The 72,089-nt window shown below is 33.7% G+C and overlaps 1 protein-coding gene across 1 annotated transcript; it reads left to right on the plus strand.

The window, feature by feature from the left end:
* The first annotated feature begins 39,721 nt into the window (after positions 1 to 39,721).
* LOC140867092 (protein DEHYDRATION-INDUCED 19 homolog 5-like) lies at positions 39,722 to 42,292 on the plus strand. Its single transcript, XM_073272169.1, has 5 exons — positions 39,722 to 39,989; positions 40,569 to 40,708; positions 41,125 to 41,202; positions 41,292 to 41,521; positions 42,043 to 42,292. The coding sequence occupies exons 1-5, from the start codon at positions 39,908 to 39,910 to the stop codon at positions 42,140 to 42,142; spliced, it is 630 nt and encodes a 209-aa protein (XP_073128270.1). The 5' UTR covers positions 39,722 to 39,907; the 3' UTR covers positions 42,143 to 42,292.
* The last annotated feature ends 29,797 nt before the right edge of the window (positions 42,293 to 72,089 follow it).

Consider the following 72,089-nt stretch of genomic DNA (forward strand, 5'->3'; position numbering starts at 1 on the left):
GCCAGGTTAGTAGCACAAGTTTATAGAAAAGAAGAGGGCATAGATTTCGATGAAATATTTGCACCAGTAGCGAGGCTTGAGGCTATCAGAATATTTATTGTTTATGCTGCTTTCAAAGATTTCAAAGTGTTTCAGATGGATGTCAGAAGTGTCTTTCTAAATGGTTTGTTACAAGAATAAGTATATGTTGAACAACCCCCTGGTTTTCAAAGTCATACTTATCCAGATATTGTGTTCAAACTTATTAAAGCTCTTAATAGGTTGAAACAAGCACCAAGGGCCTGGTATTACACTATGTCACAATTTCTCATTGATCATGGATTTATAATTGGGGTTGTTGATAAAACTCTATTTAAATTTAATAAAGGTGATCATACATTATTAGTACAAATTTATGCACATGATATTTTCTTTGGGTCAACTAACCCCAAACTTTGTAAGAAATTTTCTAAGCTAATGCAGGAGAAATTTGAAATGAACATGATGGGAGAATTAACATTTTTATTGGGATTACAAATCAGACAAATGAACAAGAGTATATTCATCAAACAGACCAAATACACAAAAGAGCTTCTAAAGAAATCTGGAATGGATAATTGCATTGCTGCTAACTCTCATATGAGTTCTTCTATCAAACTTGACAAGGATGAAGCTGGCATATCAGTTGATCAAACTCTCTATAGAGGACTCATTGGATCACTACTCTATCTCATTGCCAGCAGACCAGATATTGTATTTCCAGTGTGTCTCTGTGCTAGATTTCAATCTGATCCAAAGCAATCACACTTTGTAGCTACCAAGAGAATATTGAAGTACTTAAAGGGCACTCAAAATGTTGGACTGTGGTATCCAAAGATTCAAGCTTCAATCTTATTGGATACTCTGATGCAGATTATGCTAGATGTAGAATTGATCGAAAAAGCACCAGTGGACTATGTCAATTTCTTGGTGACAGATTGCTATCTTAATTCAGCAAGAAACAAACTTCTATTGCAACATCCACAGCTGAAGCAGAGTACTTAGCAGTTGGAAGTTGTTGTGTGCAATTGATCTGGATTCAAAAGCAACTCAGAGACTATGGTGTCAACTCATCTGAAGCACTTATTTTTTGTGACAATACTAGTGCAATCTCCATCACTTACAACTCGGTTCTTGATTCCAGAACAAAGCATATTGATATATGTCATCATTTCATCCGAGATTATGTTCTTAAGAAAGATATTCATCTAGAATACATGATCTACAGGTGGAAGATATCTTTAAAAAGCCTCTTCCGGATGCTAAGTTTTCTTATTTTCAAAATATTCTTCTTTTAATAAATTTAGGTTAAAATGCATTTGTTTAGGGGGGAAATCATCTTATTGTTTGTTTGTTTGTTTATTTTATCTTGCTTATTTCGATTAGTTTTGATATTCCTTCTGTCTGATCTGTATGTTGATTGCTAAATCCGTAAAAGTAATTGCAGTAGGTAATAAAGGACAAACAGAAAGAAAATAACATATTTTATTCATAACAAACATAGCATGTTCTTTTCTGAAATTCAATCATCCGTATCCATTTTTTGAACCACACATATAGTGGCCCTGTGACTGATTTTGTGAATTCGTCTAAGCCATGAATATGTTTTAGAGTCTGAAGTTCTTTATAGAGCATCAAAAAGAGAACATTTTCCTCACAAAAATGAGCTCAAATCGGACACAGTCGATCTTTGTCCTAAACTGTTCCTTCCTCCACGCCAGTTCCAGGGCTTCCTTGGGCTTGCGAGGAGGCAAAGGAGCATTTTAGTACATCCACAGCTCTTCTATCTTGAACCACGTAGACATCGTCTTCATCAAGAACATGTCCTAAATCTTCTTCTGTCTGGCCTCCATGTATATTTATTAGTAAACCATGAAATTTTCATCTTTATGAGTAATCGAGGACGACGATCCAGCCTTATCCATTGTGAGATTCAGTATCTTATCTGTTTATCTGCTTGAAAGTTTGAGAATGTTATCTTATCTTTTGTAACGCCCGGGATTATTTGATTTGACCCGTAATTAATTTAATTTTAATCCGAGTATACTTAATTTGGGAATATTTATAGTTTCGATTTAAATTCTAATATTCTTAAATTATTTAGGATTGAAATTGAATTAAATAGAGGGTCGAGGACTGAATTGCAATTTATGAAGTTTTCAGGGATTAAATTTCAATTTATGCAATACATATCCGATTATTAGTTAATTATCAGCATGTAACGTGTATTTGTCATATGAATTCAGAAAAGTGAAGAACAGAGCAACCGAAACCTTCCTATTTCTTTTGCTTTCCGATTTTTAAAACCTCGTAACTTTTGATCCGATCGTCCGATTTCGATTCCGAAAATAGTTCTGGAATCCTTGCAACAAAGGCTTCAATTTGATGTAAGTCTTTATTTATTTTGGCATGTTTTTAAGATCTAAATATGGTAGATATCAAAAATTGATGTTATGTATGTGTTCTTCGACGTTTATACATTCCGATATCGAAACCGGATCGAAGAGTTTATCTTATTTGTACTTAATCATGAATTCCAGCTTATGTTCAATGTTTATAGCTGCTGTTAGAAGTGATATTGAGTTGATCTTGCTGATATTTGATGTACGGATGATTTTGAATGGTTAGAAATGGTTTCCATCTTTTGTCGGTTACCGATTTTCAGTCGCTACGCTGTCGATTCGTGTTTTGAGACCGTTTTGATATCTTATGATTGAGCCGAAATGTTCTTTGACATGTTATTGATGTTGTAGCATTTTTATTCTTCAATTTCAGACTAGTTTTGAAGGCTAACGACTCAAGAACTTGAATTCGAACCGAAGAAGAATAAGTTGAGGTTGAAGTAATTTTGATTGAAGATCTATTGATGATTTTGAATTGATTTGAAATGATAGATTTGAACGAAGTTTGATATGAATGTTTTGATGTTATGTTTCAGATTTGAAGCGTTCAAAACCAAGAAAATACGAAGGTATAAGACTACATCGCGAGTCAGGGATTTGAAATTTGAGAATGAAGCTTCTTGAGTTGTCCCGCCAAAATCAAATACTTGTTTATTGTTTTGATTTGATTATGATGTTGTCGATCCATCTCAGGTAATGGATCTTTGAGTCGATATGATTACGACGATGATATGATATTCTATTGAATTGATTCTATGCCGAGGTCGGAGGCGACCTTATTTTCTAGTCAAGAATGACTATAATAGATTGATATCCATATCAAGATCGGTTACGAATCTTTATGGCAACGACGTTATATGAATCAATTCTTGATCGATATATGCGTTATTTACTCTATTGTTGAGTCGATTATGAATAGAGTTGATATGATTTATTTAACGCGTTATATAAGTCAATTATACTGGGAATGATTTCTCATCGGATTTTATCCGGCTGTTGCTTGTTTTGTTTGTGTGCATGGCAACATAGGGGGCAGGAGCTAGTCAAAGACGTCATTGATAGCTTGGGAGAGAGATGTAGCAAGTGTGGACTCGGGTTATAGCTGAACTTTTATGTCTAGAAGCATCAAACATCATAGAACTATTTTGGGTTGAAGTTTATGTATAAGTATTGATGTCGTTGTGACTTTTATCGCTTTTTGAACGACTAGTTTGATGTAATAAGTGCATGGTTTGATGCTAGGGACTTAATACATGTATGTATGCATGTTTCCAGATTTTATAACATGTTTAGAATCCATGTTTGATGATGAATCATGACAGGTTCCAAGTTTTGACAGCAAAAACCTGTTCTGCAGATTTTCTGGAAATGGATCCCGCTCGATCGGGTGAACTTCACCGATCGAGCGCGGCCTGAAAATATTGAAACCCAAGAATACCATTTTTGGGGTCGCTCGATCGGGCGAGTTCATCCGATTGAGCGAGGCCAAAATGGATTTCCACCCGAGGAATGGGATTTTTAGCTCGCTCGATCGGGTGAGTTTGTCCGATCGAGCGAGGTGATGGAATTTTTTTTAAAAAAAAAATTTATCTTTTGGTTTTAGTATTCCTTTATTGTTTGATTAATTGTTAATTAATTATTAATTACCCTAAGATGAGATTAGCAACCGGAGGTCCCCTCATCTGCTTATCTGCTTGAAAGTTTGAGAATGTTATGAGACTTAATTCTACTCAAATGGATGATATTTATAGACGCTAGGGCGCGAATACAAGCAGTCAACTATCGTTCTGAATTTCTCTTTAACGATTGAGACACCCTAGTACTATTAAATTAAAAAATTGTAGGTGGATTTGTCCTTTTTTACCACGTAACATCTACTTTTTATCTTTTCAAATTCAAATAAGACACGATGGCAGCCACATCACCCAAGCATATTTATATTATTATATACATATTTTATCTGTATCTCGTTATCATCACTTTGCTAAATCCCTAAATTTCTCGAACACATTTGCTTTTCACCCTTTGACTTTCCTTTGCAAAAAAATGTCGTTCATCGCTCAAAACGTTCTCCTTGTGTATTTTAACATCATTTGTGATCTTCTGGACGAAGGGTTGTTGGAAATGTTTCATACCCCTGAAGCTTCAGGTTTATGAAATTTTCTGAGCTGTGGGAATTTCATCTTCAAACAAGCTCTGCCCAAGTTTTTCCAAACCACTAAGGTGGTAGATGGAAATATCACAAGCTCTATTGGAAGAGAATTTTTCACAATCACTCCTGATATTTTTGCAACATCCTTTGATCTGCCATGAACTGGACTGAAAACATTTTCATCTATCACTACTGCTCAGAGAATCTAGATGAAAGCGATGTACCCTCTTACCAATGTTCCAATGAAGATTCCCTACAAAAAAAAAAAAGGAACTTAAGCTTGAGTTCCGTATTTTCATGATATTGTGGTCAAATCTCTTCTGTCCAAAGCAGGATCCTTTGATGCAATCACCGTTGAGATATTTGATATCATGGTTGCTATCTCTACTGGAACTCAGATCAACTGGTCAGAGGTAAAGTCTTTACCAGTATGATTACCATTCCTTCAATTCAATCTCAAGGTTTTGCAGTCCATATCAGTTACATTCTAAATGAGTTGAATTTACATATGGGTGCTTCTAAAAAAACCTTGAATGATCGAGCCATTGATGTTTATAAGGCCAAAAAATTGATAGTATTTAAGAAAGAAAGTACAAATGAGTATAAGATTGAAGATCTCACTGTTCAGATAGAACAAGATAAGGCTAAAGCACTAGTTAGCCACTCCACTCCAGCTAAAAAGATTTTTGTACCCAGGAGGAAGCCAGTAAAAAAGAAGTTCTCTATCCATGAATCAGAATCAGAAGAATCAGAGTCAGATTGAGTAACTTTATCCAGCATTATTGGTTTGCCAAAAGTTCAGAACAAACAGACATCTTGTATAGTGAAGTTTGTGAACACTCCAGTTGTTCAACCTGCTCCCGTTCTAGCAATCCCACTATCCAAAGTTTCTCAAACCATTCCGCCTCTTGTAGAAACTCATATCACTACCTTGGATTCTGGACTGAATCAGTTCAAAGAACAAGGCTCCAATATAAATGTTGAACCTCAGTTTCTCTCTAGTGCTCAAATTGCAATCAATCAGGAACTACAAGCTGTCAGAGATCAAGTAGATGACAAGATGAAGCTATTTGACAAATGGGTCAAGCACAGAACAAAGAACATTTCTCCAACTTTCGATCATGGAATATGCTCACAAATTTGGCAAATTTTGAGCAAAATATATTAGAATGGATTGAAACCAAAGACATATCTCAAGCCCTTTAAACAAAAGAATTCATTGATAGAAAGATGAAGGAGGGTCTGTTACAACTTCTTCTACGATACAAGCGAGCACAATAAAATCTTCACAGTCCAAATGCCTTTGATGAATCTGATGTGATAAGTCAGCTCGAGATGGATGCTCTATTTCTAGCATTGACTGCCAAGACTATGTTCCAGGATCTCAATTTGTCTATTCCTGAAGAACAGTTTGACTACAATCAATCTGTAGATCAATTCTCTGAGCCAAATCAATTTGATATGATACTTCTATTGTTCTAATTGAACCCATTCCAGGAAAAAAAATTTAACATCAAGATATTCCAAATCAAGACAAGATTACTGTTGCAGAACAGACCGAAATGATAAACCTTTAGCCAAATCGATCTGATCAACTTTTCCATCATTTGCCTGAATTGCCATTAACGTCAACAGATAAGATGTTGAAGACTATTGAAGAAATTTCCCTTCCTTCGACAGATCCAATGCATGAAATTCTGAATGTCATACCATCTATACTGAATGTAGATGTTTCATCTGAAGATAGTGTTATGAATGAACTTGCATTGGTAGTTGTACCAAGTCCTCTCAAAACTCATCAAGAATATATTTTAGTTGAGGATGTTCTATCTTATTCATCATCAGAGAAATATCATATTGAAATCATTGATGATATTCGTATTTCATCCGTAGTTGGTATACAACTATACAAGACATCAGTGAACATACAATTGATCCGGACCTATCAACTTTGCAGGACACTTCTCTGGTTCTTCACTCATTGATTCCTCAACATATAGATTTGATCACTGTTGCACTTGGAAAATTATCTGATGCGATCTCCTCATTCCAAATGGATAAAGTTCTCACTCCCGATGATTCTGATGAATTCAAACAAACTGTCTTGGACAAGAATGTGGCCTTATCCTCTTCTGTTCAACACATGCACAATCTGCAAGTACGAGGAAAAACTAATATAATTTTTCATCTCAACACCGTTCAGACTTCTATGAAAGACCAGTTTCAAGAAATGCGATCTACCTTTGGCACCCAATTAACTGAGATTACGGAGTTTCTCCAAAATACTGGTGATGCCAAAAATGGGGGAAAATGAGCTTCTACATCACGAAGATCTTCTCGTCCACCCAAAAGACCAAGTAATCCAGTTGAAAGAGGACCTTTACATAGTAAAGATCGTAGCAGAGGTCATAGAGGATCAATTCACCACCAAGCTTACAGAAGATAGATTTCATTGTCTTTAATTAACTTGACAAGATCATGTGGATGATATTTGATCTTTTATGTTTAATCTGTTCTATTTCAATGAATATGTTACTTGGTTTTGACATCACCAAAAAATGAAATTTTTTTTTGTGATAATAAGCACATCAATCGGATTATATAAATCAAAACCAAGAACAAATTATATTAGCTAAATCAAGTTTTTCAACCCAAAACATGAATCAAAACTCAAAAATACAAAATAAAAAGAAAAGAAAAAGAGTAGAACGAGTAGCCACCTCTTTGATGCTAGAATACGTGTCTGAAACCCTTATTCTGATTAAATAAGACTTATTTATACGCTCAATATCTTCAAAAGATTGCATCCTTCATGAACATGAGTTTCCAAAAATATGGAGTATGCACGCCCGTCTCGCTCGAGCGGTAGAAAATTCCTGCTTGAGCGAGAATATTTTTGTCCATCTTCGTATTTCTTCTCCACTCGAGCGGTAATAAAACCCCGCTCGAGCGAGCATTTTTCTTCCCGGCACTTGATTTCTCTCTCGCTCAAGTGGTATAAATATGCAGCTCGAGCGAGCTTCGTTCTGGTCCGAAATTTTCCTTGTTTTGTCATTTCCTACACAAAAAACCCGGGAGAATGTTATGTAGACATGATGCATGATAAATGATAATAACTAACTAAAAAAATAAACAATGAAACATAAATGCATGCAAAAAAATAACAAAACAACACCAAAAAAATGAACACAAAACACAGTTATCACAACTCAAGCACCCTAGCAATCAAGCATTCCAGGTACTCAAAACCCAAGCTTATAAGTAATAATCACCATATCACTTATAATACTCTAAAAGCCTTAACTAGGCTATTACATAATTCCTTATCTCTATAGGATCCAATGTTATACATGCGTTCATCGTCATCCCGCTGATGGCGACAGCCTCAAAACTTAATCATTGCTCCACTCTATCTCTGCAGCGCTCCGCCACTCTCGGCTCTCCAATAGGACGCCTAAAAGTCCCTAAAACCTAACTAGAAAGGGAGAGGAGAGGAATTGGTGCAATTGAAAATGGGTGCTCTGGACCCCTATTTATAGGCATAAATCGGATGTTCCGATCCCTGCGATCGGATTGTTCAATCTCCCCCTTCAACCTACTCCGAACACGTGTCCCTCGCTGTGATGCCACTGCTTACGTATTACGTTCGGATCGTCCGATCATCATGGTTTGTCAAATCAAATTTATATCCACTTATCCAAACATGATCGGATCTTCTGATCCCTCTTTGGATCGTCCGATCTCCACGAAGCCTCCGAACTCAAACTATGCTTCCGAACTCCATGCACTTCAGATGGTCCGATCCTTCTGATATCTTGGAACCCTTTGGGCCATTTTCGAGTGTTCTGAATCCATTTTCCAACTCCTTAAACTCATTTGAGAATCTCTTAATCATGTTTTAGCCAAATAATACACTTGATTAACTTAATTTGGATATGGGCTACTACATTCTCCCCCACTTAAGAGATTTTGCCCTCAAAATTAGGACTAGGATAACAGAGCAAAATAATACTAAAACAACTTGTTATTACAATACTAAATTTTAAAATTGAACTGCAAAAATTCAATACAATCAAAACAACTTCGGATGTTCAGAACACATACGACTCTCTAGTTCCCAAGTCGCTTCCTCAGTGCCTTGACGCTGCCATTGAACCATGACTAGAAGAATGTGTTTATTCTGAAGCACTTTGTCCTTTCTGTCAAGAATCCTCAACGGTCTCTCCACATACGACAAATTTGGCTCTAATTGTACTTCTGTCGGATGCAGAATGTGCGACTCATCTGCAATGTACTGACGAAGTAATGACACATGGAAAATGTTGTGAATGCTGGAAAGATACGTCGGTAATGCTAAATGGTAAGCCACATCTATGACTTTCTCCAAGATCTCAAGCGTACCAATGAACCTAGGCGCTAACTTTTCCTTGAGGTCAAATCTCATCACCTTCCGGAAAGTTTAAACTCGCAAGAAAACATGCTTCCCTGACTCGAAGTGTAAAGGTCTACGCTTTGTGTTTGCATAGCTGGCCTGTCTATCCTGTGTAGTCTTGATTCTTTTCTTGACCAGTTCAACTTTATCCACAATCTGCTGAATCAACTCTGGTCCCTCAACATGTCTTTCCCCTACTTCATCCCAGAATAAGGGCGTTCGAAAAAGGCGACCATAAAGAGCCTCAAACGGTGTCAAGCCAATACTGCGATGATAGCTATTGTTATAAGCGAACTATATCATCGGCAGATGATCTTGCCAAGATAACCAAAAATCCATCACTGAAGCCCTCAGCATATTCTCTAATGTTCGAATAGTCCTCTCGGACTGACCGTCAGTTTCTGGATGATACGTTGTGCTAAGACTCAAGGTGATGCCCAAGGTTCGCTGAAAACTTCCCCAAAATCGTGAGTTGAACGTCGGATCTCTATCACTGACAATACTCAGCGACACTCCATGCAAACTCACAATCTCTTGGATGTACAATCTCATCATGCGATCAAAACTGAACTCGCTATTGTACGGGAAGAAATGAGCAAACTTGGACAATCTGTCCACCACAACCCAAATGGCATCACGATGTCTAGAAGACATTGGCAAATTGGTGAAAAAAATCCATCGTCACATGCTCCCACTTCTATTCCGGAATTTTCAAACTATGCATTAGACCACCCGATTGATGGTGCTCCACCTTAACCTGCTGACAAACAAGTCATCGGGAAACATACTGGTAAACACTATGCTTCATTCCTTTCCACCAGAATCTCATGCGTAGATCCTTATACATCTTAGCACTGCCTGGATGCACAGTGAATCTACTACGATGAACTTAGGACAAAATTTCCTCACGCAAAGATGAATCATCAGGCACAACCGCTCTACCAGAAAAACACAACAAACCATCAGACTAAAAATGGAAACCAGAGGTGTTGTCTCCCTGAGAAATCCTGGCTAACTTTTTCGTCTTCGGGTTAGAAAGTTGAATTTCTCGGATACGAGCAAAAAACGCTGGCTCGGATAACACTGAAAATACTCAAATCTTTTGCTGATCTCTCTTGTGGCAAAAGTTGAAACCCAAAGAACACCACTCATGTACAGCACTAGACACATCACTAGTATGAAGGGAACTAACATATACCTTACGGATGAGCGCATCTGCAGCTGGATTCGCAGAACCCGGATGATACTTGATCTCACAATCATAATCCTTGAGAAGATCCATCCAACGACGCTGCCTCATGTTCAACTCAGTCTGAGTGAACAAATACTTCAAACTCTTGTGGTCAGAATAAATCTCAAAACTCTCATCATACAGGTAATGTCGCCAAATCTTGAGTGCAAACACTACCGCAGCAAGCTCTAAGTCATGAACCGGATAATTTCTTTCATGAGCCTTCAAATGCCTGGAATCATAGGCAATAACATGCCCATTTTGTGTCAACATGCAACCCAAACCCTGGAGATATGTGTCTATATAAACCACATAACCACGTGCGCTAGTCAAACGTCCTCTCAACTCATCAAAGATCTTCTCACACTCCACAGACCAGACAAAAGGAACATCCTTCCACGTCAACTGCGTCAGTGTCCTACCAATCCGTTAGAAATTATCCATGAATCGTCGGTAGTATCCTGCCAAACCCAAGAAACTACGAATCTCAGAAGTTGTCGTCAAACACGACTAATTCAGAATAGCCTCTGTCTTACTCAAATCCACTGAAACATCATCCCGAGAAATGACATGACTGAGAAACACTACTCGATCAATCCAGAACTCGCACTTGCTGAACTTGGCATACAACTGCCTCTCTCGAAGAATCTACAGTACAAATTTCAAGTGCTGAGCATGCTCCTCGATTCTATGGGAATAAATCAGAATGTCGTCGATAAACACCACGACAAACCTATCCAAGTATTCTCGGAAAACCCTGTTCATTAAATCCATGAACACTGCTAGTGTGTACGTCAAACCAAAAGGCATCACTAAAATCTCATAGTGACCATACCTCGTACGAAACGTAGTCTTCGAAACTTCCTCATCACGAACTCACAACTGATGATATCCTAATCTCAAGTCAATTTTGGAATACACTTAAGTACACTGAAGCTCATCGAACAAATCATCAATGCGCGATAAATGATACTTGTTCTTGATCGTCACTCGGTTAAACTGTCTATAATCGATACAGAGGCGCATAGAACCATCTTTCTTCTTGACGAATAACACGGGCTCTCCCCAAGGCGAAACCCTTGGACGAATATATCCCTTGTCCAACAAATCTTGCAGCTGCTGCTATAGCTCCCTCATCTCTGATTGAGCCAGACGACAAGGTGCGCGAGAAATCGGTGTCGTTCCTGGCACGAGCTCAATTCCAAACTCAACCTCGCGGACCCGTAGAAAAACCAGCTATCGCCCTCAATCGGAAGAAACTGCAATATCTTCTGATAGCAGTCCATAGTAGCTCTATATGCCGTCAAAAGATCTATACCAAGATACAATTAAAATCCTTCATCGCTAGAATCATAATATTCACCGCTATCTCAGAACACTCTAATACTAAAGAGCAACCCAAGACTAATCACTTAGCTAAGCAGAATGACCAGTCAGTGTAGAAACAGAAACCAATACGTCTAGAGACACATACGGTATTCTATGATACTTAACAAACCGTGCAAAAATGAAAGAATGTGATGCACCGGTATCAATGAGAACGAATGCAGGAATGCCGCATAGAATAAATGTACCTGCAATAACATTCTCGTTCTCCTGCTGAATCCGATCCTGACTCAGCGTAAACACCTGTCCGAAAACACGAGGCCTTTGATTGGAGCTCCCTATAGATGGTCCCTGAGACTTTTGCGGAACGTAAGACTAAGACCCAGAACCAGAAGCTGATCCTCCAGCAGCCTGCGGGCAATCTCTCTTCATGTGGCCAACCTCGCCACAATGAAAACAAGCTCCTATCCTATGACACTTCTCATTCGGATGACGGCCTCCACAAGTCGCACACTAACCCTGACTTTTCTTCTTCCCAAATTGGTGAAAACTCCCTGAACCGGAACCAGAGGAGGAAGAATACACACCCTGATTCTTGAAAGATTGATTCCTCGGACCCAAAGAACCAGCTGGTCTAGATGAGAGAAAAGACCTGTTACGTCGAAGACTGTCCTCCGCATGACGACATCGACTAACCAAACCCTCGTAAGTCATGTCGTCACCAAAAACAAGATCTCCGGACTAAGACCCTGAAGGAAAATATCATACTTCGCCATGGAGCTGGCAAAAATATGTGGACAATACGATAATATCTCAAAGAAATTCTCCTGATACTCATCGATAGACATCGTGCCCTAATTCAGAATCAGCGGCTCACTAGCCTTTGACTGTCAAAGTGCGGGAGGAAAATACAGCTTCTGGAAGGCTATGTGAAACTCTGCCCAAGTAGCGGCACCTCGCTTGGCCACGAAAGGTGAAGACGTGGATTTCCACCACTTTCAAGCACGCCCCTCCACTAGAAAGTTAAAAGTCTCCATATTTTGCTCCTCTGTGCACTGAAACTCCTAGAAGCAGTTCTCCATGCGTTCTAACCAATTCTCCGCATCCTTCGAAGATTAGCCTCCAACCAAAGGCTTAGGACCCATCTGTATGAAACTATGCATACTAAAATGGCTACGATCATCACGATGATGACGATGGCCTCGGCGATGCTCATGATTGTCCTCGTCACCCCAACGTCCACCCCTGCTACCATGACTCTCATCAAAGTCTGCCATCTGATAAAAGGCAACAATGATTTTCCCCAAAACTATATTTCTAGATCCCAAATTCAATGCATGCTCTGATACCAACAAATTTAGTGACCTAGACCAGAATCAACCACTAATAGAGTCTTAAGAAAGCAATTAAATCTTAAAACACAACTAGTTAAATTCAGAGGAAACTTAAACCATAGATACAAAATCACCGATAGAACAAATGGGCTAAAACCGAATAATATTTTGCAATCTCATCGAATGGAAATCACTAAAATCCAAAACTAACAAACTGATATGGAAACAGGCAAAAACCATGGAACCACTGCAGCTCAATGAGTGTTACCTCCGGGTCCGTCCAACCTAAGACATGTCCCATATAATAGGGTGTCCAACACAAAATACTACGGACGTGAGCATAAAACTCTCATTACATAAGTACGAATATAGATATACCATACATACACGTGCAATATGTCGGGTACTGGAAAACCTATCCAGAAGACTGATCAGTCAAGGCACCATGATATGTAGCACGTTGGGCCGTCGCATAAGGAGGTGGCTCCCATACCATAAAATTGTGGATATATCCGGACCCAAATCCTTGGAATCCATCCACTAAAAATACGGGGCGTAGCGACCCTTACTACGGCTATGCAATCAAGGCATAAAGCTCAACATGTTCATGCATGCAACATAATATCAATGCATATACAAATGCCACAGAAAACATGCAAACATAATACATGTATATTCAACCTGATATCTCGGATAATACGTTCGTAACTCTATCCAGACAACTCAACCATCCTAGCAATCTAGCAGTTCAGGTACACGAAACCCAAGCCTATAAGCAATAATCACCGTATCATTTATAATACTCTAAATGCCTTAACTAAGCTATTACATACTCCCTAATCTCTATAGGGATCCAATGTTATACTTTTGTTCGTCGTCAGCCCGCTGATGGAGACTGCCTCAAAACTTAGGCATTGCTTTGCTACTATCCCCGCAGCGCTCCTTCACTACCGGCCCTCCAATAAAATGCCTAAAAGTTTTTAAAACCTAGCTATAAAGGGAGAGGAGAGGAATTAGTGCGAGTGAAAATGGGGGCTCTCGACCCCTATTTATAGTCATAGATTGGATGGTCCGATCTCTGCGATCGGATCGTCCGACCTCCTCCTTCAACCCCCTCCGAACATGTGTCCCTCGCTGTGACATCACTGCTTACTTAATACGTTCGGATCATTCGATCTCCATGAGTTGTCAAATCAAATCCATATTCACTTATCCAGACACGATCGGATCGTCCGATCTCAAACTATGCTTCCGAACTCCATGCACTTCGGATGGTCCGATCTTAGGGTTCGGATCATCCAATTCTTCCGATATCTTGGAACTCTTTGGACCATTTTCGAGTATTTTGAATTCATTTTCCAACTCCTTAAACTAATTTGAGAATCCTTTAATCATGTTTTATCCAAATAATAATAATTAGACACTTGATTAACTTAATTCGGATACGGGCTACTACATATTCCTTACTAAATTTAAGTTGTAACTCAATTAGAGTTTGATCTGATTTGAGAAGTTGATACTAGGAGTTCCTTTCAAGGGTTGATTGGATCGGATTTGTACAAGTTGTTGTGTAAATCAAAATCTTCTAGTGAAATCTTTCTGAAAACAGAAGAAGGGGAGAAGTTGCATTTACTTATTTGATATGTCTTAGCAATCCAGTTCAATTTTGCAAGGAAGATATATTCCGCCTGATTAGATCAGTTCTTTCGAGCAAAATACATTTAAGCTAAAATACTTTGGGTCCGAGCTGATAAATAAGTTTAAGTTTGCAAAAAAAAAAAAAAAATTATACTAAGTGTGTATTCACACCCCCCCCCCCCCCCCACCCCTTCCCTTCCCTTCTCTACACACACCCACGATCCTAACATTAAATATTTGTGTGATCGAAGAAAATCATAATTAAATCTTCAGGAGATGGTAAAGAATCGAGATGATATAAATTCCTTGTAATATCACAGTTATTATATCCGAGAATTTCTTGTACTTATAAACATATCACACATGTAATACTTTATATATATATATATATTGATTTTTTGTCTTTGCATTATATTTTTTGGTTAATTTCTCTGTTATTTTTTATATTTATATTATTAAATTATTATAATGTGTTATTAATACGAGTATTTTTCAAGATAAATAATATTTTTTTATTTATCATTCATTCTATCCTACAAATAGGGTTGTTTAATTGAAATAATAAGCTACAAAATTCTCTCTTTTTATATTTATAAAATTAAATTATTAAAACGTGGTATTCATACAAGTATTTTTCAAGATTAATTATGGAATATAAAGATGAATTTCTAGGATATAGTGGTGCAAAATATACCATATTTGAAAGCAAAATGTATTTTTTTGAATTAACATTAGATGAAAATAATTTTATAATACTATCAGGAATATAAAAAATTATCAAAGGTCATGAAAAAACAAACATAATTTTACGAAATGATACGATTTTATATATTGAGGACGTAATATATGCTAGCAATTCTAGTAGAAATTTTCTTATCTTTAAATATATCCCCTGAAATGGGTATCGTATTGTAGTAACCCGAAGTCTGTTTTACGTGATTAAATAATAAAACATGATTAATGAGTCATTACCTAAATTAACCAAGTAATTAAATAGTTCAGAAAATCAGAATTAAGCATCGGGTTGTCTAAAGATTTTTGAAATTCGGAAGCACGGTTTGGAAGCACCGAACTGAGTGGTAAAGGGATCATAAGCAGAGGGATTCGAGCTTCCTAACAGGGATCGGAACGTCCGATCAGGAGTTAGCTCATGCAAATTTGAGGTTTCAAGAGTTTATGTACACGTAGGAAATTAGAGCTTTCGAATGGTAGATCGGAGCTTCTGATCAGTGGAGTTTAGAGACGTGGCAAACATGCGAGTTCGGAGATTCCAAACTAGGGATCGTTGCATTTGAACTCCGTCTATAAATAGGTCATGCCTTTCTCACACTTGTTGTGTGTTTGGAGTTGTGTTTTGAGTGTTAGTGTATATTTTGAGTGTTTCTAGCCATTTTACTCGAAGGTCGGGAGGTAGCGAGCGAGGTGCAACGGACTTGTAGCGGAGCTATGATAGAGTTGTATCTTTCGACATCATCAGGCTGAAGATGGACACATTTATATTCTTAGATCCCTAGTAATTATTGGGGAGTATCTAATAGCTTAGTTATGTTTAGCTTTTAGATCATGTTTTAGTATGATTTTCACTTGGCTTGTAGTGATGGGCTATAGACAGTTGTAACAGAGACCAGTAGTTGAGGTATGTAAGTATTGACTGTGATATCCAGCGAGTATGCATGCTTATATGTTATATTTTATGTTCCATGATACGCGTTTTATTGTTTTATACATATATTGCATGCGCGTATACATGTTGAGCATGTATCTCCTTCGCAGTGTTCTAAAATACGGCACCTTGGACCACCTAGGAGCTAAGCGGTTGTCCACCGCCCCAATTTTTAGACAATTGAAGCTTCTGGGAGTTATTACATAATTGGTCGTCTAAGACGCATAATCACCGCCTAGATGCCTCAAAATTTGCCTAAGCGACCGCCTAGATTAACATATAATATATTTTTTATTTTTTTATAATTACAATTATAATTTTTTAAAAATATTATTTGACATATTTGCCCATCAATTTGTATCAGATGAAGACGAGAAATATGTCATGTAATTCAAGTTCGAATCTGATAAAGAGAAATTATTGGTGAAATATTAATATGAACAAGATTAATTAGATATTTAAATAAAATAATCACTTAGGTAGGTGAATTTGATTAAAAAAAATATTGAAAAAATATTAAGATGGACCGGACTAGAATAATTAGATCTCTAGGCTAAAAAAAACTCGTCTGGACAGCCGCCTAAGCTTCTAGGAGCTAGGTGGTGGTTGACTGTCCGTCTATCGCCTACCGCCTACCGCTCGTTTAGAACATTGCTCCTTTGAGATAGCGATTTGTGATAGGGTCGCTCAGTCCTATATTTTTTTATATGGTCGGACATCAGAAGACACCGTGATGACGAAAATGACGTTATGGTGATCTTGGCGAGTGTGGGAGTTTACTCTATGGTTGGATTCCCATATAAGTACTACACACTCATTTGCGATGAGTTTGAGTAGTATGGTATTTGACCAGTTACCTAGACACATTTCATTTGCATGTATCATATTGAGCGAGTGTCGTTCACGTCTGTAGTAAACCGTACCCACAATAAGGTGATTAAGTATTAATCACGATTATTAGTAAGAATAAACAAGATTAAGGGAATTCCTAATGGGATTAAAGAATTGTTAATCGAACTCAGGAAGTCCAGAAATGGCCCTAGGGTCACATGACCGGACGGTCCGAATGAAGAACGGATGTTCCGAAGCGTTCGGACGCTCCGATCTGAGTAGGGCTTACGTCATCGACGAGGTCAGCTAGATGACATCATTGCTTACATCACGGATGGGACTTCGGACGCTCCGAAGTAATCGGGCGTTCCGAACAGTTGATGGGACAGGTATATGTTGTGCATGTGATCGGGTTGACACGTGGCGGCGATCGGACGCTCTGAACCGGGATCAAACGGTCCGATCGTAGGCTATAAATATGGGGTCCGAGGAGCTCATTTCTTGCACCATTTTCCCTCTCTTCTCTCGGTTCTTAGTGGCTTTAGGCAGTTTCCTAGCTTCTAGGCATACCTCGGGAGTTGGCGAGGCGTTCTGATGGTCGTAGCGGAGCTGTGTCCAAGAGTTTGAACTTTCGACACCAACAGGCTGACGACGGACGCAGGTATAGCTTTGAGTCCCTAGTATTATTAGGGAGTATCTATTAGCTTGCTTTTAGAGCAATAGTAGTGACTCAGATAATATTGACTTGTAGGCTTGGAACCTAGAACGGTGTACTAGGGTTTTGCCTACTGTGATAAAAGTACGTAAGCACTGACCGAGATAGCCGACATGATATATGATCCTATATGTTGAATTTGTATGTGCTTTGTATATACCATGTTTTACCGCTTTAGCACATACATGATTTTATACTAGACTACATCTCGTGAGTGGTGGGTAATGTGAGGGGAGGCTCAGCCCCGCATGGTTTTGTAGCTGGTGGTTGCAGAAGGCTGGAGACCAGGGGCCAGGATTTCAGTGAGTTCCCTTAGTGGTTAGGGATTTCGATACCCTATTCGATGTGTTTGGATTAAATAGGTTTTACCTTGGTTTTGGTGTCGGTTGTATTTTTTCGACGGTGTTGGATTTAGATTCTTTACCTTTTTGCTGTTAAAACTTAATTATGTTTTACTTAAGTTTATGCATGCTTAATTAAACTCTGATTAGTAGCGGATCCGGGTTGGGTCATTACAACGTCTGTGTTTTTACTATGGACACTCCATTCGATAGGATAATTTGCAGGTTATCCATGAAGTATGAATGATGGGCAAAATTTTTTCATTGTAAATTTATAAATTTGCACTCAAATTGTGTATGGATCAAAAAATATGTATGGAAAATTATGGAAAATTGAGGTAAAAAACAAGGGAAAAAAATCTATTTTTACTATAAAAGTATGAATGATGGGCAAAATTTTTTTATTGTGAATTTATAACTTTGCCTTCAAATTCTGTATGAATCAAAAAATATGTATGAAAAATTATGGAAAATTGAGGTAAAAAACATGGGCAAAAAAGAGATTAAAATTTTAGTCAAACTTTAAGGAGTGATTTATTGCATCATAAGTAATGAATGTGTATTTAATTTTTCATTTATATTCAAATATCATCTCAAAATTAATTATTGATAGACTATGTATATTATATAATATAAAATTTCACACACAATATTTAGTCACAATTTTTTATATTGTAAAATATTGTACTTTTTGATTGGTGAAAAAAAATAAAAGGTCATTGACTAATAATGACACAAATATTTAAAGTAAAAATAACCGAAAAAATTTGTCCTAATTAGATTATTAATTAATGATCAATAATTTTACACAATAATTTTGAGATATATTATATTTTTAATAGTAGCTAAAGGTTATTTTCTCTTTAATCAATAATTATCAATTACTTATTTATATTAATAAATTTACTTTTAATATTTGTTTCTCAATATTGATTTTCACACATTCAATATCCCCTAAATTTTACACTATTTTTTCTATCCAATGCCCATGAAATTTTTTATATTTATATTGCCCACCATTTATATTTTTATATAAAATAAATGATAGTTTAAAAATGAAGCACAATTTGTAGTGACGTAAATCAACATGTCATTAAGTGCCAAAAATATTGAATTTTTTTTAAACAATAAAAATAAATATAAAAAATTTAAATCCATTAATATAAATAATTCGATGATAATTATTGAAGAGTAAAGCTTAAAACGTGATTCATATTTATCGAAAAAACTTAAAATCCAAACATCAGATCTTCAGTTACTATTAAAAAAATAATACATCTCAAACAAATAAAACAAATAGATTATTTGATTATTACTTATTTTATTCATATTATAAATATGAGTATATTTAAAATTATTTTTATTTTATATTATATCTAATATAAACTGTCTCACGAGTTAGTTTTGTGAGATAGATCTCCTGTTCGACTCGATCCATGAAAAATATGACTTTTATGTCGAAATATTATTTTTCATCTATATATCGATCGGGTCGAACCATTTTACGAATGAATGTTTGTGATACTGTCTCATAAGATACCTACACAGTTTTAAAAATTTTAATTAAAAGAATAATTTGAAGTAATAAATAATGATAATAAAAGTAAGTGGATTTAGTATTTTGTTATTTTCATTACTTATCATAATAATAATTTATTTATTTTGATGATGATGATAGTTGTAGTGAGTTTAGTTATATTTGTTAATATGTCATTAGATTTTCATCAAAAGCAAAAGCTTTTGCAAAATAAGATTGTTTATTATCATATATATCATATTACTAATATAGTAGATTAATTGATAATTATTTTTAAAAATATTTTTTAACTATAACAAAAATATAGCATTTATTATGAAAATGTAATTTGATATAATTTTGAAGGTTTTCAGTGCAAATAAATGGAGTGATAAATTAATAATCAAAATATTAAATATTATTTAAGTATTTAAGACTCAGACTATAGAAAATGATCGATGAAGTGATAGTATATAATAAGTTTAAAATCATAGTACGTTAAGTTATTTTTGTTTATTATTTCTATGTTAAATGAATCATATTATAATTTAATAAATAATTACAAAAATATTATATATGTTAAATAAAAGTTAGAAAATTTAAATTAAAGATAAAGTAATAAATTAGTATGACATAAAAAATTAGCAGCTTAACAATTTTAATTATTATGTTATTTGTTAATTATGAACACTAATTTCATATATTATTTTATGTAAATACTAATTGTTACAATTATATCTTATGATATGATTTTTCATTTGGCCATTTAATATTTTGAGTCAATATACTAATAAAATCACGCCATATTTACCTAAATAAATTTAAAATTTAAACATTAGACCCTTAAAAAATATTAGAAAATCAATAAGATTTATTCATAGCTAAATTTTATGCTCTCTTCCATCGATAATTATCATTGTTTTATTTTACTTTTTGATAGGTGAAAAAAAATAAAGGGTCATTGACTACTAATTACACAAATATTTAAAGTAAAAATAACCAAAAATTTGTCCTTATTAGTTTATTAATTAATGACCAATAATTTTACACACAATAATTTTGAGATGTATTATATTTCTAATAGTAGCTAAAGGTTATGCCCTATTCAATAAATAATTATAAATGACTTATTTATATCAATAAATTTACTTTTAATATTTGTTTCTCAATATTGATTTTCATAAATTCAATATCCCCTAAATTTTACTCTATTTTTTCTATACAATGCCCATACAATTAATAAAAATCTTTCATATTTTTTGGTAATATATTGCCCACCATTTATAATTTTATAATAAATATAAAAATTAAATTCATCAATATAAATAAGTAAAAGATAATTATTGAAAAAAAATTTCAAAACGTAAGCCATGTTTACATAAATAAATTTAAAATTCAAACATAAGACCCCTAACAAAGATTAGAAAATATATATAAAAGAATTATTCATAGCCAAAGGATATACTATCTTCAATCAATAATTATCATTGTCTTATTTTACTTCTTTTTTTTCTAATAATGGGTTTTTTTTTTTTTTTCTTTACACAATTTATCCTCATGCGGGTCAAGAGTGGATATACCTCCATTTTCTTGGGCCTGGTAGAGCGGTCAGTTCCAATGGGCCCAGTTGTCGTCCCAAAAAAGCCCACTTAATGGTTTTTGATATATCCTACCCAACAAGGCCAAGTAGAGGTTTCGGATCCAGGCCTACAAGTCTCACTTACTTTTTGATACTAACTTTTCATCAAATGTCTATGCATTTATGTTTCAAAAAAATGATATTTTTCTAATGAATTTTTTTTCCTTCTATTCATACTTTTACAGATAAGTAGATTAAATAAGTCAAATATAATTATTAAAAAGTAAATGTCAAAAAATAATCTTCATTTATCGAAATAAATTTAATATTCAAGCATAAGACTCTAAAAAACTAATAGAAATGTAGTACATCTAAAAAAAATAGAACAAATAGATCATTACATGGAATTATAATCATTATTAATTTTACTTTATTGTAAATGTGAATAAATTTAAATATATTTATTTTTATTTTATATTATATCTAATACGTTGTTCACGTGTGAGGCACGTGGTTCTTATTAGTATATCTAAATTACTGATTAGTTTAATAAAATCAAACTGGTCAAGAGATATTGTTCGGCAGAGAAATACCCGGTCGAGGTTTTACAAAATGAGAACGTTTCGGAGGTAGAAAAATGTCTAAAATATTTTAAACCAAAAAATATAATAAAAATAATATTATTAATATAATATATTTATAATTCGGGTCAAGACGTGAATCCCATCGAGTGGAGATTATTTGCTTGATCCCTCTCCTGACAATGATCGGAAAGGGAAAAATTCGAGTTGGGAAAAATGATGGTCGGATATTCTTTGGTTAGGAATGGAATGAGATTGATGATGAGTCGAAACTTTTTAGGGATTCTTCCAGCCCTAACCGAACTGTCCAATGGGAGATTCTTGATCTCTTATGGGACTGTTCTAACGACAGATACACCAGTAATAAAATTACCTATTATTAGAGAGTTAACTGCATTTTATTGTATCTTTGTAATCAAATTACCTGCTAGCCTTATGTTAAGCTCACAAATTAAAGTAGTGTAATAAGGATGCAGGGTTAAAATGGTAATCAGGTAAATATATATGTTACGTTTATTACTCAAATCAAAATAAAACTCAATACAATTGAAAATATTTCCGGTGGAACTGCATTTAATTTTTAAATATTATTTAGATATCAAAATTTTTCCAAAGTGATTTCGATTGAGTCCATGCTATTTCCCTTGACCTTGGACAGAAAGTAAAAATAAGTTGATCGATTTATATATTTGGGTACCAAATTTGATGAGGTTGGGATCGAAGCTACCAAAATCCATTTTATGGAAAACTTTTGAATATTGTTAAAGTAAATTTATCATGATTCTTTAAGAGTAAGTCTTCAGTGACTAGACACGGTCTCACGGATCTATATTTGGTATATGAGTTAACCCGATTTATATATGTAATTAAAAATAATACTTTTAATATAAAAAACAATATTTTTTCATGAGTTACATTTGGTCAGAATTTTGTCTCATGATATTGATCATGAGATTATCTCTCCTTGAGTTTTTGTGATTATTTATGTACAAAATACGTCAATTATTAGTTTATTTTCCAAATTCGGATACAGTTAAATTCATATGGAATAAAAATAGTCATATGAGCAAATTCGATTTAATTAATCCCAACACATAATTGTGAAAAACAATAATAATGATGATGATGATGTACGGAAGATTGGTGTAAACTTTCATTGATATATTCACCGTTACTTTGTGTGAGTAGGATTTCAATCTTTGAAATGCTTTGGCATTTCTTTAATTTTTGGGAGTCCCATCGTCGTCCTCTTTGCCTTTTGTTTTTGTTTTTGTTTTGTTTTGTTTTTGCCCCCTTTGTTTTTTTGGTTTTTTCTCCTTTCTACGTGTCTAATTATTGTAATCATCAATATTTTAACTAAATCAAAATTTTATAAAAAGAAATTTATTACACTAGTATATCTTTAATCATCTCACTTATTGATACCACGGTTGTTATTTAAATGGGTATATATGTGAGACCCCTGTTCTACATGAAAAAAATAAATTGTTTAAAATGACTTTAAAATGAGCTATAATAAACTTCTATAGCAACTTGGGTTAATCATTTTTGTAAAGCAAGAATGAATACAAAGTAGTTGTTATAGGGGGTCATTGTGTGCAGTCGCGCAGGCATGGGCCTATGCCCGGGGCGTGATAAAATAATAATAAATTATTGATTTTAAATCTTCATAGGTCTTTTTTGTGAGATGGTATTACTGATTTATATATGTATGACAAGTCGATCGACACATATCTATAATGAAAATTAATATTTTTGACATAAAAAAATATTTTACATGAGTCGAGTCAAATGGGAGATTCTTCTCACAAAATTACATTTGACTGTCTGATTAAAGTTTTTGTGTTTAATAATTATCAATATATATTGCATGGTAGATTTGCACCGCATATCACTGAGGCTTACGTCGTTCTCGAGGGGTGTTTAGCAGCTCAAAAGTATATTTTTCATGACTAGGTTTTGGAGACGGATTCACTCTTAGTTGTCCAAGCTTTATCTTTCAGATTTCCTTGTGCACCTGAGGCTCATGTTCTTCATCACATTCATGAGATCCGACGTTCTCATCCTCGATCTATTATACAATTTAACCCTCGTTCAGCAAACTCTGTGGCTCATCTAATAGCTAAACATGTGTTATTTATACATCAAAGTTTGGTTTGGGATGAAGCTTGAAATAAACGTTGTCCGTGTTTTGTTATGTGAAAACAGACAGTGTTGTACTTGGTGTTGTAACACTAACAACAACATAGTGCAGCGAAAATTTAAAGCGTAAATAAAACACAAGTAAATAATTTTGCACGAGTATAAAAACTCGTGCGGGTGTCTTAGGGCTAAATATCGCTAGAAAACGTAAGATTAGTCTTACAAAGCAATACTAATGATTTTACGAAAAATCAATAAATCCTAAATTCCTCAACAAATTGAGAAATCAAACTTGCATCCTATAAAATCATAGTACAAAATAAATAGATGCAACTCCCGTAGCCTAAATTGAAGAGACACAAAAAGATCTTCAACAACACAGTTCTCATAGTGTTGTCTCTATTGTCTTCAACACTAACGGCAACACGGGGACAAACAACAACGAAGATTGCAAAACCTTGCTTCAGAATCTTCAATTCTTCAACCAGAATTATTCGATTGTAGCTCTGAGAATTATACATCTGAAGCATTTTCTTTCTTGTGCGTGAAAACCTCCCTTTATAGATTAGCATCCAAGTCTTAAAGATTTCCTTAGATAGAGTCCTACACGAATAAGAAAACATGTTTAAGTAGGAATAAAACTCTATCAAATTTAGCAAATCATATCTTGATAATATCGAATACTTAATATATCTATTAACTCCCTTATCAAGATATAATTGATCATGACAAATATATTTCATAAGATATTCTAAATATACACATAATATTTGCCAAATATTTAACTTGTCTAGAAAGTAAAATCAAATAATATTTAATAATTAAGATAAAAAATATCAAGGAATTAAAATTCCTTTCAATCTCATCTTTTTTGCTTTTTTGACAAAACAAAGCACAAGTAAGAATGAAACATAAACTCCCCCTGAGTTTAAAAATCCTTCTCCCCATGAATTGTAAGTCTTCCCCTGAAGTGTTGTCCCTCGTGTTGGTAACACCAAGGATAACACGAACCATGACTTAGGGATTCTATAATTCATATAACGAAGCATAAGAGGATTAGAAGGTGTGAATCTAGTTAGGATAGATTAGAACAATATAGCACATAACTAGAGCAAACAAAAACAGTTATATTAAACAAAAGGAACGAAACTAAACAACGAAGCAAAAATTAAGGAAAGAAGCAAAAACTAAAAATGATCACTATGTGATCCCTCTTGATCAGTAGCTTCCTCCTCATCATTTTTAGTCCTAGATGGACTAGCTTCATCTTCTTGTGCACTATCTCCCCATGTTTGTCCTGAAATGCCAAGTTTTCTGCGACAATCAGCTAACACCGTGCTATAGAAGGCAATATCTTCATGTGCTTGAGCAATCTTCTCCTCAGCAGGTGTCATCAGGAGCTGAATGGTAGCAGTGGTAAATTCCAAAGTAGTAGGAGTAGGAGTAGGCACTGTTTCTTCAGTGTTGTCACCCGTGTTGGCAACACCGGGTGCAACATCAGCAACTGCAGCAGCATGGGTAGAAGTGGAAGTCCATGGCAAATCAATTACACGATTTCCCTTGAGTAACCCAGCTACAATCTTCAAAATCTCTGGTTGATCAGTTAACTCTTCAGTGATGTTGCGGATAAACCCTTGAGATTCCAAAATACCATAAATCAAAGATGGGAATGACAGTTTGGTAGACTTAAGTCCTCCATCAGCAAACTGGAGCACCGTCTTGAATACCAACTTCCCAAAATTGAAAGGACTCCCAGTCCCTATGGCATAAAGGATAAACGCCTGTGGCCTTGTTACCACGGTGGAGTTTCATGAAGGCGTCCAATTCCTCACAGCAGTCTTGTGAAGCACCAAATAGAAGGAAGTAAGCCTGACTGAAGAAAAATGATCAGTGAACTGCTTGATCATACCGCCAGTGAGGACTGAAATAACTTCATGAATATCCGGGTGGTGTCCTTCATCCACTTCAGGGGTTGAGTAAATGGAATTGATCACGGCTGGAGTGAACTCAAACAGCCTACCCCGAAGATAAACCAAACCATACTTCGCCAAATCTGGATCTTCAGTGCTTGAAGTTAGATTGGCGTAGAATTCCAGAATAACCCTCTTACAATAGGGTATCACAGCAAAAACTGTAGAGTAAAGCTTCCTAAGCTTTAAAAAAGTCAATCAAATTATACCTGATGTAGGACTCCACATCGATGTTCTTTTCATCCCGCATCCCTCTGTGTACATAGAGTGGCCATACAGCAGCAGAATCACCAGAGTAAAATTGGAGAGAGTGAGCAACTTCAAAATCATATCCATCAACAACAGTGTTGTCTGTGGTGTTGACAACACCAACAGCAACACTGGCTTCACCAGCAGAAACAGCCTCTTGCTCTATAGGCTCTTCATCAGCATCCATGCTGGAAACCTCATCAGATTCTTCTTCATCTTCAATATTGGCACTTTTGTCAGATGAACTTGCAGCAAAGTCAGTAGATGAGGAGGAGAAAGGAAAAATATCCGCATCTTGATGTGCTTTGCCCTCGGCAAATTCCACATCATCTCAGCATCAGGTTCATCATCGGAGTGATGAGCAGTGGGAACAGAAGAGGCAGACTTTCCTTGCTTGAGACTCTTCAGAATTTGTGCCAGAGTGATATCTTCATCAGAAAGCGGAGTCTCCGTAGGATTGGATGGTTCACCATCTGCTTTCTTGGTTTGAGTAGGAGGGGGAACATCATAAGAACTCGAGTCACTGCTCTCAGAAGCAGATTCAACAATAGGAATGGAGGCAGATGAAGATGAGGGTTTCTTGCGGGCCACGACCTAAAAATCTGCATCATCAGAATCGTCACCCGAACTGCGATCTTCTTCAGCCATGGAAATGCTTGAATGGTTAAAGTCGAGATCATACCCTGCTTGCCTTTTTGATCTGCAGACTATCGGTGGAGGAGGATGAACACGGTTCAGAACATCAAAATTGGGAAAATTCTCCACATCGATCTCGTTCCAGGTTTACTAAGCATGATTGTAGCAAGTGGTACGGGTTCCACGGGAACTGGAACAATCGGCAAAGAAGACGAGGATGGAGGTGCTTCCGGTGTTGCAACACCGGCGGCAACATTGGGTTCTGTATGACCCATCTCACTTCGACTGTCTTGGAGATCAAAGACTGCCATTGAAAACTAAGATTGGAGAGAGAGAGAGAGAGAGAGAGAGAGAGAGAGAGAGAGAGAGAGAGAGAGAGAGAGAGAGAGAGAGAGAGAGAGGGTTTGCGAAGAACTCAATCGGGGTTTAGGGAATTTCAAGAAGAAGATTAAGGCCCGATAACAAAGGAAACAAATATATATTCCATATCACAAACGGTAATATATTCCCTCTAACAAACTCATAATTACCCTAAACCCATATCTCTCCAAGTTACTAACGGTAACTTTCCTAACGGCCAGAATTTAAAAACCAAGATTAAGAGATAAAATCACATAAATAAGGCAATAATCCGAGATAAATATTTCAGCCCAAATTTTCCAAAATTTAACTCCACATAAGCTTAACTCCACTGAAACAAAAAATCAATCACAAAAATTTAATTTTTAGTAAATAGAGTAATTCATCGAATTTTGTCTATTTGGAGTCTTACCCAAAAAACAGAGCCCTAGAAACAAAAATGCATATGCATGAACTATTTTATGCCTACACATAGTGTAACAAAAAATAAAAAATGCAATCACAAGCAAGCATATGATATGTTCACAAGTATAGTGTTGCCTCTCGTGTTGACAACATCATCAACAACACCAAAGTTTTTCAAAAGTATTTGAAACTTGTACACTTGATTACCCTTGATTATAGAAAATTTCCAGAGGTGGTAGCATGCACACTAAAAGAATAGTCTTCATTAGACTCAATTAGATAGCTTTTTTCATTTTCTTTCGATTTTTTATAAAGTTTGTATTTATGACATTGGTCAACAAACTTGATAAAAAACTGAACACTGAATTTGCAAAACCACATTTCACATGGGACAAGAACGTGGAATACACGTACATCCATCAACTACTTAGTGGTTCAGTCAGAGTTCAAAAGCAATAGGGTCAGTGTGATTTAAAAATTTTGCAGAAAAACTTGGCATCAATTGAATCACTGTAACAGAGATTTAAACACTACACATAACAGAGTGAATGCAGAATGCCTAAAATCCTAAACATGCATTAAAAAAAAAACAACAGTGTTGTCGGTGGTGTTATAACACCGAAGACAACACATACAAAATATTATAATGCACACATGCTAAGAGACCTCCGAAGGGTTGAGAATCTCTCAAAATCTAATGATTTAGTAAAAATATCTGCCAATTGGTTATTGGTTTCAACAAAATCCATTTGAATCATACATTTTTCTACCAAATCTCGAATAAAGATATGACGAATGTCAATGTATTTTGTGTGTGAGTGTTGAACTGGATTCTTTGATATATCAATAACACTCGAATTATCACAATAAACAATTGGGGTGGGGGGGGGGGGGTTCACTCTTAAAACCATAATATTCAATCATTTGGTTCATCCAAAGAAGTTGTGAACAACTTCCGGCTGCCACATATTCAGATTCAGCAGTCGAAAGTGACACACAATTTTGCTTACGACTATATCATGAAACCAAATTATTTTCAAGATAAAAACACCCACCCGTAGTGCTTTTTCTATCATTAACATCACCCGCCCAATCAGCATCACTAAAACCTACAAGATTAGTATTGGTTTCCCTCGTATACCACAATTCCAAATCCAATGTACCCGAAACATATTTAAAAATTTTCATAACAACTTTTAAATGGGTTAACTTTGGATCAGATTGGTACCTAGCACATAAACATACACTGAACATAATATCAGGACGACTAGCAGTCAAATACAAAAGACTCCCTATCAAGCTGCGATACATGGTGTTGTCAACACCAGCCGCAACACTGTCTTTTCCTAATTTCTCACTTGAGCCCATAGGAGTTTTCATGTTCTTTACATTCTCTTTGCAAAAAATTTTTACCAAATTCTTTGCATACTTACTTTGACAAAGAAAAATACCATCACTCAATTTCTTAACTTGCAATCCAAGAAAGAAAGTTAATTCTCATACCATGCTCTTTCAAAAGTAGAAGACATGAATTCAACAAAACTATCAACATGCTTTTGAGAAGAAGCACCAAAGATAATGACATCCACATAAACTTGACAAATAAGAATTTCACCTTTGGCCTTTTGAATAAATAGAGTTTTGTCAACCTCACCTCGTTTGAAGCCAATTTCGAGCAAGTACTCGGTCAACCTACCATACCAAGCTCGTGGAGCTTGCTTCAAGCCATAAAGTATTTTCTTCAACTTGTAAACATGATCCAAGTAGTGTGGATCCTCAAAGCCTTTGGGTTGCTTCACATACACTTTCTCATTTAAAATACTATTAAAAAACGCACTTTTTACATCCATTTGATAAAGTTTTATACCCATATGACATGCAATAGCTAGCAATAGTCAGACTGACTCAATGCGGGCAACAGGAGCGAAGGTCTCATCAAAATCAACCCCCTCAACCTGCGTATACCCTTGAGCAACCAACCTTACTTTGTTCCTAATGATGTTCCCTGATTAATTGGTTTTATTTTTGAAAATCCATTTTGTACCAATGACATTACCATGATCAGGAGGTGGAACTAAAAACCATACATCATTTTGGACAAATTGCTCAAGTTCCTCATGCGTGGCATTTACCCAAAATTCATCATTCAAAGCATCATTGACACTCTTAGGTTCAATATTTGAGACAAAACAATAATTCATTACATGTGAGTACACGGAACTCATGCATACTAACCCAACCATCTTGCGGTAGTCCACTTTGTCCTTAGCTCGAGTTTGTCTAGTTCCATGAACATCTTCAATAATCTATAATGATGGATGATTCTTCTGTATCTTTCTTGGAATGTCCTTTTCAGTAATTACCTCAGTTTCCTCATCATTTTGAGAATTTTCTTCATGAATAGTTTTTGGAGGAACCAGTGTTGTGTTTGGTGTTGTAACATCAGAGACAACATTGTGTTCTTCGAGAGGAATTTCCAGCAAGCCTTCAATATCATCTTCAGAAGTATTTTCTTTGAGTTCTGCACCATCATAAAAAACAACATTAATAGATTCCATAATTGTTCTGGTCCTAAGGCATCCTATATGCACGACTATTAGTAGAATAACCAAGGAACAAACACTTATCACTCTTGGAATCAAATTTTGCTAGGTGATTTCTATCATTCAAAACATAGCACACACAACCAAAAATATGAAAATAATTGTGGTTTGGCCTCTTTCCCATGATGATTTCATATGAAGTCATCGAAGAACCACTTCTCAAATAAACACGATTGGAAATATGACAAGATGTGTTTAATGCTTCTGCCCAAAATCTCTTTGAGATATTTTTTGAGCTCATCATCATCCTAGCCATCTTCTGCAACGTCCTATTCTTTCTTTAGGAAATTCCGTTCTGTTGAGGAGTTTTTGGAGCGGAGAACTTTTGTGAAATGTCCTTCTTATCACACAAAGAAGAAAAAAATGAGTTCTCAAATTCCTTTCCATGATCAGTTCTGATCCTTGCTAATGTCAAAATATGTAGGTTAGTAATCTTGGTAAATAACTTCTTAAAAATATCAAAAGTGTCTAATTTTTCTCTAAGAAATCTCACCCATGTAAAATGAGAAAAATCATCAACACATACCAAAGAATACTTTTTACCTCCATAACTTTCAACTTCCATTGGACCCATCAAATCCATGTGTAAAAGTTCAAGACACCGTGTTGTTCCGCAGTGTTGTAACACGGGGTGCGAAACACGAGTTTGCTTACCTTTTTGGTATGCACCACAAATGTATGGAACACCAGACTTTAAATTTGGAAGTCCTCTGAAGGCTTCAAACTTATTTAAGTTTTTAAAGTCTTGAAATTCACGTGTCCAAGCTTTTGGTGCCATAGACTAAACTTATCAATCTTTGAGTGTCTACAAGCCAATTCCTCACCTAGTTGGTGGCAATTATCAACTGATCTTGTACTTGTCATAACACATCGATTAGCATTATAAAAAATTTCACAATTATTTTTATCAAACTTCACATGCAAGTCATCATCACACAGTTGACTAATTGAAATTAAATTCGCATTAAGTCCTTCAACGTGCAACACATTATGAAGTTTTGGAAACCCTTCTACATTGAGTGTTCCTTTGCCAACAATTCTTCCTTTTGCACCACCTTCATAGGTCACTCTACCACCATTTTGTTCAATGTAGTCCGTGAGATGATCTTTCAAACCTGTCATGTGCCGAGAGCTTCCACTATCAAAGTACCAATTTCCTGCAGTGTTAGCTTTCAAGGAAGTATAAATAATAAAACTTTTAACATCAGACTTTTGTACCCAAACTTTTTTCACAGTAGGTCCTCCTTTCTTTCCAGTGTTACGCTTGGTGTTGTGCAACACGGGAGGCAAAACCTGCTTAGATTCCCACAAAATATAGTCATTCTTAAGCTTACGACAAAATGGTCTGATGTGACCAGGTTTGAGACAGTAATGACACACAAAAGGACGCTTCTATTGTTTTGGCTTTGGGACAGAAAAAATCTTCTCCGGTATAGGTTTCTTACCTTGGGAAGCCACTGAAGGTTGGTTAGAAGTGTTACTGCTACCTTACTTCACAAACACTGGTGATTTAGAATATTCACCAATTTCAAACACACTATCTTTAAAACCAAGTCCAAACTTATCATTTTTGCCCATAGTCAGAAGAGAATCAAGTTTGCTTGTACTGAAATTAAATCTAGAAATAGTTGTTTTTTCTCTTTCAAGTTCTGAATTTAGCAACCCTAATTTCAGATCTTTCTTTCTCATGAGAACCTCCAGCCTAGCCACAACAGATTTCAATTCAGTATTCTCTTTGGAGAGAGTTGTGTTCAACTGATTTCTCTTGATCCAATCACAGTACAACTCCTCATAGAGTTTCTGTATACCTTCCAGAGTATATGCTTCAACTATTGGTTCTTCATGATCACTGGAAATATCAAAGTTAGAAGCAAAAAAACAAACAGATTTTTGAACTGTGTTACGCCCAGGTGTTGCAACACCGGAGCCAACATCGAGTGGATTAATCTGAAATTTTTTCTTACCTTCCAGCAAAGTAGTAAAAGAAATAATATCTACCTGTTCAGTCATTTCCTGGTCTTCCTCATAATCTTCATCACTCAAGGAAGCATTCATACCTTTTCAAAGTCGATTAGCACATTCATACACATAATGTCCATATCCTTTACATTTCCTGCATTGAACATTATCAAAACTCTTACTTGAGGACTGATTTTTACTTCATACCTTTGACGTGGTCCTCGAGTAGTAGTTGGTTTCTGAGGCTTCTCCGAAGTAGGTAAACTTGGAAATTTCAAAGGTTGTTTAATTTTCTCAATTTTCTTCTTTTCTTTCATCACCTTGAGGTAATCAGTAAATTTTTTTGAGATTAAGGCAATAGAACCATCTTCGAGATCAGATCTGCTCACTTCCTGCTTCAATTCAGAAAAATCATTGTAAGTATCATTAGACACTTGAAAAACGATAGACTTACCTTTGTGATCATCTTCTACTTCCATATACATCTCATATGTGCGTAGAGAACTTATTAATTCATCCAAGCCCATTATAGATATATCTTTAGATTCATCTATAGCACAAACTTTGGTGTGAAACCTTTTTCTGGAGAGAGCACAGTACTTTGGACACAAGTCTATCGTTCGAAATAGGATCACCAAGGACAGATGTTTCATTAGCAAGACTCTTCAATCTAATATTGTATTCCATGATGGTCTCACTTTCATCCATTCTCAATTTCTCAAATTTTGATGTTAGGAGACGCATCCTTGTCTTCTTAACACTTGTCGAGCCTTCACAGTGCATTTGAAGTTTCTCCCAAGTATCCCTAGCACAAGTACAAGTACTAATTAGATTAAACATATTTATATCCACAGAATTAAAAATAGCATTAATGGATTTTGCATTATAATTAGATGAGTTGATCTCATCGTCTGTCCATTGTGCTCTTGGTTTGGGTCCAGGAATATCATCATCTCTCATTGGTGGTGACCAACCATCAAACACACGTTGTCAAGCCTTGGAATCAATTGATTGTATATATATGCTCATCTTCAGTTTCCATGGGCCATAATTTGTTTCATCCAAGATAGGTGGAGGAATTGCAACATTCGTGTACGGAGTATCCATAACAAAATTGTAACAAAAACCAGGAACTCATATAGTAAAGTCAAGTGGTGACTCTGATGCCACGTGAAATAAACGTTGTACGTGGTTTGTTATGTGAAAACATGTAGTGTTGTACTTGGTGTTGTAACACTAACAACAACACAGTGCAGCGGAAATTTAAAGCATAAATAAAACACAAGTAAGTAATTTTGCACGAGTATAAAAACTTGTGCGGGTGCCTTAGCGCTAAATATCACTAGAAAATGTAAGATCAGTCTTACAAAGCAATACTAGTGATTTTACGAAAAATCAATAAATCCTAAATTCCTCAACAAGTTGAAAAATCAAACTTGCATCCTATAAAATCAGAGTACAAAATAAATAGATGCAACTCCCGTAGCCTAAATTGAAGAGACACAAAAAAATCTTCAACAACACAGTTCCCATAGTGTTGTCTCTGATGTCTTCAACACTAACGGCAACACAAGGACAAGCAACAACGAATGCTGCAAAACTTTGCTTCAGAATCTTCAATTCTTCAACCAGAATTCTTTGATTGTAGCTCTGAGAATTATACGTCTGAAGCGTTTTCTTTCTTGTGCGTGAAAACCTCCCTTTATAGATTAGCAACCAAGTCTTGAAGGTTTCCTTAGATAGAGTCCTACATGAATAAGGAAACATGTTTAAGTGGAATAAAACTCTATCAAATCTAGCAAATCATATCTTGATAATATCGAATACTTAATATATCTATTAACTCCCTTATCAAGATATAATTGATCATGACAAATATATTTCATAAGATATTCGAAATATACACATAATATTTGCCAAATATTTTAACTTGTCTAGAAAGAAAAATCAAATATTATTTAATAATTAAGATCGAAAATATCAAGGAATTAAAATTTCTTTCAAAGCTATCCCGATCTTTTTGTGTAATGTTGTACTGGATGGTGGTATGTTTTTGAAGTTATGAATGCATCTTTCTTTCAAAAAAAAATCAATAATTTTCCTTACTATCGTCAGTTGTAGACTTTTGATAATTTTTTTTTCCGACATTTAATTAAACCGCAACTTAATATACCGTGTATGTTCATTGCTGCCCATGAAGCCATCATGGCATCACCATAAAAAAATAAATAAATATGAGCCCGCAGCGCACTACCATGCGGGTGATGTGTAACCTCATTATTGGTCAAAATTAATGGGTTCCACGTGGGGCCCACTGATTTTAACCAATCATGAGCCGCCACGTCACCCGCAGAACACCACCCTATGGGTAGCATCTACTCAACCGTTCTCAGGAGAGAGAATAATAATAAATAAATGGAAGAAAATGAACGGTAGTAAAAGAGTGAGAATGAGATGAAGGGCAGAAACCGAGAAAGGGGGATGAACTTGCTTACAAGTGGATGAACGGGCAAAATTGTCAATTAGTAGAAATTACAAATTATTCTATTAGAATTAATTAATTAATTAATTATTAATCAACCAAAAGCATAAGTAAATAAATTCTATAAAAAAAAAATTTTGATCGAAAATTATATAAAATTTTAAATATTGTATCACTATATATACAATTATTTTATAATTCCATCAGCTTTGACTAATACATTAAGTCTTTCGTAGATTCATGGCACGGTCAATACGATCTATATTTGAAATAAAATTATTATTTAGATATAATTAATAATTAATTTTTAATTGATCACATGTATAAAAGCGAAGGGTCGATGCTGGCATCCGGGCCGTTGCTTCCCATCCGGGTGGGATAGCATCGACCAATTCGTATAAAAGATTTATCTCCTAGAATTATACCGTGAATCTTCGTGTAAAATACTTGTGTATAGAATTTTGTTTTGTGAATTATTTGCAAGAGGCGGCCAAACTTAAATAATTTTTGGACTACCTGCCACGTGTCGGATAATAATTTGTTCAATTGTATGTGTCAGAAGAGCAATATATATGAACCTCAATTTATATTAGTACTAGTGTCTCACCCGTGCAATGCACGGAATTTTATTTTATGTAATTAATTATTATAATTAATAAATATAAGTATTTGCATAAATTAGTTATAGTTATTGATATAATGTAATAAAAACTTTTATAAGACAATCTTATGAATCAATTTTGTGAGATAAATATATTTGTTTTGATTAAAGTAAAAATATTATTTTTAGGCTAAGATTAATATTCTTATTGAGATAGGCATCGGGTTGACCTGCCAAATAATAGTTTTATTTTATAATTTTTTTTTTACAAAAAATTACCTAACAAATAATAAAAGTATTTTAGTAAATCTATATATAAAAAAATTTACCTACACAAATAGAATGAGAAAGATTAGAAAAAGGGACTATACTCTAAATATTCAATGACAAAATCAATAAGTTTCATGTGACGTCCATTGATTTCTCTGTTTTGAAGACAGTCTTTTGAAATCATTACGCAAATGATATCTAGAAAAAATATGATAAAAATACGAACAATGTTAAGATCCATTAACAAAAATCATGCCAATTACACAAAATATTTGATGTATACATAAATAAAACACGAAAAAGACTTACCAAAAAAATTAGTTTTGTCAATGACATCTGCATTCGTCAATTCTCTAAAGTTCTTGTTCAAACATCTTTGATGGAAAACTATCATAAAAAATTTCACACATTTGTTTAATTGAAAAAATTATATTTATATTTGTTTGACGTGGTCTTGTATTCAATATATTTTGTGCAACAATCATATTTTTGAAAGCATAAAAATTACCTTTTTTTAGTATTGACTTCAATTTCTCAACGTTATTCTATAGTTGTATGTATGCGTGCCCCTTGTAAAATTGAGAAAAATATAAATTATACTAACATTTTTTAGATAGATGGATATCAAATTAAAAAAAATTAGTATACCTCAATATCATGAAATATTATACATTCCATTGTGGGATCTCTCTTGCTTTTATATGGAGATAGTTCGTAACAACGAATCAATCATAGTTTCAGCTCCGAGTAACAATTTGAAGGATCGAGTTCATAGATAAAATTTAAACAATTGAGCCATTTGGATTTCAGAATAAATTCATTGTTTTTTTTTTCTTGAAATGAAATATTACTTTATAGTAATGCACAAAATATATATATATATATATATATATATATATATATATATATATATATATATATATATATATATATATATATATATATTGTGTTCAAATCCACGATGGACATTGTGCTGACATATATGTTAAGTTCTAAAAAATTTAATGGCATGCAAATTTTAAGCAGTGATTTATTTGAATTTCTAATTTTGAATTTTAAAAATTCGGTTGTATTTTGTTTTTTTTTTAATCTTAAATGTTGATTACTATTATTATTATTTATTTTATTTTATTTTGTGAAATGGATTTTATTTTGATTTAATGGCATGCAATATTTAAGGGGTGGTTTATTTGAATTTTAAATATTCTGTTATATTTTGTATATACATACATATATTTAAATATATACATACATATTACGTATATATATATATATATATATATATATATATATATATATATAAACATACTATATGATCAAATATGTGTATATTTAACATTTATGAGATATTTGAGATATATGGACTTTGTTTTGAATTTTAAATTTAATTATGGAATTAGATTGATTGATTTTTTTATCTTTAATTGATATGATGTATATTTGGAAATCAAATATAATATGATTGAATCCCAAAGTTATGGGATTTTTTATTTGTTTTTTTGGCAATTCTAGATTTTGTTATAGGAAATGTATCAATATACCGAGGCAAAAATATCCTGGGTATTTTTTAGACAATTTTTTATTTTATATGGACATCTTTAGGTTATAATATACAGTTTTGCTATGCTGCCCACCAACCATGTCAACCTCTGTGCCCACCATGCATAAAACACTCAACTATTGCACATGGTGGGCACAGAGGTTGGCACGGTTGGTGGGTAGCATAACAAAACTCTATAATATATATATATATATATATATAGACACACACGTACATACATACATACATACATACATACATACATACAAACATACATACATACATACATACATACATACATACATACATACATTGCTACAAATATGGAAAAATACCTGAATTTGGTAAAATGTAAATCTTTTATCTAATATTTTTGTTATATTATATTATATTATATATATATATATATACACACACACATAAATGTATGATAAAATACATATATATATAACATTGATCGGATTTTTTGGATATATATTTACATTTTTAGAATGTTAAAAGTTGGATTTATGCACGTAAAGTTATATCATGAGAATGTTAAATTAATTGATTAATTGATTGTATTTAACAACAGACATGATTATTTTTAAATCACTCTTTAATCATTCGAATTTTGTCAGTCAAATTATTAAATATTTTGTTTGTTAATTTTTAGAATGTATAATCTTGTGTTGGAAATAAGTGATTGTGTTTTAGGAATACTGAAATCTTGTGATTGTACAAAACATATCACACGCATTATAATTTTTAATCTTAAAGGTAGATTTTTAATTATTTTGAAAAGCTAAAATAATGGAAGTAATACAAATTTCCTGGGATTGTGCAAGTGTTTTTACATAATGTTTGTGTCAATGTTTTTTCAAATTTAATAAACGAATTTCGTCAATTTCAATTATTAAGTATTTGATTTTAAATTTTAATTTAAAGCGGGATTTGTATTTTGAATTTCGTAAATTTAATTTAATATACGTCATGATTAAAATTAATAATTTTAATTTTTTATAAAATTATTTTTATTATCGTTTTATAATAATAATTGAAAAATCATAGAAATCTACGAAATTTTATTATATGTATGTATATATATTTATATACATTTCATGAATATAATTAATAAGTTTAATTTTAATAAAATTAATTTTATTATCGTTTTTGGCCTAGACAATTTAATTTTTAGGCAAAAGTTTCTATATATGTACACGTTTGAATATATTATGTATAAGTATCAATTTTATTAAAACATAATTTATATTTTGTTTTGGAAAAAAGTTTTTTTTTTTAGAAACACAGTTTTGGCGAAATTTTGTCAAAAATGGCAAAAACTCTGCTTATATATATATATATATATATAGATATAATATAGATATAGATATAGATATTATATCTATATAGATTATCTTTTATTTTATCATAGCAAATTGAATATTTCTAGCTTTATATATGCAATGATTATGGAATTTTTTTGAATATCTTCTTTTAAAATTTTAACCTTTATAAATATGGTAAATATTGCAAACTAAAAATGTATTGAACTGTGATTATGTATACTTATTGATAATTCTGCATGAAAATCTAAATAAGTTAAACTCTTCACAATTTAGATGTTTAATATTTGTTTATTTATACAATAATAATTGAGATCTAATCAAAATTGGAAATAATTCTATTTTTGTCATTATTTTTTTATTTTATCATTTTATTGACCGGTTGAAATATCATCACTTATTTTGTTCCTTTTTTTATTATGGAAATTACATAAATAAATCTATTTATATTATAGAAAAATATATTATATTTATATAAATCTATAAATTTTTGTATATCTATTTCTATTGCATATTTTTTTTTTGTAATTTTTTTTCTTTTAATCTTTGTTTGAAATCTTTAATATTATATAGGTAGATTATCTTGTATTCTATTATAGCAAATTAAAAATTTGTAGCTCTATATATGCTATGATTATGGAAAATCGTTTTAATATATTTTTTTAAAATTTTCACCTTCAAAAATATGATAATTATTGGAAACTAAAAAATTTTCTGTTAATAATGTTCAATTTCTATTTGTGTTCAAACTTTCATATTTTTAAATATAATCTTTGTATTTTAATAAAAAAAAATCAACCTCCAAAATTAAAGACTTTTGAAATGTTAAAAAGAAACTAAGTGATTTTTTCATTTATGGTACATTTTATATGTAATAATTATTAAATATTCTAATTTTATTGTATTGTTAAAGAAATATATTAATTATTACGAACTATATATATTAAAGCATTTATTTAATATGTAAGTATTCCTAAAATTATTGAATTTGTGTAGAGTAATTAAGCAAATTTAAAATTATAATTTTTTATTATTATATTTGTAGTATTTATTTATCTACATTTAAAAGTGAAATTTTTTAGCAAAACAAAGCGTTATAAAATATGTAATTTTCGTAAATTATATGAGTTATCTTCATAAATTATATATTTGTATGTATGTATATATATATATATATATATATATATAATATAATGTATGAAAAGAATGAAAAATCTCGTTGTATATAGAACACAAATAAAAATAAGTTTTGTTTGTTTTCCTTTTTTAGCTAATTTTTTTTTGCGGAATTTTACTATTTTTGGCAAAAACTAACTTATTATTATTATTATTATTATTATTATTATATATATATATATATATATATATATATATATATATATATATATATGTACGACGTCCCTGTAATCTTCCCAGAAGATCCTACACTGAATCCACTCCCACAGAATCCCAAACTCTGTTTATGAATAATTTTTCTTGAATTTCGTTTTCAGGGACCAGTGTAAATCGCTCTATTTTGTATTCCCTTGCCTCTATATTCTTTTGTTACGGTGGTGAAAAAATACTTGTAATCTTAATAAAGAAGATTGAGTGTGAGGTGAAAGAAATGGATGTGGATTTCTGGGCTGCAAGAGTTCACTCAGCCAAGAACATCGCTAATGTCCAGCCTACTAGACTCAGTTACTCTGGTAATTGTTGCATTATTTTATTTGATTGAGTTAGATTTCTTGATCAATCTTAACTACTGTCTATTTGGTTTGTATATATACTAGTTTAATTAACTTTGATTTCTTGATCAATCTTGAGTTTTCCCCATTTGGGTTTCCATATCCTGGTTTTATGTTTGTTCTTTACTCATTTCTGGTGAAGGATATTGTGAGTAAATGATGGTTTGTGTTGTAATTCTTGATTTCTTCTGGGAGATCGCATTTTTCTTCCAGAAATGGTCCTTTTTCTTGATGTTAATATGATGTTTCTTGCTAAGAGTTCTTCCATAGAAGTGTGATTACATTTATTCAATTTCTACTGTGATTCATTTGCTTAAAAATGGGCACATCTAGGAAATTCGATAAGTTTCTTGGTAGGAGAGGGAAGGTCATTGCTTGGCCCTGATCAGTGTGTATGTGGACTCACCGGCTTACGGCTAGAATGAGGAGTTCTGGAAGAAATTTGGCTGCATTTTACCTCGCAATCGTTCGTCTATGGTTCTCTTAAAAGATTCATTAAGATTTTGAAAAAGTAATGATGATTGTTGGATTTATGACTAGGTAAACATGGGGCGGTGGAAGAGGAAGCAGAAAGTGAAGTGAGAGCTTGGTTTCCTTGCCCTTTCTGTTATGTGGAAATTGAAGTTCCTGTGCTTTGTATCCATCTACAAGAAGAGCATTGTTTCGACTTGAAAAACGCGGTAAATAAATTTCATTATTGATTTATTCTCCCATCCTTATCCTTTTTAACAACTACTATTGTAATTGTTTCTGGCCCTATCCTTGAATACAAGTAAAGGTTGTCAATTAGTAGCGTCATCATAGTTACTACCAGAGTATAAAGCTAAATGAATGTATGGATTTGCAGAACTTGGAGTGATGTTTTTTCTTTGTTCTCGTCGGGTATTCTCACAAAACGAAACATCCGATCGAGGATAAGCACTACTTAGCACTGTACTTGAGATGATCAGGAGCAGTTGCCCCTAAACTAAAAGGGCCGCTGATTTTTCTTCTAGGATATTGCTTATGAACTACCCATCGATAGTATTGCATGGTGGCCGTTAATGCGTCTTATCTCGAAGAACTTTGTGTCCTTAAATGAAATTTTGTTTTCCAGGTTTGTCCCATATGTGCTGCGAACTTGGGAAAAGATCCGCTCAGCCATTTCACTGTGCAGCATATGCATTCAATTAAGGTATATACATACCGTTGCTATATTTTGCAAATTAATTGAGATATAATAATTAAATTAAAGAGATCTGTACTCCTGTTTTTCTTTCGCAGAGGCGGAAAAAATCCCTAAAATCTGGTTTCTGGAGCAATGTATCTCCAAATGTAGTGAAGGACTTGCGAGAACTAAGTTCATTTCTTGGTACAAGTTCAGCCACTAGCTTGAGTGAACCTGCTCATGATCCACTCCTTTCACCATTTCTTTACAATGTGCCTTTGTCAGTCTTTAAAGGCAGCAAGAAGGATGCGCCCTCTTGTATCGCTGCAACAAGTGACGCGACAAGGTATTTTTCGGACCTCAACTTATGCAAAACCGAAACACTAGATCACAAATAAAACTTGGATGAAGCTTATGATACACCATAAACTCCTATCTTAATGACAGATGTCCGATAATATTAGAGGCGTACTGTAGTTTATAATTGTGTAGCAGTTGAAGAGTGGGATGACTGAAATTAGTTGGATCCTGTAAGTACACATACACACGTGCACGGTGCAACACCTAAGCAAGAGTGCTGTAGATTTAAGTAAACATTGTTCAAATAGGACTTCGCGTCATGAAGGCATGTTCACAAGATACCACAAGCTTGCATTGTGTGCAAGAATGTTTGGCTTATTCTAATAGCTCGTCCTGTTGAATCATGTGAGTGTTAATGGCTTCGAATAGCTATGTTTGGTGATCTCATAGCTAGAAAACAGAAAAAAAAAATCCCTTCGCCGCAAGAATAGCACAGCATATCAAACTATGTAAATGACTAAATGAGACAGGATTTTACATGGAAAACGTTGGTTTTTTTTTTTGCAGCACCAACGAAGCACTGTCAAATGAAGTGGACGAACAAAAGTACGAGGAAAAAAACCTTCGCGCTAAATTCATCCAGGAGCTGGTTGCATCAGCCATTTAATAGGAATTTTTTGGTACCCTTTGTTCCAAGTGGAAGTGTGTATGGGAATGTGTAACATTTTAAGTTGCAGAAAATAGACACCGGGATTTTCTTCGTCAAATTTCTAGAAGAAAACCACCCAAGATTGGTACACAAAGTGTCACGCCCCGCGTCGGGGTCGGGTGACATCGCCGTTGCTTTCAAATAAAATTCAAAAACAACCAAGCTCTTAGTACAGAATTTAACTAAAACCAGTCTATTTCATGAATAAATTCCAAAATAAATATTCTGTACAACTTAAAATTCCTAAAAATGGAATAAACTTACGGAAACGTCTTACAACTTAAAAATAAGAATAAAAGCTCAAAAATTATCTTCATCACCATCTCCAAAGCATGTCTTGTTCTTTCTTCTCTAATTGTTCTTCGGTACCATCTGGGAGGAAAAGTAAGGGGTGAGTGTTTTGGGAAACACTCAGCAAGTCGGGGCCGATCGATCATATCAAAAAAAAAAAAATATATATATATATATATATATATATATATATATATTATTTCAAAAACTCATAGCATAATTCAAAGCGTAAACTCTGACGCCAGGGGCTGAAGAGGCAGGGAGTGATCGCCGGTGCCAAGAGGTTGCACGGACAATGAGCGGCTCCTGGTAGGCTTCTAGGAGGAGGAAGACATGAATGAACCGATCCCGTGCCGGAATGAGAGGGATTCTGAGACTGTGTAGGTATGGGACTACATGGTTGAGGAGGGCTTAAAAGATTTCATATGTACTATTCATATCAAGAAGGTGCATCTTCTTTTCGGGAGCTCGTCACATAAGAACTCCAAAGTTAAGCGTGTTTGACTTGGGGCAATTATAGGATGGGTGACCCCTGGAAAGTTTTCCAAGGTGCGTGTGAGTGAGGACATAAGCACGTTGAAAAGACCCGTCTTGATATAGTGGGGCGTTACATAAACATTTCGTATCATGTCTTAACATAGCATAGCATGAACATCTTCTTTTCGGGAGCTCATCACATAAGAACTCCAAAGTTAAGCGTGCTTGACTTGGGGCAATTATAGGATGGGTGACCCCCTGGGAAGTTTTCCAGTGTGCGTGTGAGTGAGTACATAAGCACGCTGAAAAGACCCGTCTTGATACAGTGGGGCGTTACATAAACATTTCATATCATGTCTTAACATAGCATAGCATGAACATCATCATGACATAACATAACTTTAGAACATAACTAGCCAGACAGTGAAATTCCTCATTATTCGTGGCTAACTGATCAGTCCCCTATATGTAATTATTCTAAGGGGTGAGGTCATAGAACGGTTATTATTACCCACCGCATCAGGGCCATAACATACATGGTTCGGAAATTTTCTTTCCACTCATAATTTGAGTCATAACAGTATCAAAACATACTCTTAACTAGAGCCGTCAATTTGGGTTAGGTCCGCCGAGTCGGCCCGGCCCGCCACACAATTTTAGTGGGTTGGGTTGAAATTTTTTTAACCCAACAAAAGGTGGGCCTAGATGGGCCAACCGCCAAGGCCCGCGACCCACGTGGTTTGGACCGCCGCGGGCCTGGAGGATTAATAATTTATTTTTATTTTTATTATGATATATGTATTTTTAATAAAAGTTATGAATTTTTTTTGTATTAATTACTTTATATAAAATTTACACACATGAAATCAATAATTTAAATTTTGATTAATATATTTCTATTAATATTTATTTATTAAATGATATTTATAATTAATTATAATTTTATTTATTTATTTTTATTTATCGTGAGTCAACCCGCGGGCCGGCCCGCCTAACCCGCAACCCACCTTGGGTTGGGTTGGGTTGGGTTGAGGATTTTTGGCCCGCCAGGATGGTGGGTCGGCCCGCCATCGACCCGCCAAAAGGTGGGTTTTTGGTGGGCCGGCCTGTCCCGCCATGTGTTGGCCCGTTTGACAGCTCTACTCTTAACAAATTCATCAAGAATATCAATTACATAGCAAAATTCGAAGGAATATCATGAACGATCGAAATTTTAAATCATACATAATATTTTATAACAAAGCCCACTTACAGAATTCTTGCGAGTATCAAATACTTGAATAGGCGAAGCTTGACCGAATACTCTAAAAGCAATCTGAAATTCCACCTTGCTTCTTCCAAAATTTGACAGACTTTTCTTCTTCGAAAATTAGGCAAACTATTGGACCAATTCTTGAGAATTAATCCTATTTCAAATCCCTAAACAAATCTCACGTGTCTTTGAAGAGTGAGTGGATAAATCTTTGACTCTAATGATAGCCTACTTCTCGAAATCCTGGAGGAAAAATTGGCTGAATTCTTAACTTAATTTGCTAGGCTTCCTATCGAAAATATGGAGAGAAAATAGAGAATTTTGATGTGATTTTTTTCTTAAGCTACGAGCCTCTATTTATAGGCACTCAAAAATAAGCTTAAGATAGAAAAAATCTTGATATTCCAAGTTTGTATAAAATTTCCATTTCTAGAGATTTGTTTTTCTATAAATCTAAATCCCTTACCTTATTTGTATACTAATTATCTCAAATTAATAAAATCTGAATATATATATTCTATCTCCAAAATTATCTCGGAATATATAATTATACCACGAATAAAAATATAAATTATAAAAATCCGGGATTTCACACAAAGCATCAAAATATTTGTATTAAAAATATCTACCACTATGAATATGAAAAATGTGCATGCTCGATCATGCACTCTGGTGAAGATTGAGGAAGATTTCACTGCTTTTGATTTCAGTTATGTATAAGAATATTATTTGAACCCATATTCGAATTCTTAAATGCGTTTGTCCGTAAGGAGAAAGGGAATAAAAATAGGTATGAGACAATCGGGAGTTGGATATTTTACCGCATGGATTTCTTTGCCAGAAAACCATACGATACTATTTTTAATACCTTACTTGAAAATGGAAAAAAATAACACAAATGATTATATATATATATATCTATATATATATATATACACTAGTAAATATCAACTGACATAATACAATGATTTTTTTTTTTTCACTTTTAGTCATGTTAATGGTAAATTTATATTTTTAATCTTGTAACTTAAATGTTTTCATTTTTAGTCATGATATTATGCTTTTTTATTTTTAATCATATCACTCGTATATTGTTTCTATTTTGATAATTTAACTCGCATGGTTCTATTGTGGTATATATATATTTTCATTTATAGTCATGTAACTTATATATTATTTTTATTTTTTGTCATTTAACTTGTATTATATCCCTATATATTTTTATATGACCTTAGTTATAGTGTAAATAAAATGACAAATTTGTTATTTCACAATGATAAAATTTTACCCTTTTATTCAAACTTTTAGATAGGTAATAGATTTAATTCCTACATTAATTTCGTAAATATATGTTTTTAACTCTTAAATTTTAATATTATTATTTTTTTAGTTTTATTCATTTCAAGATTTATATTCTTATATATTTTTTAATTCTAACATTTTATATTAATACAATAAGTTTTAGTTTTTTTTTTATTTTTTTTCAAGATTTATTTATCTAGTTGATTAACTACAACTCAATTATGCCACAAATTAAAATTTAGTTTATTCTTATATATTTTTATATTGCCTAACTTTAAAAAAATTTGTGAAAAATAAAAAATAATGGTTCTTTTCAAAAAATTAATAATTAAAAAATAAATTGTGTAATGATGTTAAGGGATACATTAGTTGCAATTCAATACATGTCATAAAAGTATAATGTATTTATGAATATTATTACTTTTTACAAATAATAATAGATAACTTTTAATATATGATACTAAATTTTTTGTTTTAATTTTGTTCTTTTAATAATTTATATTATATTCTTAATTTTTTTAATTCTAACTTTTTATATTAATTTCGTAAGTTTTATTTTTTTATTTTGTTCTTTTTAAGATTTATTTTTCTATTTGACTAACTACAATTCAGTTAAGCCACGAACTAAAATTTAGCTTATTCCTATATATTTTTATATTTCCTAACATTACATAGGGTAAAATAATAAAAAAAATTGAAAAATGAAAGAAAATAGTTCTTTTTGAAAAATAATAATTAAAAAATAAATTATATAATGTTATTAAGGTATGCATTAGTTGCAATTTAATAATTGTCATAAATATATAATGTATTTATGAATATTACTATTTACCTATAATATTATAAGAATACTCATTTACTTTTATACCCTAACTAAAATATTGTTTTTACTTTTATATATCCCTATATGTTTTTATATGACCTTACTTATAGTGTAAATAAAATGGCAAAGCTGTTATTTCACAATCATAAAATTTTACCCTTTTATTCACACTTTTAGATTGGTAATAGATATATGTTTTTATATGACCTTACTTATAGTGTAAATAAAAGGGTAAAGTTGTTATTTCACAATCGTAAAACTTTATCATTTTATTCACTTTTTTAGATAGGTAATAGATAATAGATAACTTGTAATATTATGACACTAATTTTTTTTTTTTTAGTTTTGTTCTTTTCATAATTTATATTATATTCTTAATTTTTTTAATTCTAACTTTTTATATTAATTTCATAAGTTTTATATTTTTTTCTTTTGTTCTTTTTAAGATTTATTTATCTATTTGATTAACTACAATGCAGTTAAGCCATAAACTAAAATTTAGCTTATTCCTATATATTTTTATATTGCCTAACATTACATAGTATAAAATAAATAAAAGCAAATTGTGAAAATGAAAAAAAATAGTTCTTTTCAAAAAATAATAATTAAAAAATAAATTATGTAATGTTATTAAGGTATACATTAGTTGCAATTTAATGAATGTCATTAATGTATAATGTTTTTATGAATATTACTATTTATCTATACTATAATATAAATATTCATTTACTTTTATACCATAACTAAAATGTTGTTTTTACTTTTATATCTCTATAAGTTTTTATATGATCTTACTTATAGTGTAAATAAAAAGGCAAAATTGTTATTTTACAATCGTAAAACTTTACCCAAATTCACACTTTTAGATAGGTAATAGATAATAGATAATAAAATAATATATATTATCTTTAATAATTTTAAATAATACATGCATATTTTTATTTTAAAATATATGAATTATTTTTATGTTAATTGGTTTTTGATTTTCTTAAGAATTATGTTTCGATAAAATTTTATTTTTCTAATTTATTTTTATAATAAAATATCTATTGAATTATGACGTATCATTATTTTCAAATTTTCTTATAAGTATGTCGTAACCAAATTTTATTTTTTTTATAAGAAATTTTTTTTTAAAAAAATGTGTTTTAAATTTTGTTTTCTTAAATTGATAGAAAATAATTCAAACCAATTCATTGAAGGTTAATTTCTATAATTAAATAATAGTTGAATTGACACAATATATTTGTAATAACAAAGAAACTATATGAAAATAATTTATTTTTTGATTTCACTTATATTGCTATATTATATGATTAACTTTACAAATGAAATATGATATTTAAAAAACCAATTAAAATGTTGTGTTTAAAGATTTCAAAAAAATTTATATTATGTTTTATTTTCTTTCTAATATAGCATGCTTTTATTAATAGATTATTACATTATGAAACTTCTTCTTCATAAAATTTATGGTGATGTTATATATCTATATATTATATTAAACACAAATTTTGTAGAAGTGTAAATATTTCTTAAATATTTTAAATGATCAGTTATTTTATTGTGATAATAGTACAAAAAGTATGTGAATTATTCTATTTTTATATTTGTTACAATCCTTATGTAATTCATTATCTATTTCAATATGATTAATTCATCATTTTTATTATTATCTTACTATTATGTTATCATTACAGGTTTTTCCTCTTAATTTACCTAATAATTCTGTATTTCTCATGATAAAAAATCATTATTACCCATAAATATTAATATTAAAAATAAAAATAATAATTCACTTAGAACATAATCCACAAGAGCTTTTTTGCTTATTAATTTACCTTATAATTTTAAATTTTTTAAAACAAAAAATAATAATGATTCATTTATAAAATTAAAAAAATAGTTTATAAAAAAAAATAGGTAGTAGAAATAATGCATTATTTTATAATTTTCTTCTCACTATTATTTTTTTAGAATGAATTTAGGAATATGATGACAACCATTAAAATGTTGTATTCAATGGGTAAAATAATAATAATAATAATAATAATAATAATAATAATAATAATAATAATAATAATAATAATAATAATAATAATAATAATAATAATAATAATAATAATAATAATAATAAATGCATCAATTAACCTAATAATTCTATATTTTTCAAGATAAAAAAATCATAATTATTCATAAATATTAATATTAAAATTAAAATTAAAAATAAAAATAAAAATAAAAATGATTCACTTAGAACATAATCCACAAGAGCTTTTTTACTTATTAATTTACCTGATACTTTTAAATTTTTAAGACAAAAAATAATAATGATTCATTTAGAAAATTAAAAAAATAGTTTATAAGAAAAAATAGGTAGTAGAAATAATGAATTATTTTATAATTTTTTTCTCATTATTATTTTTTTAGAATGAATTTAGGAATATGATGACAACCATTAAAATGTTGTATTCAATAGATAAAATTAATAATAATAATAATAATAATAATAATAATAATAATAATACTAATACTAATACTAATAATAATAATAATAATAATAATAATAATAATAATAATAATAATAATAATAATAATAATAATAATAATAATAATAATAATAATAATAAATGCATCAATTAACCTAATAATTCTATATTTTTAAGATAAAAAAGTATTATTACCCATAAATATTAATGTTAAAAATAAAAATAAAAATGATTCACTTCGAACATAATCCACAAGAGCTTTTTTCTTATTAATTTACCTCATACTTTTAAATATTTTAAGACAAAAAAAATAATGATTCATTTATAAAATTAAAAAATAGTTTATAAGAAAAAATAGGTAGTAGAAATAATTCAGTATGGGTTGAATAGATGTTTATTAAATATTTTATGATTAGATTTTAATAAAAATTATATATTATGAGTTGAATAGATTTAAAAATTATTTTCAAAGGGATCAAATATGCATTTTTAATATTTCACAGGGGTATTTGGTGCAAAAAAAATCAAAATCTTTGCCCAATCTAATGAGGGGCGCCTGCGCAATCACTCATCCGAAGGGGCAAGTGTGATAATTTTTTAAAAGGTTAGGGTTGAAGATGCCTATTAAAATTTCACAGAGAAGAAATATGCATTTTCAATATTTCACAGTGGTGTTTGGTGCAAATAACTCTTATTTTTTTAGAATAAATTTAGGAATATTATGACAACCATTAAAATGTTGTATTCAATGAGTAAAACAATAATAATAATAATAATAATAATATGTTGTTTTTTCTTAGGTTGATCGAATTTTTCGAATCCGAATGCAACAGGAAAAATGGGGAAAAACATAAAATAAAATCAAACGCAAGAGAGTGAGATGAATGAAATTAATTGGATCATGTATGCACACGCGGTGGTGCTGCACATAACCAAGAATGCTGCTGATTTTAGTAAACATTGTGCAGATAGGAAGAATGGTTGGCATATTCTAATAGCTCCACCTATTGGATTATCTGAGTGTTTAATGGCTTTTTTTTTTTTTTTTTTTTTTGAAAGAGGGTGTTTAATGGCTTTGAATAACTATGTTGTAGCTTTTTTTTTTTTTTTTTTTAGCTCAATGTACATATCTTAGCGCCAGCGTCTTCACATAAAATTTGACCCGTTATTTCGTTTCGCAGCACCAACGAAGCACTGTTAAATGAAGTGGACAAACAAAATTTGGGGGAAAATCCAGGAGCTGGTTGCATCTACCATTTTATAGGAATTTTCTGGTACCCTTTGTTCCAAGTGGAAGTGTTTATGGTTGCAGGAAATCGACATCTTAGTCGTCAAATTACTGGAATAAAACCACCCAAGATCGAGAATCTATATATGTAGTTGTCCTGTAAACCGTAGCTGCATCCTTGCAATTACTTAGTAAATTAAACTCCATCATTAAAATTGCAGATTATTCTATCCTCTCGTGTCCCGAGTTTTCTGGTCCATATCTCGGATTCAGTATTAATGAGCAGATATATTAGATTTTGTTCCTATTTTAGATTCCACATCTGTTGTAAATACTTAGGTTGATGGAATTTAGTGAATGCAACAGAAAACATTGGGAAAAAAGTAAAATCATTTCAAACTCGAGAGAGTACTAACATGAAAAAGAAAATTCTTCGTGACCATGGTTCGCAGTAACGGTCGCGGTGATCGTCGCTGACACTATCGTTCCAGTTACAATGTCATTTCACGAGACGTTCGCGGAACGAATTAAAAAAAATAAAAAATATAGAAAATTAATAGAAAAAATATATAGATCACATTAATAATAATGATGTTAATAAAAGTATAAAATACAGTCTATCAAAAAATATAAAATGCAAGAATTATTAAAAATTAATAAATCCAATGTCTTCCAAAATGCATAATATATATATATATATATATATATATATAAATATATTAGTTGTAAATAAACCTATACATACAAATAAATCAATGATTTTAAATAGATTATGTCAAAAAAATGATTTTAAATAGAAATTAGTTGAGTAAAAGTAAATTTCCTTTAATAAAATAACCGAGAACTAAAAAATTTGAAATAAAATAAAATTATTTTTAATTTTTTATTATATAAAATATATATTATATATACATTAAAATAATTATTTTCATTTTATATATATATATATACATGAAGTAATCAAATTATTTTCTAGATAATAACTCATATTTTATAAATTATAATAATAAAATTTAATATAATATAAAACATAAAATAAAATAACAAAAAAAAATATTTAGGTGCCCAGCCCATTTCTATCTTCTGTCTCACGGTCGTCTCTCCCCGTTCGTTCATTCAACACACAGAAACAGAGTCACACAGAGTAAAAGGAAAAAATTAGGGCAAACATTCCTTCCGATTTCTCGGGAAAACCGATATGTTCCATCATTCCGGTGCTATTTCACCGTTATATCCCCGTTTTTCCCTCTAAAACGCCGACTCAAGAAAGCTCCATTCAAGCTCCGGAACAATGTAAAGGTGGAGAGCGATCCGGTTCCGAAATGACCGGAACATCCGTTTCGATACCGTTTCTGCGAACCATGTTCGAGACAGAGAACGAAATTCATAATTATTAGCTTTCTGCAACTGCGCATCGTCACATGAAGAGGTGACACGAACTTGAAACCATTCATGACTGTAAGGGAATTGGGGTTGCACATAAACAGTTTGAGGTGTTGTCACAAGGTGTTGACTACACCTACAATAACACCTAGAGTAATTTGCAGCGGAATATAATTAAAGTGTGAATAAAATAAACAAGCAACTAAATAAATAGACTCAAATGATTTAAGCAAGAGTATATAATACTCTTGCAGCGCCTCAGTGCAAAACTTCACTAGAAAATAATTCAAAGAGTTTTACAAACCCTAAAACTAGTGATTATTGTAAAATCAATTTTTTCATAACATGTGAGAAAATAAACTGAAAAAATAACTCCTAAAAATTCTATGCAAGATAGAATAAATAAAATAGAGTAAAGAGTTGAAAATCTTGATGCCAAAAATTTGTAGAGACGAAAACACTCTTCAATATTTGATCTTCAAGTGTTCTTCAAAGCATGAAGCTAGAACACGACCTCAACTAAGCTTTATAAGATCTTTAGAATAATCTATGTTGTATGCACAGAAAGCTCTCACACATATCTCTCTATCTGTCGGTCTCTTTGCACGCCTATCTCCTTATATAGGTTAGAATCCTTCTTTGTAGATGTTTCCTTGTAGACACAGGAGTCTAGATCTTGTTTCTTTTTTATCAAGTCAAATCTACAAAATAAAGAAATTAAATCATTAGAGATAAGATAATAAATATAATGATAAAATTAATCAAATCTCAAATCTTAAATAACTATTTAAAACTTGTGACCAAAGAAAGGCAAAAGATCAAATCAAAATTAGAAAAGATTTAAGGAATAAAAATTCCTTTCACTCTCCCCCTTTTTGCCTTTATGGACAAAACACCTTTTAAACAAAATAACTCAACTCCCCCTGAATACTAAAACAAATTCTCCCCTAAGTGTAAGAAGAAGTGTTGTCACGAGATGTTGGCAACATCTAGCTACAACACTTCAGAATTATAAGCACATGTAAAACGGAGAGAAAAAAACATATGAGACAAATAATTCAGAGGAAACACCAAAAATAGTTTTGGTTAGGAGCAGAGCAAAAACAAAAAACTAAGCAACAAAAAAATAACTAAAACAACTAAAGAAAATCTAGAATTGATTGCTCTCAGATGAGCCATCTGCTTCAGCTACTTCTCCATTTTTTTTTTCAGAAGGGCCAGCTCCACTTAGTAGTGACTCGTAGTGAGCCTTCAACCCTTCATAATAGGCAAGATCAGCCTTAGCCTGTGCAATCTTCTGCTCAACATGCAACAATTGAGCTTGAATGAATCCAGTATCAACATTATGAGCAGCAGTGGGGGTATAAAAATTTCAGTGGCAGAGGGGGTGTTGGCAACACCTGCCACAACACCTGCAGCAACACCTGATTCAGACCAAGGTAGATCTATCTTTCTGTTGCCTCGCAGCAATGCAGGTAAAATCTTCAATACTTCTCCAGACTCCGTGAGCAGCTCATCATCATCCTTCTCAATTTCTTGAGATAGCAGCATCAAATAGATAAGAGAAGGATATGGCAGTTTCAGAGTTGGTTGTGCACAATCAGCAAAGGCCATGACTGTATCAAACACCAGTCGGCCATAATTGAAGTTTGTTCCTGTTCCAATAGCATACAAGACTGGAGCCTAGTGCTTGGTGACAACAGTGGAATTCTCAGATGGAGTCCATGTCTTGACATCGGTCTTGTGTAGAACAGAGTAGAAGGAGGTGAGCTTGGCAGCCTGCAACTTCTTAGGATGTGAGGGAAAAACAGTGACTTGACCACCTGTTATGACAGAGGTCATCTCATCCATAGAAGGCAGAGCCACATAATCAACAGTCAGTGTCTGCAAAAAACCATTAATCACAGCAGGACTGAAAAATAAAATCTGTCCTCGCACATACACTTTACCATACTTGACATATCTTGGATCCTTCACAGCTTCAGTGAGGTTGCAGTAGAACTCTCTCACCAGTTCCCTACAATATGGACCGACAGTAGTGACAGTGGAAAACATATTCCTTACCTCAAACAATGTCACCATGTTCTGAGCCTGATAGCTTTCCACATCAATATTGTGTTCCTCAAGGTACTACTCTCTATCAGCATACTTATCTCAGCAGTCAGCAATTTCCTTGAAATATAAAGTTGAGGAATAAGACTCATTTACCCGATAGTCTTCACCCAAGGTGTTGTTCAGGGTGTCGGGCAACACCTTCCTCAACATCTTCTTCTTCATCCTCAGAGTCATCAGAATCTGACTCTTTTGCCAATTCTTTTTCAGCATCTGAGTCTTCACTCGAGTCAGAGATAGAATCAGAGGGATGTGGGCGGTTGTCAGCAAATTCCTAGAGCGTCTCTTCATCAGGTTCTTCATTAGATTCACTAGTAGACTCTGCTACTTTATTACCCTTTGATAATTTCTTTATTTTAGCCATGAACTGGGCTATGGAGATTTCCTCATCATCAGAGAACACAAGATGAGTAGCAGTGGCAGTCTGTTCAGGAACAGGAATAGATGCATATGCACTTTTCTCTTCAGCAGCAACATGTGGAGTTTCTGATTCTGTGGATTCATCATCAGAAGATGAACTCCCATTTGATTGTCCCTCAGATTCAAACAGAACAGGGATGGTTGGAACAGAGGGTTCCAGGGCACTCGCTTTGCCTCTTTTTTTTAATGTATTAGCTTGTAATATTCATCATCACTGGCATCACCCAAAGAATACTCTTTATCCAACATAGAAGGCCTCGACGGTTGATCCTTCCTATGGAATTTTTTGGAGGCAGTGTAGTCTGGATTGTATCCGGCTTGTCTCTTGGATCGGCGAGTCAAGGTTTTCGTGGGAAACACATTGTTTAGCACAACCATGTCTGGAAAATTATCCACATCAAGAGCATTACCAGGCTCTCCTGGAGCAATGGAGTCCAGGGGCACAAGTTCTTCAACAGCTGGAATAATGGCCTGCTAGGATAGAGGGTGTGGTGCCCTAGTTGTCGTGACACCTTCAGCAGCATCCTCTGTAAATCCCATCTCAGAACGGATGTCATGAGAAACAAATCCCTTTCCTGCCATTTGAAGATTTCGAATAGTGAAAAGTTAAGGGCAGATGAATGATAAAAAACAGGGGCAAAAAATATGAGAAATTCAAAGGTTTAAGATGGTAAGAATATATTTTTGAAAACAGATAAATACCCAAATAAATACCACACACACAACCTTTCCTATTTTCACTCGAACTACAGCCCCTATAACGATAATAAATTCCAACGGTAACACTCCAAAATGGTAACAAATCGAATTAAATTTGAAAACAAATCTCTTCGATTCTCACCGATAATCTAGGCCCAAATATTTCACCAATAATTTTCAATTTAAACTCCTAATCAGAATATAAAACCACTGAAACAAAATCCAATCCCATTCAAATTAAAAAATTCAGTGGATAGGGCAAAAATCAAAATTTTTTTTAATCAGAGTTTATAACCTTTCGGTGCAAGATATTCACAAATTAAAAATATGCATGTCCTAATTATGTCTAAAACAGAGTGTGACAGTAATTAAAATGCAATCAAATGCAAAATTATATATTGACATAATGAGGTGTTTTCAACGATGTTGGCAACATCTTCCAGCAACACTTCAGGATTTCGAAAAATATTTAGTATCCAATTCATTATTACAGAAGTGGTAGCCTGCACACTAAATGAACGATCTTCAAAGGACCCCTTTAGGTAGCTTTTTCCATTTACTTATGATTTTCAATCAAATTTGATTATTGACTCAATTCAAGTTTAATCATTCTTGTTCTTTTGTGATTCTGATTTTGCAAAGTCACTTTTCATTTGGGACAAGATCATGGAATACACGAACGCCCCTCCACTACTTTGTGACTTAATCAGGATTCTTCTTAAATCAATCCATATTAAACTGTAAAACAATTTGCACAGAATCCTGAGTGAAAACCAATAGATGGTTACAAAGTATCCAACACATCATAAAACAGAATGAGTGCATGAATGCAATATGCCTAAGATCCTAAAAATGCACATGCATGAAAAGGTGTTGTCACAGGGTGTTGGCAACACTCCTGACAACATCTCAGTTCTATCTATAATGCACACATACTGAGAGACTTCCATAGACTGTAGAATCTCTCTAAATCCAAAGCTTTTGTGAATATATCAGCTAATTGGTTATTTGTTCCAACAAACTCAATTAAGATCATGCTTTTCTTGACCAAATCTCGAATGAAGTGATGTTTAATGTCAATGTGTTTGGTTCGAGAGTGTTGTACTGGATTTTTGGATATATCAATGGCACTAGAATTATCACAGTACACAATGAGAGTATCACTCTTAACACCATAATCATTTAGCATTTGATTTATCCAAAGGAGTTTTGAGCAACAACTTCCAATAGCAACATACTCAGACTCGACAGTAGAAAAGTGAGAGACAGTTTTGTTTCTTACTATACCAAGACAGTAAGTTATTTCCTAAGTAGAAACATCCTTCCGAAGTGCTCTTTCTCTCATCTAAATCCCCAGCCCAATCAGCATCACTAAACCCTACCAAATTCGAATTGGTTTCTTTAGTGTATCACAAACCCAAATTCAAAGTACCTGCCACATATTTCAGTATACGTTTCACGGCCTTTAGGTGAGTAATTTTTGGGTTAGACTGGTATCTAGCACACAAACAAACACTATACATGATATCAGGTCTAGTAGCACTTAAATACAAAAGACTACCAATCATGCTTCTGTAGAGAGTGTTGTCAACACCTTCGGCAACATCCTCTCTAGACAGTTTTTTATTTGACCCCATAGGTGTGCGCATGTGTTTAGTGTTGTCATTCAAAAACTTTTTCACCAAATTTTTAGCATACTTGCTTTGACACAAAAATATACCATCATGCATTTGTTTTACTTGCAAACCCAAGAAATAAGTAAACTCACCAACCATGCTCATTTCAAATGTAGAAGACATGAACTTCACAAAATTATCAACAAGTTTGTCATTTGAAGCACAAAAGATTATATCATCTACATAAATTTGGCAAATTAAGATATTACCCTGAGACTTTTGCACAAACAAAGTCTTATCTACTTCACCTATTTTGAAGCCAATATTGAGCAAGTACTCGGTTAATCTTCCATACCATGCACGTGGTGCTTGCTTCAATCCATACAATGCCTTTTTTAACTTATACACATAATCAAGATGATTTGAATCCTCAAATCCTTTAGGTTGTTTCACATAAACTTCTTCATTTAGGATCCCATTTAAAAAGGCACTTTTCACATCCATTTGAAAAATTTTCATACCCATGTTACATGAAATATCAAGTAGAAGTCGGACTGACTCAATGCGGGCTACAGGAGCAAAGGTTTCATCAAAATCCACCCCTTCAACCTGTGTATACCCTTGAGCTACTAACCTAGCTTTATTTCTAATGATGTTCCCAACCATTAGTTTTATTTTTGAAAATCCATTTAGTTCCTATGACATTACCATGAGCAGGACACGATACCAAGTACCAAACATCATTCCTAACAAATTTTTCTAACTCTTCATGCATAGCATTGACCCAAAATTCATCCTTTAAAGCTTCTTCAACCTTTTTGGGTTCAATGTTTGACACGAAACAAGAAAATCTTACCTGAGAGTACGTAGAACTCATGCACAACAAACCTGCCATCTTTCGATACTCCACTTTCTCTTTCCTTCGAGTTTGCAAGTCTCCATGCACATCTCCAATGACATGTGAGGTTGGGTGATTCTTCTGAATTCTGCTTGGAACATTCTTTCCAGCTTCGTTTACCTCACTGTCCTCATCAACATTCTCATCAATAGATTTTTCTATTTTTTTCTGGAATTTCTGCAGGGGGTGTTGTCAGAGGTGTTGACAACACTCCTTGGACAACATCTGAATTTCCAAAATTATCCAGCAGACCAACAACTTCATCCTCAGCTGTTTTCTTCTTTAGATATGCAAAATCATCAAATACAACATTAATAGACTAAAAAATAGTCCTTGTTCTTAAGTTATACATCCTATAGGCTCAGCTATTTGATGAATATCCCAAGAACATACACTTATCACTTTTTGCATCAAACTTAGCAAGATTATCCCTATCATTCAAAACGTGACATACACATCCAAAAACATGAAAATATTTAAGGTTTGGCCTCTTTCCCATGAGAATTTCATAGGATGTCATAGTAGTACCATTCCTCAAATAAACTCTATTTGAAATATGACATGCAGTATTCAAGGCTTCAGCCCAAAAGCATTTTGAAATATTTTTCGAACTTAACATCACTCTTGCCATTTCTTGCAAAGTCTTATTTTTTCTTTGAGCAATTCCATTCTGTTGTGGGGTTTTAGGAGCAGAAAATTAATGAGAAATACCTTTCTTATCACACGAACTAGTAAAAGAAGAGTTTTCAAACTCCTTACCATGATCAGTGCGAATACGGATTACCTTCAGACTATATAGATTCGAAATCTTTGTGAGCAGTTTCTTGAAGGCATCAAATGTGTCTGATTTTTCTCTCAAAAAATTTACCCAAGTATATCGTGAAAAATCATCCACACAAGCAAAAGAATATTTCTTACCACCAAAGCTTTCAACATCAATTGGACCCATCAAGTCCATATGTATAAGCTCAAGGCAGCGTGTTGTCACAGATGTTGGCAACACCTCCTGTGACACCCTAGTCTGCTTCCCTTTTTGACAAGCTTCACACACAAATGGAACACCATTTTTTAAGTTAGGCATACCTCTGACAGCATCTAACTTACTCAAGTTCTTTAATGTCTTGAAATTTGTATGACCCAATTTTTGATGCCATAGATCAAACTCATTCACTTTTGTGTGTCTACAAGCCATCTCTTCTCCAAGTTGATAGCAGTTGTCGGATGACCTAGTACCTGTCATGACACACAAATTTGACATATCAAATACTTTGCATAATTTCTTATCAAATCGCACATGCAAATTATCATCACACAGTTGGCTTATGCTTATTAGATTTGCAGTTAGTCCTTCAACATGAAGCACATTGCAAAGCTTAGGCAAACCAGCAACATTCAGAGTTCCCTTTCCAACAATGTTTCCATTTGAACCTCCTCCATAGGTTACTTTTCCACTTTTCTGTTCAACGTAGTTGGTGAGAAACTTCTTGGAACCTGTCATATGACGTGAGCTGCCACTATCAAAGTACCAAGCACCTGAAACATTAGTTCTCAAAGCAGTATAAATCATGTGACAGTGATTATCAGCTTTTGATACCCAAACTTTTCTTACAGAAGATCTGTTTCTGTAGATGTTGTGGAAGGGTGTTGGCAACACCTTAGGCAACATCTTTGATGCAAATCTCTGTCTGTAGTCTTCCTTCAGCTTAAAACAGTATGGTTTGATGTGACCAGGTCTATGACAGTAGTGACAAATATACTTACGTTTCCTTTTAGACATTGAAGGATCAGTAGACTGTGGCTTTGGTTTTGGAGGATCAATTGGTAAGGTCTTTTTTCTTGAGCTTTCAGTACTGCTACTTTTCTTGACAAACACAGGGCCTTTAGAACTTTCACCAACCTCAAATTTACTGTTTTCAAAACCCAAACCAGCTGTACCATCTCTTTCCATCATGATTAAAGAATCAAGCTTGGAAGTGCTTGAATTAAACTTGGCCAATGTAGCTTTTGATTTTCCGAGCTCTTCCTTCACTTGAATTAGTTCCATGTCTTTCTTACTCAGCATAACTTCAAGTCTTGACACATCAGCCTTTAAATCAGAATTTTCTTTTGAAAGAATAGTATTCATCTTATTCCTTTCAATACAATCAGTATGTAGTTCTTCAAACATCATCCGAGCTTCTTCCATGGATATAATCTCATCACCTGAATCATTATTACACACATTTTCAGTAATGGAAGAATTTAAACAGACTGACCTTTGGGAGATGTTGCGGCCATATGTGGCAACACCTGCGGCAACACCTAAAGGATTGACTTGAAACTTCTTTTTGTTTTCCAGTAGGGCAGATAAGGCAATGTGGATTTCTTCATCCTATTTTTATTCTTCATCAGACTCTTAATTACTTAAAGACGTATTCATACCTTTCCTAAGCGTGTTAGCACACTCATTTTCATAATGTCCAAACCCTTGACAAGCATGACATTGAACTGTGTCTAAATTCTTTGGAACTGTCTTATTCTTTCCTTCCAACATCATTCGAGGCTTAAGAGTATCAGTAAGATTCCTTGGTGACTCTTCTGGTCCAGTAATTCTCAAAGGCTTGTTAGAGAACATTGGAGCCTTGAGCTTTTGATCCGTCTTTCTAGTCTCTTTCATCTTCTTTAGATAATCATTGAATTTCCTAGTAATGAGAGATCGAATTATCTTCTAGATCAGACTGATGAAGTTCTTGATGAAATTGAACATACTCCTCGTATGAGGGCTTTGAAGCTTGAAGAGCTATTGATTTCCCTTTATCCTTCTCTTGTGCTGTAAGATTCATCTAAAAAACTTGAATGATACTTATCAGTTCATTCATATTCATCTTTGAGGTGTTTTTTACTTCCTCAAATGCCCAAATATTCCCATTGAATCTCTTTGGCAAAGATCGAAGAACCTTGTTCACCATATTTTCACAAGCAATACGTCCTCCAAGAGCATGCGTCTCTGTAACTATCTCCCTAAGTCTTTTATCATTATTAACAATAGTCTCATTCTCATCCATCCTGATATTCTCAAATTTTGTGTTTAGTAATCTCAGTCTTGTTCTTCTCACACTATCAGTTCCTTCACAGTGTTCTTGAAGAGCTTCCCAAGCATCCTTAGCAACAGTGCAGTCAGCTATGAGTCCAAAAATTCTCATATCCACAGATGAAAAAATTGCATTGAGTGCTTTAGAATTGTAGATTGAACTTTGTGTTTCCTCGGCGGTCCAAGTTTCTTCTTGGTTGATAATATATTCTTCATCTGGATCTAACATCTTTGGAGGAGTCCAACTCGTCAGAACACTTTTCCAAGCACGAACATCCATCGCTTTGATAGTATATCACATCCTAGTCTTCCATAGTGCATAATTCGTGCCATCAAGGACCGGAGGTTTCAAAAATGAGTTCGCAACAGACGATGAGTCCATCTTAATCCCTTGTAATAAAACAAACAAACCAAGACCAGTTCTTAGTGTATCAAGAATATGACTCTGATACAACTTGTAAGGAAATTGGGGTTGCACATAAACAGTTTGAGGTGTTGTCACAAGGTGTTGAAAACACCTACAATAACACCTAGAGTAATTTGCAGCGGAATATAATTAAAGTGTGAATAAAATAAACAAGAAACCAAATAAATAGACTCAATTGATTTAAGCAAGAGTATATAATACTCTTGCAGCGCCTCAGGGCAAAACTTCACTAGAAAATAATTCAAAGAGTTTTACAAACCCTAAAACTAGTGATTATTGTAAAATCAATTTTCTCATAACATGTGAGAAAATAAACTGAAAAAATAACTCCTAAAAATTCTATGCAAGATAGAATAAATAAAATAGAGTAAGGAGTTGACAATCTTGATGCCAAAAACTTGTAGAGACGAAAACACTCTTCAATATTTGATCTTCAAGTGTTCTTCAAAGCATCAAGCTAGAACATGACCTCAACTAAGCTTTATAAGATCTTCAGAATAATCTATGTTGTATGCACAGAAAGCTCTCACACAAATCTCTCTATCTGTCGGTCTCTTTGCATGCCTATCTCCTTATATAGGCTAGAATCCTTCTTTGTAGATGTTTCCTTGTAGACATAGGATTCTAGATCTTATTCCTGTTTGATCAAGTCAAATATACAAAATAAAGGAATTAAATCATTAGAGATAAGATAATAAATATTATGATAAAATTAATCAAATCTCAAATCTTAAATAACTATTTAAAACTTGTGGCCAAAGAAAGGCAAAAGATCAAATCAAAATTAGAAAAGATTTAAGGAATAAAAATTCCTTTCAATGACCAAGGTCCATATGTTCCTCCTCATATGAAGCAGAACGAGAACGATTGCAATTGACCAATTCTATCAGCTCAAGGAATGGATTCTCTCCCATTTTTGAAGTGATATCCTCAAGTTGATAGAAATATCTTAAAATCAGGGATACAAGGCAGGGAAAGGATTCATGTGTTATCCAGGACACCAGATCCATTGATTCAAGCAGCAGGAATCTCAACTTGGGAAATTCGGCTTCCGATGCTTCCCAAACACCAACAGTAAAGGCATGCTCCCACAGTTGTAGACGTGGCAACAAAGAAATCTGTTTCATATCATCCCAAGGTAGTCCGCACCCACTCAAACTTATTTTCGTAATACTAATTGAGAAAATTGAATTGGAATCAGGCAACGTAATGATTTGAGCTCCAAAATAAGGATTCACAACCACACATTTGAAGGATTCAAGTTGATGGAGAAGGAACAGATTATCAAAAGGACATATGGGCTCCGCAACATAGTCACTTGGTGTCAACACGATTTGAATTCCTAGTTGTTTCAACTGTCGGATTCCTTCTAAAATGCCCTTCGTGCAGCTTTGGGGGCTTACACCTTACAATATCTGAAGGCTTGATAACCGATCCTCACTACATGGATTTGGAAAATCACTTCCAATTACATAGAGATGCCTCAATTCTTTCCTCTTCCTTATATCAATTGGAAGAAAGGATGTCTTACTTCTATTGGACCTGATTCTTATGCGGACGCACAATCAAGATTTGAAGCCTTCCAAGCTAGTACTGATAATGGATGAAGGGATTTCTCCGTAAAAAGTTAAGGCAAGGTACCTCAACTGAATGAGCTTTAGTATTGCTAGTGGGAAATTGTAGAAGAAGATTGAAAGAATATCTAGAACACTGAGTAGTTTGAATCAAAACACACTGTTAGTGGATACTGATGGTGTGTGGTCACACAAAGAAGATAACGAGCCTTTGAAACTGATTCCATCAACTCACACACATATTTTATGGCTAAAAAAATTTTCTTACAGATGCACAACCTGTGTTGAATGTCTGTGGCTTGCGGAATGACGTTGTCACGTCCATTTATGACATGAAAAAACTTGATCTTTTCAGCCTTAGTGACACACAAATGCCAAAATAAATGATGAACTCGACATGTGATATGTGTGTTTTATATGCATATTTTTGTGGTGTTTCATTATTGTTTTGCATGCATTAATGTGTTAATGTTGGTGTTTTAAGTAGTTTAAATTTTGTTCATACATTTGTTTGCATAATGTCTCTCCTGGTTTATTTTGTAGGAAAATTCATAAAAAGTGGAGATTTTGAGACAGAATAAGTCTCTCGAGCGCACATTCTTGCGCCCGAGTGAGCATAGCACAAGAAGAATAAAAATTCCAGAGGATCTCTTGCTCGAGCGCGCATTCATGCGCTCGAGCGAGAAAAGCGTGCAGATTATTATACTCGGGCTAAGGATTTCTTGCTCGGGCGCGCTTTCATGCGCTCGAGTGAGAAAGACGAGCGGAGTTTTATTTTTGGAAAATTCTTAATCAAGAAGGATTTTATTTTGTGGAGATTTGGGGCATTTAAATACTAAAGTATTATCAGATTAAGGATTCTACACACTCATTTTACCCTAGAAGAGGCGGCTACATCATCATCTCGTTCTACTCTTCTTATTTTCTTTTTCTTTTTGATTTTTGGTTGATGTTTTGGTTTGAAGAATTTGATTTTTAATTATGTTAGACTTTAAGTAGTCGTTTCTTTTCGATCAAGGCCACGTGATTGGGCCGAACAAATCTATGTTAAAAACTTGAATGTTTGTTTGAGATTTTTAAGATTTGATTTTATGATTAATTGTTTTTGGATTTAATTTTGTATTGTGAATAACTGGCCAATTGTTTGCTTGCATGTTAATCAATTCCAAGTCGACAGAGGAGGAATTGATTTCGATCACTTCATTAATTAACACAAGGTTAAATCGACCAAAAATAGTATTCGATTTTATTGTGCGGTTTTAGGTGCAAACTGGATTCTCACGATTCTCAAAGCATTCTAATTTGATTTGAATTATGAAAGATAGATCCGTCAAAATTTGAATAGGTTTAATTGTTCTAAAAATAGACTTTTGAACAAGTTAGGACAATTCATCGTAATTTAAGATTTAAATCTGAATCCTGAATCAACTACATGTTACATGATTTGTTCGGTACCTACGCGAGTCATTTATCAAATTTTTCTCATATTTGAATTCAACCTCAAAATTCTTGTTTCCTTTTTGTGTTAATTGATTTTATTTGCAAATTTATTTTTTAGTTAAAAATATAAAATTACATCACTTTTATTTGTTAATCTAGATTAAGTAGAAATAATTATTTTTTGGTAATCATATATTCGGTCTCTGTGGATTCGACATCTGGACTTTTGATTACTATCTATAACTTGATCTGGTACACTTGCCAGTAGATTTATATCACACCGAAATTAGACAATCAAGTTTTTGGCGCCGTTGTCGGGGACTGTTTGTGATATTATAATTTTTATTTCACTTGATATTAGACTTTATTTTATTTTATTTTACTTATTCTTCTGAATTCTGAAATTCTTTTCTTCTCTTTGTGATTTTCATGTACTATCTGTAGTGCATGCATAGCATTCGATCTAGGGAGCTCATACCACTTGATTTAAAGATCGAACACACGCTCAGCAGGATCCAAAGAGCAAAGAGATTTGTCAATCTTGAACTTGAGACAAAATCTGAATCAAAAGAAGACATGACAGACAACAGAACTGTTCTTAACCTCATTTGTCCACCAGTTGAAGGCTACGGATCTAGCATAGTTCGCGGGCTATCGAGGCAAACAACTTCGAATTAAAGCCTTCAATTATTCAGATGATTCAGTTACAAGCTCAATTTGGGACACATCTGTGGAAGACCTTACGCTCATCTGGAGCATTTTCTGTCGATCTGCGACACTTTCAAATCTAATGGCGTAACATCTGATGTAGTGCGATTGCAGTTATTCCCATTCTCTCTACAAGGCGAAGCTATGGAGTGGCTGAATGATCTTCCTATTGGTTCTATCACTACTTGGACCCAACTTGTTCAAACTTTTTTGAACAAGTATTTCCCTCCTACGAAGTTGACAAAATTATTCTCTGACATTATCTCATTCAAGAAAAATGAGGGAGAATCTCTACATGCAGCATGTACCAGATTCAAAAAGATGTTGAGGATGTGTCTTCGGCATAATCTCACTCAGAGCCAACAGACTCAAACATTCTACAATGGAGTTGATCAGTCGGTTTGATCCTTGTTGGATGCTGCTGCCAATGGAAGTCTATTCAGGAAGACACCAGCACAAACGTGGGAGATTATTGGGAACATAGCTAAAAGCAATATAGGATGGCTAGATGTGAAGAAGGAGAAAAAGGCTGGAGTTCTAGAAGTCGATGCAATGACAGCGCTGAATGCTAAAATTGATGCTCTTACACATTAGATGACGATTATGCAGATAGCTCCAAATAATCAGGTACAAGTACAGCAGCCCGAGGAGCGGAAGGTATTTGAAATCGATGCGGCGAACTTCATGGAAAATCAAGGGAAATAGCCATACAATCCTTACAGCAACACCTACAATCCTGCCTGGAAGAGTCATCCGAATTTTTCATGGAAACCTGCAGATCCCACCACCAATACTTCAAAGACAGTTTTGAAAAATTCAACCTTTGAGGAAATCATGATGAAGTATTTAGCGGGTACTGAGACTCGCTTGCAGAATCAAGAGACAATGTTGTAAAAGTTGGAAACACGGATGAGCCAGATAGCAACACAACTGTCAACTAGGCCAGCTGGATCATTGCCTAGCAATACTGAAAAGAATCCAAGAGATGTCAATGCTATTTTGGAGGTTATTAAATCTCAAGTGGAGGAAAAGGAGAAAACAATTGATGATGAGGAAGCAATGGAGCCAATCATTGAAAAAGGGATGGAGAACGTGCCAAAGCATGCAGAGTCGGCGCCCACGGGCAAGAAAGGTAAGTCTTCTAACCCTAATAATAATGAAAATATTGATTTGAGTAAACTTTCCTTCCCCCAGCGAACAAAGCAACTCCAATTGGATAATCAATTTGAAAATTTCTAGAAATTTTCAAAAAGCTTCACATTAAGATTCCATTTGCAGATGCTTTGGCTCAAATGCCTAGTTATGCAAAATTTTTGAAAGAGATTTTGTCTAACAAGAGGAAGTTAATAAATTTCAAAACTGTGAATGTAACGCCCCAAAATTAGCCTATTCGAGATTATAGGAGATTAATATTGATAATCGGAGATTAATAAATTTTAGGATTGAATTGATATTTGATCAGGGACCGATTTACAATTTTTGAAGAATTCAGGGACTAAAGTGAAAATTTTGAATTTTATATATTATCTTAAATGTTTTGAGTTGACTTGGGTCTTTATTCTCTTCTCTAAGAAGTCGATGCCTCCATTGAAGAATCTAGGCGTCTTTTTCAAGCTTTTATCTTCCGGTTTCAGCTCGAACCGTCCGACAGAATTTTGATCTGAAGCTGGTCTCACGATCACGACTTAGAAGGCTCCGTTGTACCGTAAGTTTTTCTTCGATCGGATTTATGTCAATTTTTGGATTCCGTCATAATTGGATGAAATTTGGTTATAACGTGCTTGAGCTAGCATAGATCGTATATCCGAAGTCTGATCGGGAAAAGAACGTCGTTCAGATTTGTTATGAATTTTTAGGCATAATTCAAAATTTTTATTTTTGGGATTTGTTGGAATTGGATTGAATTAGTTGAGTTGTTGTTTTGAATTGTTTAGATTGATATATTGATGTCTGTGATTTTGGATAGTTGAATTTATAGCTGTTATGCCGCAGGTTTGAGATTTTGGGATTTTAGGACATTGAATTAAGTCTTTGAATAGACTTGAATCGAATTGATTGATATTAAATGTTTTGATATGTCCATATAGATTTGACTGAAGATTGTGTAGTTCAGAATTGACATAATTGGAACCGTTGAAGATTTGATCGAGTTTTGCTTGTTCGAGATTGGAAGCTACTTTGATCCGAAGAAAAGGTATAAGACGACTTCGACTAGAATGGGACGAGTTACTCGATTCCGACTTGATTCGAGTGTTCCAAAAAATCACATACTTACATTTTTAAGTAAAGTTCTTGAATTATATGATTGAATGTACTATGATCTTACATGCATTCATATTGAGCCAATTGATTCGTTTTCATTTTGGAATTAGACGTTCTGGGGATTATAGTCGAGTGACATTGGTAGGCTACTACAATGGCCGATCAACTCTCTATAGTTGCTCCAAAGTCTAGAGGATTGAAATATACATCATCCACCTCGAGGGGAGAGTCGGTGTGATTGTTGTAATATTTTACCTCGGGATCCCAACAGAAGAATTGAAAAACTAAATTCCTTTCGATTATTTGAGTCTGATAATCCCTAATTTCTGAATACATGCATTACATTTTATTGCATTTAGAATGGGAGTTATTGTTATTCATGTTGTTAATATACTTCGTGAAATTACATGTTTGGATTTTGGTATATCATGTTTTGATATATTAATTGATATTGCCTGTATTGTCTATTTTACTGGGAATTATATTCTCATCGGATTTATCCGGTTGTTGTCTTGTCATTGTATGTGTGCTTGGCAACAGGTGGAACATGTTCAAGTCAGAGGCAGCATGACTAGATCGGGATTGTGATGATAGAAGTGAGGATTCGATTTAGGATTCCAATATCATGTCAAACTTTTATTATATTGAAAGCATGTTAGAACTTGTACTTTCTTTGAATTATGTTGTATCGAATATTCGAGCATTGAGGTTTGCATGTTGTTGTAGTATGTATTTTATATCTCGGCCTGTTTTTTAATTGATTTGGAGTTAAAAAAATGGATTTAGAGCAAGTTTTGAGTTTTCTTTGTTCAGTACAGGGCTCGCTCGAGCGGAGGTTTGTTACCACTCGAACGAGAGGTATTTTTATTTTATGACAGATCTTGTCTCGCTCGCGAGCCACTTTATCACCTCTAGAATGAGAGCCTTGCAGGATTCTGGGCAGAACTTTGCCCGCTCGAGCGGGAGTTCTTACTGCTCGAGCGAGGACCCTTTTTTTAAAAAATTTCTTGGCTTTAAGCCTTGAATTTTTGTGGATGCAATTTAGTTTAATTCTTGATTATATGATTAGAACCGAGTTCCTCACATTAAGTTGTATCAGAGCGATAAGTTCTTGGACTATATTAGTAGTGAGCGGGGTAGATCGAAATTGCATGAATTGATTTCTCGTATGTTATTGAATTGTTTAAATGATTATTTAAATTCCATGCGAACATGCTTTATTATTTCTTGAATTATTTGTATTACATGAATATGTGATTTAAATATTATAGCATGATATATTAGAATTGCAGATTTAATTATTCCTGATATGGAATGAAATTTTTGAACAGAGATTAGGGACACGAGATTGTTGAATTGAGATATTTATGCCCTAATTCTCTTGAATATGAGATATGTTTCCTCGAGAATTTTGAACAGGAAACTTTCAGCATCAAACCCGATCGAACAGAATTGTTTTGCGACTGAACGAATGGATGTCACTCAGACACCGATGGAAGCTTTACTGATGAGGTTTCAGTCTTTTAACCCTCCAACTCTGAGGAGTACTGAGAACACTAATGGTTGTGAAAACTGGTTAGAAGAAATTGATCAGTTGTTTGATTCTCTAGGATACACCGATGACCGACTAATTCAGTTAGTTTTGTACCAACTGCAAGGTATTGCTAAAATTTGGTGGATATCGAAGAAGAAAGCTTTAGAGAATCAAGGTTTGGTCATTTCGTGGAGTCTGTTTAGATCCGAATTTCTTCTATAGATTCCATTTCAACATTCTACTGGATATAGAGGGAGTAACTTTAGAGAGCACCTTCAACCGAAGGGTAAACATTTCAAGAAGTCTGGGAGTAGTTCGTCTAGCTCTAGTGACTCGAAGCAGCTTGGTTCAGGAAAGATCTCAAGATCTTCTGGTATATCTTGCAGCAATTATGGAGGTCAACACCTCAGTGAACATTGTATTGAAATTTATGGGAGCTGCAATATCTGCCATCAGATAGGACACTATGCTAGGAGATGTCCTCAACATAATGCCATTGGATCTCGGACTGGGAGTTCTTTTAAACCGATAGTTTAGCAGGAACGACAAACTTTTGTGGTTCACTCTTTTCAGCCACCGCAACAACAAAATCTGATGGGAGGTAATCAGAACTTGAATCAACCTCCGAGGCAACAGGCCTCAGTCTTTGCTCTTTTCAGAGATCAGACTCAGGCTGCACCCGATGATGAACCGTTCGATTGTTGGATTTTCTGCTCTTATTCTAATAGATACTGGTGAGTCCCTTATCTTTTATTGAAGAATCTGTTTAATTTTTGTCTTTCCTATGAGCTTTTGAATTCAGCAGTTGCTATTTTTCGCCTTGAATGGAATGATTGTATTCTGTGAAGTTAGTTCGGAATCTTGAACTTCGATTTGATAGGGATAAGATTGAATTGGGCAGTTGACCGGCTAATTCGGTGTGAATAAATTCTACTGGCAAGCGTACCATGTCAAGTTATAATAAAGTGGACAAAGGTCCAGATGTCGAACCCACAGGGACTGTATAAATATGACTAACAGAATATGATTATTCCTACTTAATCTAGACTAAATAATAAGAGCGATTTCAGATTTTAACCAAGAATTTAAATAGAAAATAAAATTTAACTCAGTAAAAACGCAGCAAAGACTTTTGGATTAAATTCAATGGATTAAAAAGCTCGATCAAGGACTCATGTAGGTACCAGACAATTTATGTAACAAGCAGTCGATTTAAGACTCAGACTTAATTTTAATTCATGAGAATTCTCCTACTTTGTTCAAAGGACTATTTCTAGAACAAAATAACATATTCAAATATTGATGGATTAATCTTTCGTAATTCTAATCAAATTTGAATGCATGAATAACTATGAGAATTCAGTAAACACCTAAACCACACATTGAAACTGAATTTTATTTCTAGTGAGTTTTACAATATGTTGATTATCAAAGTGATCAAAATCGAAATCTCCTCTATCGAATTGGAATCAATTAACATGCAAGCAAATAACTGGCCAAAAAATTCACAAGACAAATATAAATTTGATAATCAATGAAATAATTCAAGTCTGAAAATTCTTGAATAAACCATCAAGTTTTCTACATAAATTTTCTCGCTCAATCACGTGGCCTTGATCGAAAAAAGAAAACTACTCAAAGTTCAACATAATTCAAGAACAAAAGTTTTTACTCCAAAACATCAATAAAAAATCAAAAATAAAAATAAAAACAAGAAGAGAAGAATGGAAGATGATGTTGGCCGCCTCCTTGACTTTAAAGATGTTGTGTAACCCTTATTCTGATGAATAGATTGATATTTATATGCTCAAGGGTCTTCAAAAGATAGTATCCATCCCGAGCAAGAATTTCCTTTTTTAAAAACTCTGCACGCATCGCTCGCTCGAGCGAGCCTAAGTCTCGCTCGAGCGAGCAGTCTTCTGTTCCAAAGGAATCCTATTCTCGCCTCGCCTCGCTCGAGCGAGCATCACTATCGCTCGAGCGAGCAGTCTTCGGTCTCGCAAATTTTGTGGCACATCTGGCTCGCTCGAGCGAGCTAAAGTCTCGCTCGAGCGAGCGTTCTACTGGAAAATATAATTGCCCTCTCCGGCTCGCTCGAGCGAGCATAGACCTTCGCTCGAGCGAGACCTGTTCTGTTCAACTTTTTGTTTTTTCCCGAGTTTTCCTACAAAATGGACCAGGAAGAGTATTATGCAGCTAAATGAATTAAACATGCTAAAACTAAATAAAACAATAACAAAAACATATGAATGCACGAAAAATAGACCTAAAAAATATGCATATAAAACATAGTTATCAACAATATGGTACTTAGGTTATCAGATTTGATTGTTTTGTCTGTATAGCTGCTTAACTAAGTACAGGGCAACCATGAATGGTTTTCAGAAAGTTGTCAGAGTCAGATCCGAGTCGATAGATGAGTGGAAATCCTCTAGTAAGAATTCTCGATTCAAGTATTCTTTGTTATTTGTGCTGTTGAATGACCGTTTGTTGCGAAGAGGTGCAGAAGAATTCTCATTATTGCAGTTGATATCTTGAATTTCAGCCAAAATTGGTTGATTTAACCGAGGTTTAGAGTTTCCTGACGTTGTTTCGGATGAGATTCCCGATTTGCCTCCGATTCATGAGGTTAGATTCAACATCGACTTGTGATCAGAAAACATCAGCTGAGAGTTCGAAAGAAGAGGTATTGAGGACCGGACTCGGAACAAGGTATGGATGCTTTGATTTTATAGTCGTACCGTTTGAATTAAAAACTCTTCTGTAGTGTTGTAGATCTTATGAACTGAATCTATCAGAAGTATTTAGTTGAATTCATAACTATTCTTATCGATGATCTTCTTGTCCTTTTGGAACGAGAATCGTACTGATCACGCAGAGCATTCGAGGATCGTCATACAGATTTGTGTGCCGAGCAGTTGTATGTTATTCTATTGACGTTGGAATTCTGATGGGATCTAGTTGTATTTTCCTCGGTCATATTCTCTGAAGTTGAAATTTCCGTTGATCACCTCAAGACCGGAGTTGATATGAATTGATCTAGATCGTCATCTGTACCTAAACTTGAAGATTTTGGATTTAGCGAGTTTCTATCGCTGATTATCGAGGGAATTCTTATTGATTGTGAAGCCGATTACTCAGCAGAATGTGCCTTTTGTACGAATTTTATGAGATCAGTTTTCTTGATTGAAGAAGAGATTGATCAGCGTTCAGTATTATTTATTCCTTTCTGTACTGATGATCATCAGTGCATTGTATCTTCTTATCGAGATTTGAGATACTTTATTGAGAGGATCACATAGTATCTTATGCTTCGAGGAAGTTCAAGACGCACGAGACTCAATGTCGGATTCTTGATTTGAGTCTCGCAGCAATCTTATTGCTTGGAAGATCTGGCATCACTTTAATTGCGAAGAGATTTCCAAAATCCGTTCTGATCTTAGAAGTTGAAGTTTTGATTTTGCAGTCCGAACTGTTTATGTGATGGAGGAAAGAGTTAGATAGGATGAAGACTATAACTGCGGATTTTAGTATGATCCGGATGAATCGAATGCAGCAGCGTAGCTTTTAAGCCGAATGATCTGTTCTTATTTTATCTACTACCATTTTTCTCCTTGACCGATGATTTTTGCACTCCTGATTATATTCTGGAACGGATAGGAAGTCTATAGGAATTCTATCGTACGAGCCAAACCAAAGTTGATTGAGAAGATTGAGAAATCTTAGAAATCTGATTCGATTTTTTAGAATTCGATGAAGAAAATTCGGATCTGGACACCGTCTGAATTTCATGTCAGTGCCGATGCCTTATCTGGGAATACTCATTTAGTTGTGCCAGATGTTTTGGTTGGAGACAACGTATCTTGAGATTGACACTTTGGAGTCTTTTCAGTGTTCTTC

Source organism: Henckelia pumila, chromosome 4 (genome assembly GCF_033568475.1).
Source record: "Henckelia pumila isolate YLH828 chromosome 4, ASM3356847v2, whole genome shotgun sequence".
NCBI classification, from domain to species: domain Eukaryota; kingdom Viridiplantae; phylum Streptophyta; class Magnoliopsida; order Lamiales; family Gesneriaceae; genus Henckelia; species Henckelia pumila.

Coding starts and splice junctions, on each gene's coding strand:
- LOC140867092 (XM_073272169.1), top strand. CDS start 39,908: ATGGATGTGGATTTCTGGGCTGCAAGAGTTCACTCAGCCAAGAACATC. Junction 40,709..41,124: donor GTTTCGACTTGAAAAACGCG/GTAAATAAATTT, acceptor TTTGTTTTCCAG/GTTTGTCCCATATGTGCTGC. Junction 41,522..42,042: donor GCAACAAGTGACGCGACAAG/GTATTTTTCGGA, acceptor TTTTTTTTGCAG/CACCAACGAAGCACTGTCAA.